General features: G+C 39.0%; 2 protein-coding genes and 2 non-coding genes across 5 annotated transcripts; 3 read left to right on the top strand and 1 right to left on the bottom strand.

The window, feature by feature from the left end:
• The first annotated feature begins 20,848 nt into the window (after positions 1-20,848).
• LOC113525589 (uncharacterized) lies at positions 20,849-33,644 on the top strand. Its single transcript, XM_034313849.2, has 9 exons — positions 20,849-20,891; positions 21,049-21,732; positions 21,814-22,084; positions 22,319-22,466; positions 22,555-22,744; positions 28,065-28,748; positions 28,830-29,100; positions 32,958-33,105; positions 33,238-33,644. Exons 1-9 carry the CDS (start codon positions 20,864-20,866, stop codon positions 33,427-33,429), a joined length of 2,616 nt encoding a protein of 871 aa, XP_034169740.2. The 5' UTR covers positions 20,849-20,863; the 3' UTR covers positions 33,430-33,644.
• Positions 33,645-38,306: 4,662 nt separating this feature from the next.
• LOC113525592 (alpha-1-antitrypsin homolog) lies at positions 38,307-45,494 on the bottom strand. 2 transcript variants are annotated; one of them, XM_034313948.2, is made up of 5 exons: positions 45,365-45,494; positions 39,509-40,153; positions 39,133-39,400; positions 38,864-39,011; positions 38,307-38,701 (listed from the first exon to the last, which is right to left on the bottom strand). In XM_034313948.2, exons 1-5 carry the CDS (start codon positions 45,444-45,446, stop codon positions 38,513-38,515), a joined length of 1,332 nt encoding a protein of 443 aa, XP_034169839.1. In that variant the 5' UTR covers positions 45,447-45,494; the 3' UTR covers positions 38,307-38,512. The 2 variants fall into 2 exon arrangements, with proteins under 2 accessions (XP_034169839.1, XP_026767952.2); XM_026912151.3 differs by lacking the exon at positions 45,365-45,494 and adding an exon at positions 41,814-42,174.
• A 21,183-nt stretch (positions 45,495-66,677) lies between these two features.
• Positions 66,678-66,770, top strand: trnar-ucu (transfer RNA arginine (anticodon UCU)). Its single transcript is given in 2 exon segments — positions 66,678-66,715; positions 66,735-66,770. It is a non-coding gene; the product is annotated as a tRNA-Arg (tRNA).
• A 1,708-nt stretch (positions 66,771-68,478) lies between these two features.
• On the top strand, positions 68,479-68,571 carry trnai-uau (transfer RNA isoleucine (anticodon UAU)). The gene is given in 2 exon segments: positions 68,479-68,516; positions 68,536-68,571. It is a non-coding gene; the product is annotated as a tRNA-Ile (tRNA).
• The last annotated feature ends 3,518 nt before the right edge of the window (positions 68,572-72,089 follow it).

Below are 72,089 nucleotides of genomic sequence, written 5' to 3'. Positions count from 1 at the left end.
CGAATGAATGTGCATATTGATAAAGATAGCACAAAAAAGTTTTAAAAAAACTGCAGTGGGGAAAAGTAAAGCATGCATCATCCTTTTTTCCTGATGAGACAGATTAAAGTGTCAAACAGTAGCTTCAGGTTCATTACGACATTATACTGTATTAAATTACTGTTATAATTTACTTATAAATTTACTTATTATATATTTACTATGTAGCTCTCTCTGTAGAGCGACACATGCTACTCCTGAGATATCAGTGATCCCGACCCCTTCTGCTCTCCGGACCTGCCTGATCCATCCTGATGCCCTACTTCTGCTTGGAGTTCTCATCACCTGAATCTCACTCGCTGCTGCTGAGGATGACCTCCAACACACACAGCCTGAAGATCAGTGAGATTACTGAGGATGGTTCTACTTAGAAACCATGAAGATAGCTTTAGAACTGCAATTCCCCCGAATAGTTTTGCACTCAGGTCTCCATCAGTGGACAGTTGATAAGTTCAACAAAATAGACTTCATGTGTAAACTGTAATGAATTTCCTAGTTACACAACTGCACTATTTGTCCATGTAGTACACAGTTATAGAAGGGAATGATTTATAATCGCACTATCCGTGTCACGCAGATGAGGATGGGTTCCCTTCTGAGTCTGGTTCCTCTCAAGGTTCCTCACCACCGTCACCTCTGGCTTCCTCATTAGGGATAAATTTATATATTTAACATTTATATCCTGAATTTATATATTTCTATAAAGCTGCTTTGTGACGATGTTCATTGTTAAAAGCTCTATACAAATAAAATTTATAAACAACTCAGATTAAATTGGATCTCACTCTGATATAATAAAGTCATGAAAAAATCCCCAATATCCAGTGTTTGAGGTTTTGACGTGTAAAACTGCTTCTTGAAAAAAATCCCATATACTGTATATATATGTACTTACTTACTGGACAGGTTCCAGTGCATTATGGGTAATACACCTGATCACGGAGAAGAACACTGAAGGAACAAAATGGCAAACGTTTTATTTAAAGCACGAGCTGCACTTCTACAAGCCTTCTTTACAGGATCTTCAGGGGGTTTGTTGGATAATTAGGAGTTTTTATCTTCCTAAAACAGTTCTTCCTGGAACGCTATCTGATCAGAAATCCCTCTTTCCACAAAGAGACAAACCATGAATACTTCAGGCTTCCAGATTTATGCGAATAACAAGAAGAAGAACAGTTAAAGTGAGACTAATAACCATCATGACCATACAGCGATTTGGAAATCTCTTGATTTTTCTAATGTAGCAATAAAAGACAAAACAAAATGATCAAAATGCTTTAAAGTGGCTCTGAAATTAAAACTGGGGTTTCAGAGCTTTCTGTTAGTGTTAAAGACTTAAATAAGCTAAAAAATAATAGTTTTGGAGAGATTCCTTTTGTAGTTCCAGGGAAATGATTGAAATGATTTGATGACTCATCCTGTACTAGTCTTGTTTTCATCCAATTAAATGCTCTGTAGAGCGTATATGCCCCGCCCCCGGGGGCGTGTCTTAAACACTGTGTGTTTTGGCCTTGCGTCTTCACACACACTATTCTCTTCTTCAACTGAGAAGAAATGGGCGGAGTTTGTGTCAGTTGGAGGTCATGTGACTTTTCGGAGACGTGTTTTTACCAGCTTGCGGCTGTTCGGTGCTGGAACGTCGCTCCTTCAGACTGATGGAGAATTCTGTCTTTATACGCCGTCTCCATCAGGAAGAGTCCGTGATGACATCATCATCACGTTAGCGTTAGCGTTATCCGTTCTAGATGGATTTTATTCTTAAACGTTCTACGGCTGCATCTACAGCATGTTTTAAGTGCGTTTTGTTTAAGAACTGCAAAAAAAAAAAGGCGCTGATTAGCTTAAGCTCTGTCTTTAACATTAGAACTGAGGATGAACCGTATCTCAGCGGGATTGAGGTTAAAGTTAAGAGGTTAAAGGTTACGTCCGCAGTTCTGTAATTCTTTGTAGTAATCTCACTGTATTTCTAAATATATATATATACACACACTTACTATGCTATCACTCTTGCAAGAGTAACACATTGATTGTTCAAAGTTCTCTCATAGATTGGAAGAAAAACCCTATGTTTTGTGTGTGTGTGTGTGTGTGTGTGTGTGTGTGTGTGTGTGTGTGTGTGTGTGTGTCAGTGGTTCCTGCTTAATTCTATTAAAAATGAGTCTTAACCTCAATCTGGCTTTGGTCACACCCTCGACCCTGTCACCATTAATCTACAGCGTGTCCGGAAACTCAGGAGCCAATGAGAGGAAAGCGACATATACTTCATTTTTGTGTTTATTATTTACAGCAGACGCTCCACACCTTCGTTCACTCTCTACACACACTCTACACACTCTCTCTGTACACTCTACACACACACTATACACTCTACACACACTCTACACACACACTCTATACACACACACTCTACACACACTCTACACACACACTATACACACACACTCTACACACACTCTACAGACACACTATACACACACACTCTACACACACTCTACACACACACACACACACACACACACTCTATACACACTCTACACACACTCTACACACTCTACACACACACTCTATACACGCACACTCTATACACACTCTACACACACTCTATACACACTCTACACACACTCTATACACGCTCTACACACACACTCTACACACACACTCTATACACACACTCTATACACACACTCTACACACGCTCTACACACACACTCTATACACACACTCTACACACACTCTATACACACACTCTATACACACACTCTACACACACTCTACACACTCTCTACACACACACTATACACACACTCTATACACACACACTCTACACACACACTCTACACACACTCTACACACACTATACACACACTCTACACACTCTACACACACACTCTACACACACTATACACACACTCTACACACACTATACACACACTCTACACACACACTACACACACTATACACACACTCTACACACACTCTACACACACACTCTATACACACTCTACACACACTATACACACACTCTACACACACTATACACACACTCTACACACACACTCTATACACGCTCTACACACACTATACACACTCTACACACACACTCTATACACACTCTACACACACTATACACACACTCTACACACACACTCTATACACTCTACACACACTCTACACACACTCTACACATGCTCTCTACACACAGTCTACACACACTCTACACACACTCTACACACACACTCTATACACACTCTACACACACTCTACACACACACACTATACACTCTACACACACACTCTACACACACTCTACACACACTCTACACACACACTCTATACACGCTCTACACACACTATACACACTCTACACACACACTCTATACACACTCTACACACACTCTACACACACACTCTATACACTCTACACACACTATACACACACTCTACACACACACTCTACACACACTATACACACACTCTACACACACTATACACACACTCTACACACACACTCTATACACACTCTACACACACTATACACACTCTACACACACACTCTATACACACTCTACACACACTATACACACACTCTACACACACACTCTATACACTCTACACACACTCTACACACACACTCTACACACACTCTACACACACTCTACACACGCTCTCTACACACAGTCTACACACACTCTACACACACACTCTATACACACTCTACACACACTCTACACACACACACTATACACTCTACACACACACTCTACACACACTATACACACACTCTACACACACACTCTATACACGCTCTACACACACTATACACACTCTACACACACACTCTATACACACTCTACACACACTCTACACACACACTCTATACACTCTACACACACTCTACACACACACTCTACACACACTCTACACACACTCTACACACGCTCTCTACACACAGTCTACACACACTCTACACACACACTCTATACACACTCTACACACACTCTACACACACACTCTATACACTCTACACACACACTCTACACACACTCTACACACACTCTACACACACATTCTATACACACTCTACACACACTCTACACACACACTCTACACACACTCTACACACACACTCTATACACACTCTACACACACTCTATACACTCTACACACACTATACACACACTCTACACACTCTCTACACACACTCTCTACACACACACTCTACACACACTCTACACACTCTCTACACACACTCTACACACACACTCTACACACACACTCTACACACACTCTACACACTCTACACACACACTCTACACACACACTCTACACACTCTCTACACACACTCTACACACTCTCTACACACACTCTACACACACACTCTACACACACTCTACACACACTCTCTACACACACACACACTCTACCCACACTCTACACACTCTCTACACACACTCTACACACTCTACACACTCTCTACACACACTCTACACACACACTCTACACACACTCTCTACACACACACACTCTACACACACTCTACACACTCTCTACACACACTCTACACACACACTCTACACACGCTCTATAGACACGCTCTCTACACACACTCTACACACACACTCTACACACACTCTACACACACACTCTACACACGCTCTACACACACTTTACACACACACTCTACACACACTCTACACACACACTCTACACACGCTCTACACACACTTTACACACACACTCTACACACACTCTACACACACACTCTATACACGCTCTACACACACACACTTTACACACACCCTCTACACACACGCTCTACACACACTCTCTACACACACACTCTACACACACTCTACACACTCTCTACACACACACTCTACACACACTCTACACACACACTCTACATACACTCTCTACACACACACTCTACACACACTCTCCACACACTCTACACACACACACTCTATACACGCTCTACACACACTATACACACACGCTCTGCACACACTCTACACACACACTCTACACATGCTCTACACACACTCTACCCACACACTCTACACACACGCTCTACACACACTATACACACTCTACACACACACTCTATACACACTCTACACACACTCTACACACACACTCTATACACTCTACACACACTATACACACACTCTACACACACACTCTACACACACTATACACACACTCTACACACACTATACACACACTCTACACACACACTCTATACACGCTCTACACACACTACACACACTCTACACACACACTCTATACACACTCTACACACACTCTACACACACACACTATACACTCTACACACACACTATACACACACTCTACACACACACTCTATACACGCTCTACACACACTATACACACTCTACACACACACTCTATACACACTCTACACACACTATACACACACTCTACACACACACTCTATACACTCTACACACACTCTACACACACACTCTACACACACTCTACACACACTCTACACACGCTCTCTACACACAGTCTACACACACTCTACACACACACTCTATACACACTCTACACACACTCTACACACACACTCTATACACTCTACACACACACTCTACACACACTCTACACACACTCTACACACACATTCTATACACACTCTACACACACTCTACACACACACTCTACACACACTCTACACACACACTCTATACACACTCTACACACACTCTACACACACTATACACACACTCTACACACTCTCTACACACACTCTCTACACACACTCTACACACTCTCTACACACACTCTACACACACACTCTACACACACTCTACACACTCTACACACACACTCTACACACACACTCTACACACTCTCTACACACACTCTACACACTCTCTACACACACTCTACACACACACTCTACACACACTCTACACACACTCTCTACACACACACACACTCTACCCACACTCTACACACTCTCTACACACACTCTACACACTCTACACACTCTCTACACACACTCTACACACACACTCTACACACACTCTCTACACACACACACTCTACACACACTCTACACACTCTCTACACACACTCTACACACACACTCTACACACGCTCTATAGACACGCTCTCTACACACACTCTACACACACACTCTACACACACTCTACACACACACTCTACACACGCTCTACACACACTTTACACACACACTCTACACACACTCTACACACACACTCTACACACGCTCTACACACACTTTACACACACACTCTACACACACTCTACACACACACTCTATACACGCTCTACACACACACACTTTACACACACCCTCTACACACACGCTCTACACACACTCTCTACACACACACTCTACACACACTCTACACACTCTCTACACACACACTCTACACACACTCTACACACACACTCTACATACACTCTCTACACACACACTCTACACACACTCTCCACACACTCTACACACACACACTCTATACACGCTCTACACACACTATACACACACGCTCTGCACACACTCTACACACACACTCTACACATGCTCTACACACACTCTACCCACACACTCTACACACACGCTCTACACACACTACACACACGCTCTACACACACTCTCTACACACGCTCTACACACACACTCTACACACACTCTATACACACTCTACACACACTCTACACACACTCTATACACGCTCTACACACACTCTACACACACTCTCTATACACACACTCTACACACACTCTATACACACACACTCTACATACACACTCTCTACACACATTCTACACACACTCTACACACACACTCTATACACGCTCTACACACACTCTACACACACTCTCTATACACACACTCTACACACACTCTACACACACTATACACACACACTCTACATACATACTCTACACACACTATACACACACTCTCTACACACACTCTACACACACTCTACACACTCTACACACACTCTACACACACACTCTCTACACACACTCTACACACACACTCTACACACACTACACACACGCTCTAGACACACACACTCTACACACACGCCCTACACACACTCTACACACACACTCTATACACGCTCTACACACACACTCTACACACACTCTACACACACGCTCTACACACTCTCTACATACACGCTCTAGACACACACGCTCTACACACACTCTACACACACACTCTATACACACTCTACACACACTCTCTACACACACACACTCTACACACACTCTACACACACTCTCTATACACACACTCTACACACACTCTACACACACTATACACACACACTCTACATACACACTCTACACACGCTCTACACACACTCTCTACACACACTCTACACACACTCTACACACTCTACACACACTCTACACACACACTCTCTACACACACTCTACACACACACTCTACACACACTACACACACGCTCTAGACACACACACTCTACACACACGCTCTACACACACTCTACACACACACTCTATACACGCTCTACACACACACTCTACACACACTCTACACACACGCTCTACACACACTCTCTACACACTCTCTACACACACGCTCTAGACACACATGCTCTACACACACTCTACACACACACTCTATACACACTCTACACACATACTCTACACACACTCTACACACACTCTACACACACACTCTACACACACGCTCTACACACACACTCTATACACACACACTCTACACACACACTCTACACACACTCTATACACACTCTATACACACACACTCTCTACACACACTCTACACACACACTCTACACACACACTCTATACACACACTCTACACACACTTTATACACACACACTCTACACACACTCTACACACACACTCTACACACACTCTACACACACACTCGATACACGCTCTACACACACTCTACACACACTCTACACACACTCTACACACACTCTCTACACACACACACTCTACACACACTCTACACACGCTCTACACACGCTCTCTATACACACACTCTCTACACACACTCTACACACGCTCTCTACACACGCTCTACACACACTCTACACACACTCTCTACACACACACTCTACACACTCTCTACACACACTCTACACACACACTCTACACACTCTCTACACACACTCTACACACTCTCTACACACACTCTACACACACACTCTACACACACTCTCTACACACACACACTCTACACACACTCTACACACACACTCTACACACACTCTACACACACACTCTACACACACACTCTACACACACGCTCTACACACACTCTACACACACACTCTACACACACACTCTATACACACACACACTCTCTACACACACTCTACACACACACTCTACACACACTCTATACACACTCTATACACACACACTCTACACACACGCTCTACACACACTCTACACACACACTCTACACACACACTCTATACACACTCTACACACACACTCTACACACACTCTACACACACACTCGATACATGCTCTACACACACTCTACACACACACTCTACACACTCTCTATACACACTCTCTACACACACACACTCTACACACACTCTACACACACTCTCTATACACACACTCTACACACACTCTACACACACTATACACACACACTCTACATACACACTCTACACACGCTCTACACACACTCTCTACACACACTCTACACACTCTACACACACTCTACACACACACTCTCTACACACACTCTACACACACACTCTACACACACTACACACACGCTCTAGACACACACACTCTACACACACGCTCTACACACACTCTACACACACACTCTATACACGCTCTACACACACACTCTACACACACTCTACACACACGCTCTACACACACTCTCTACACACTCTCTACACACACGCTCTAGACACACATGCTCTACACACACTCTACACACACACTCTATACACACTCTACACACATACTCTACACACACTCTACACACACTCTACACACACACTCTACACACACGCTCTACACACACACTCTATACACACACACTCTACACACACACTCTACACACACTCTATACACACTCTATACACACACACTCTCTACACACACTCTACACACACACTCTACACACACACTCTATACACACTCTACACACACACTCTACACACACTTTATACACACACACTCTACACACACTCTACACACACACTCTACACACACTCTACACACACACTCGATACACGCTCTACACACACTCTACACACACTCTACACACGCTCTCTACACACAGTCTACACACACTCTACACACACACTCTATACACACTCTACACACACTCTACACACACACACTATACACTCTACACACACACTCTACACACACTATACACACACTCTACACACACACTCTATACACGCTCTACACACACTATACACACTCTACACACACACTCTATACACACTCTACACACACTATACACACACTCTACACACACACTCTATACACTCTACACACACACTCTACACACACTCTACACACACTCTACACACGCTCTCTACACACAGTCTACACACACTCTACACACACACTCTATACACACTCTACACACACTCTACACACACACTCTATACACTCTACACACACACTCCACACACACTCTACACACACTCTACACACACATTCTATACACACTCTACACACACTCTACACACACACTCTACACACACTCTACACACACACTCTATACACACTCTACACACACTCTACACACACACTCTATACACTCTACACACACTATACACACACTCTACACACTCTCTACACACACTCTCTACACACACACTCTACACACACTCTACACACTCTCTACACACACTCTACACACACACTCTACACACACACTCTACACACACTCTACACACTCTACACACACACTCTACACACACACTCTACACACTCTCTACACACACTCTACACACTCTCTACACACACTCTACACACACACTCTACACACACTCTACACACACTCTCTACACACACACACACTCTACCCACACTCTACACACTCTCTACACACACTCTACACACTCTACACACTCTCTACACACACTCTACACACACACTCTACACACACTCTCTACACACACACACTCTACACACACTCTACACACACTCTACACACACACTCTACACACACTCTACACACACACTCTACACACACTCTACACACACACTCTACACACGCTCTACACACACTTTACACACACACTCTACACACACTCTACACACACACTCTACACACGCTCTACACACACTTTACACACACACTCTACACACACTCTACACACACACTCTATACACGCTCTACACACACACACTTTACACACACCCTCTACACACACGCTCTACACACACTCTCTACACACACACTCTACACACACTCTACACACTCTCTACACACACACTCTACACACACTCTACACACACACTCTACATACACTCTCTACACACACACTCTACACACACTCTCCACACACTCTACACACACACACTCTATACACGCTCTACACACACTATACACACACGCTCTGCACACACTCTACACACACACTCTACACATGCTCTACACACACTCTACCCACACACTCTACACACACGCTCTACACACACTACACACACGCTCTACACACACTCTCTACACACGCTCTACACACACACTCTACACACACTCTATACACACTCTACACACACTCTATACACGCTCTACACACACTCTACACACACTCTCTATACACACACTCTACACACACTCTATACACACACACTCTACATACACACTCTCTACACACATTCTACACACACTCTACACACACACTCTATACACGCTCTACACACACTCTACACACACTCTCTATACACACACTCTACACACACTCTACACACACTATACACACACACTCTACATACATACTCTACACACACTATACACACACTCTCTACACACACTCTACACACACTCTACACACTCTACACACACTCTACACACACACTCTCTACACACACTCTACACACACACTCTACACACACTACACACACGCTCTAGACACACACACTCTACACACACGCCCTACACACACTCTACACACACACTCTATACACGCTCTACACACACACTCTACACACACTCTACACACACGCTCTACACACTCTCTACATACACGCTCTAGACACACACGCTCTACACACACTCTACACACACACTCTATACACACTCTACACACACTCTCTACACACACACACTCTACACACACTCTACACACACTCTCTATACACACACTCTACACACACTCTACACACACTATACACACACACTCTACATACACACTCTACACACGCTCTACACACACTCTCTACACACACTCTACACACACTCTACACACTCTACACACACTCTACACACACACTCTCTACACACACTCTACACACACACTCTACACACACTACACACACGCTCTAGACACACACACTCTACACACACGCTCTACACACACTCTACACACACACTCTATACACGCTCTACACACACACTCTACACACACTCTACACACACGCTCTACACACACTCTCTACACACTCTCTACACACACGCTCTAGACACACATGCTCTACACACACTCTACACACACACTCTATACACACTCTACACACATACTCTACACACACTCTACACACACTCTACACACACACTCTACACACACGCTCTACACACACACTCTATACACACACACTCTACACACACACTCTACACACACTCTATACACACTCTATACACACACACTCTCTACACACACTCTACACACACACTCTACACACACTCTACACACACACTCTACACACACTTTATACACACACACTCTACACACACTCTACACACACACTCTACACACACTCTACACACACACTCGATACACGCTCTACACACACTCTACACACACTCTACACACACTCTACACACTCTCTATACACACTCTCTACACACACACACTCTACACACACTCTACACACGCTCTACACACGCTCTACACACGCTCTCTATACACACACTCTCTACACACACTCTACACACGCTCTCTACACACGCTCTACACACACTCTACACACACTCTCTACACACACACTCTACACACTCTCTACACACACTCTACACACACACTCTACACACTCTCTACACACACTCTACACACTCTCTACACACACTCTACACACACACTCTACACACACTCTCTACACACACACACTCTACACACACTCTACACACACACTCTACACACACTCTACACACACACTCTACACACACACTCTACACACACGCTCTACACACACTCTACACACACACTCTACACACACACTCTATACACACACACACTCTCTACACACACTCTACACACACACTCTACACACACTCTATACACACACACTCTACACACACGCTCTACACACACTCTACACACACACTCTACACACACACACTCTATACACACTCTACACACACACTCTACACACACTCTACACACACACTCGATACACGCTCTACACACACTCTACACACACACTCTACACACTCTCTCTACACACTCTCTACACACACACACTCTACACACACTCTACACACACTCTCTATACACACACTCTACACACACTCTACACACACACTCTACATACACACTCTACACACGCTCTACACACACTCTCTACACACACTCTACACACACTCTACACACTCTACACACACTCTACACACACACTCTCTACACACACTCTACACACACTACACACACGCTCTAGACACACACGCTCTACACACACTCTACACACACACTCTACATACACACTCTACACACGCTCTACACACACTCTCTACACACACTCTACACACACTCTACACACTCTACACACACTCTACACACACACTCTCTACACACACTCTACACACACACTCTACACACACTACACACACGCTCTAGACACAGACACTCTACACACACGCTCTACACACACTCTACACACACACTCTATACACGCTCTACACACACACTCTACACACACTCTACACACACGCTCTACACACACTCTCTACACACTCTCTACACACACGCTCTAGACACACATGCTCTACACACACTCTACACACACACTCTATACACACTCTACACACATACTCTACACACACTCTACACACACGCTACACACACACTCTACACACACGCTCTACACACACACTCTATACACACACACTCTACACACACACTCTACACACACTCTATACACACTCTATACACACACACTCTCTACACACACTCTACACACACACTCTACACACACACTCTATACACACTCTACACACACACTCTACACACACTTTATACACACACACTCTACACACACTCTACACACACACTCTACACACACTCTACACACACACTCGATACACACTCTACACACACTCTACACACACTCTACACACTCTCTATACACACTCTCTACACACACACACTCTACACACACTCTACACACGCTCTACACACGCTCTACACACGCTCTCTATACACACACTCTCTACACACACTCTACACACGCTCTCTACACACGCTCTACACACACTCTACACACACTCTACACACACACACTCTACACACTCTCTACACACACTCTACACACACACTCTACACACTCTCTACACACACTCTACACACTCTCTACACACACTCTACACACACACTCTACACACACTCTCTACACACACACACTCTACACACACTCTACACACACACTCTACACACACTCTACACACACACTCTACACACACACTCTACACACACGCTCTACACACACTCTACACACACACTCTACACACACACTCTATACACACACACACTCTCTACACACACTCTACACACACACTCTACACACACTCTATACACACTCTATACACACACACTCTACACACACGCTCTACACACACTCTACACACACACTCTACACACACACTCTATACACACTCTACACACACACTCTACACACACTCTACACACACACTCGATACACGCTCTACACACACTCTACACACACTCTACACACTCTCTATACACACTCTCTACACACACACACTCTACACACACTCTACACACACTCTCTATACACACACTCTACACACACTCTACACACACTATACACACACACTCTACATACACACTCTACACACGCTCTACACACACTCTCTACACACACTCTACACACACTCTACACACTCTACACACACTCTACACACACACTCTCTACACACACTCTACACACACACTCTACACACACTACACACACGCTCTAGACACACACGCTCTACACACACTCTACACACACACTCTATACACGCTCTACACACACACTCTACACACACTCTACACACACGCTCTACACACACTCTCTACACACTCTCTACACACACGCTCTAGACACACATGCTCTACACACACTCTACACACACACTCTATACACACTCTACACACATACTCTACACACACTCTACACACACTCTACACACACACTCTACACACACGCTCTACACACTCACTCTATACACACACACTCTACACACACACTCTACACACACTCTATACACACTCTATACACACACACTCTCTACACACACTCTACACACACACTCTACACACACACTCTATACACACTCTACACACACACTCTACACACACTTTATACACACACACTCTACACACACTCTACACACACACTCTACACACACTCTACACACACACTCGATACACGCTCTACACACACTCTACACACACTCTACACACTCTCTATACACACTCTCTACACACACACACTCTACACACACTCTACACACGCTCTACACACGCTCTACACACGCTCTCTATACACACACTCTCTACACACACTCTACACACGCTCTCTACACACGCTCTACACACACTCTACACACACTCTCTACACACACACTCTACACACTCTCTACACACACTCTACACACACACTCTACACACTCTCTACACACACTCTACACACTCTCTACACACACTCTACACACACACTCTACACACACTCTCTACACACACACACTCTACACACACTCTACACACTCTCTCCACACACTCTACACACACTCTCTACACACACACTCTACACACACACTATACACACACTCTACACACACTCTATACACACTCTCTACACACACACACTCTACACACACTCTACACACGCTCTACACACGCTCTCTATACACATTCTACACACGCTCTACACACACTCTACACACACTCTCTACACACACACTCTACACACACTCTCTACACACACTCTCTACACACACTCTACACACACTCTACACACACACTCTACACACTCTCTACACACACTCTACACACACTCTACACACTCTCTACACACACTCTACACACACACTCTACACACACTCTCTACACACACACACACTCTACACACACTCTACACACTCTCTACACACACTCTACACACACACTCTACACACACTCTACACACACTCTCTACACACACACTCTACACACACTCTACACACTCTCTACACACACTCTACACACACACTCTACACACACACTCTACACACTCTCTACACACACTCTACACACACACTCTACACACTCTCTACACACACTCTACACACACACTCTACACACACACTCTACACACTCTCTACACACACTCTACACACTCTCTACACACACTCTACACACACACTCTACACACACTCTACACACTCTCTACACACACTCTACACACACTCTACACACACTCTACACACTCTCTACACACACTCTATACACACACGCTACACACACTCTCTACACACACACACACTCTACCCACACTCTACACACTCTCTACACACACTCTACACACTCTCTACACACACTCTACACACACACTCTACACACACTCTCTACACACACACACTCTACACACACTCTACACACTCTACACACTCTCTACACACACTCTACACACACACTCTACACACGCTCTATAGACACGCTCTCTACACACACTCTACACACACTCTACACACACACTCTACACACACTCTCTACACACGCTCTACACACACACTCTACACACGCTCTACACACACTTTACACACACACTCTACACACACTCTACACACACACTCTATACACGCTCTACACACACACTCTACACACACACTTTACACACACCCTCTACACACACGCTCTACACACACTCTCTACACACACACTCTACACACACACTCTATACACACTCTACACACACTCTACACACTCTCTACACACACACTCTACACACGCTCTACACACACACTCTACACACACTCTACACACACACTCTACATACACTCTCTACACGCACACTCTACACACACTCTCTACACACGCTCTCTACACACACACACACTCTACACACACACACTCTATACACGCTCTACACACACTATACACACACGCTCTGCACACACTCTACACACACTCTCCACACACTCTACACATGCTCTACACACACTCTACACACTCTCTATACACACTCTATACACACTCTCTACACACACACACTCTACACACGCTCTACACACACTCTCTATACACACACTCTCTACACACGCTCTACACACGCTCTCTACACACGCTCTACACACGCTCTACACACACTCTCTACACACACACTCTACACACACACTTTACACACACCCTCTACACACACGCTCTACACACACTCTCTACACACACACTCTACACACACTCTCTACACACACTCTACACACACACTCTACACACTCTCTACACACACTCTACACACACTCTCTACACACACACACACTCTACACACACTCTACACACTCTACACACTCTACACACACACTCTACACACACTCTCTACACACACACTCTACACACACTCTACACACACACTCTACACACACTCTACACACTCTCTACACACACTCTACACACACACTCTACACACACTCTACACACTCTCTACACACACTCTACACACTCTACACACTCTCTACACACACTCTACACACACTCTACACACACTCTCTACACACACACACACTCTACCCACACTCTACACACTCTCTACACACACTCTACACACTCTCTACACACACTCTACACACACACTCTACACACACTCTCTACACACACACACTCTACACACACTCTACACACTCTACACACTCTCTACACACACTCTACACACACACTCTACACACGCTCTATAGACACGCTCTCTACACACACTCTACACACACTCTACACACACTCTCTACACACGCTCTACACACACACTCTACACACGCTCTACACACACTTTACACACACACTCTACACACACACTCTATACACGCTCTACACACACACTCTACACACACACTTTACACACACCCTCTACACACACGCTCTACACACACTCTCTACACACACACTCTACACACACACTCTATACACACTCTACACACACTCTACACACTCTCTACACACACACTCTACACACACTCTACACACACTCCACACACACACTCTACACACGCTCTACACACACACTCTACACACACTCTACACACACACTCTACATACACTCTCTACACGCACACTCTACACACACTCTCTACACACGCTCTACACACACACACTCTATACACGCTCTACACACACTATACACACACGCTCTGCACACACTCTACACACACTCTCCACACACTCTACACACACACTCTACACATGCTCTACACACACTCTACACACTCTCTATACACACTCTATACACACTCTCTACACACACACACTCTACACACACTCTACACACGCTCTACACACACTCTCTATACACACACTCTCTACACACGCTCTACACACACTCTCTACACACACACTCTACACACACACTTTACACACACCCTCTACACACACGCTCTACACACACTCTCTACACACACACTCTACACACACTCTCTACACACACTCTACACACACACTCTACACACTCTCTACACACACTCTACACACACTCTCTACACACACACACACTCTACACACACTCTACACACTCTACACACTCTACACACACACTCTACACACACTCTCTACACACACACTCTACACACACTCTACACACTCTACACACACACTCTACACACTCTCTACACACTCTCTACACACACTCTCTACACACACACTCTACACACTCTCTACACACACTCTACACACACACTCTACACACACACTCTACACACTCTCTACACACACTCTACACACACACTCTACACACACACTCTCCACACACTCTACACACACACTCTACACATGCTCTACACACACTCTACCCACACACTCTACACACACGCTCTACACACACTACACACACGCTCTACACACACTCTCTACACACGCTCTACACACACACTCTACACACACTCTATACACACTCTACACACACTCTACACACACTCTACACACTCTATACACACACACTCTATACACACTCTATACACACACACTCTCTACACACACACTCTACACACTCTACACACACTCTATACACACGCTCTATACACACGCTCTACACACGCTCTATACACACACTCTACACACACGCTCTACACACGCTCTATACACACGCTCTATACACACACTACACACGCTCTACACATGCTCTATACACACACTCTACACACACACTCTACACATGCTCTACACTCGCTCTATACACACTTTCTCAGCCGCTGTGTCTTCTCTGTTGCATATGCGGAATTTGCTCAACACCTTCCCATTCCCATTCCCGTTTTCGTTCCTGTTCCTGTTCCCATTCTCATTCCCATTCCTGTTCCAGTTTTCATTCCCGTTCCCGTTCTTGTTCCCATCCAGATTCCCATTCCCATTCTCATTCCCTTTCCCGTTTTCATTCCCATTCCCATCCATCTTCCCTTTCCCATTCTCATCCTGATGTTTTGGACACTGTGTAATTCATGTACTTGCACAAGTAAAGTATTTTAAAAAATCATAAGAGCAAAATGTTTCAGAAACGTTTTCAGGAGAGTTTGAAGCTAAACAGCCTTTTCTTGTAAAGTTTATACAGACGTTGAAAGTTCTACAAACTCTACTTTCTGTAAAATCAGCAGTGAAATTGCATTTTCATCCTGTTTTTATATTTACATTCGGTTTATATCATGCATAAAATGACGTAGTTATTGTGACACACCTGGTACTTTCTGAGGAATTAACAGTGAAATTAAATGTAACATTGATGTTCTGAATTCATATCACATTCATATTACAGCATTATTCCGAATTTTTTAATTATTATTCAGTATTTTTAATTTAGATTTTAACTTCTCTGCGTAGGATTGGTGAAATTTGCTTGTTAGTGAAATAGTTTTCCGCCTCTGCAGTGTAGAAGCTGAAATCTCCTGACTCAGCTGTAAACATGTTGCATCACCGAGCCGTGGCTGATTGGACTAGAGAGTACGATGTTAGCTGGCTGGTTAATGTGTAATCCGTCGTGTCTAGCTGACGGTGAGGATATAAGCTGCAGAAAATCCATGCTAAGTGTCTCCTATTGGACAGGACACCGCTGGTAAGTAGTTCAGAAGATCAGAAGATCTGAAATGGGTTTTAGATTCATTCGAAACAGGCTCATTTTTAACAACAGATATTATAAGCTTTATAGGAATATTTATTATAATTGATTATATTTGTTTGTAAGGGAACAGTTTCCATCGTCAGAGACTCGGAGATCTTTAACACGAAAACTTTACTCGGATTTAGATTTATTCACACTTTAGCAGGATTAAAACGTACAACGTGAGTGAAATGTTTCCTCTCAGAGCTCCGACAACGAAGCAGTGAATTAAATAAGAGTTAATAGCATTAGAGGAAAACTGAAATAGCAAAGTAAAATACAAAATAAAATGTGTGCATAATAATAAAAAAAGAAATAAACAGTAAACCTATATACGAACTGCGCAGTTTAATAAAAATTCTGGGAATAGCAGTGATCTAGCGTTTAAAGCTAATGTTTAGTTCATCAATAAACAATGCAATAAATTATTGCAATAAAAAAATTAATTCAATAAAACAGAAGAACGGCGTGTAACAGAGCTCGGTGCTAAGCTAGTGTTTCTTTAAACACGTTTAGACGTCTATAAACACACGGTTCGTTTTCACTGCTATGCTGATGACACAGAAATGTGCTAAGCAATCGAACTCCACGTGATCGTGCTAAGCAGATTAAGGATGAACAGAAATAGAAATATTAATAATAATTGTTAGACATTTTTTCATCAACAATAACCTAGATCAAATCTGCTTTCTGTAGCTGATGCTAAGAAACTAGTTTATAACTGAATATATTTCCATTTCCTGTCTTACGATAGAAAGCTTCACATGCTTAACTGAATGGACGAATAGTAGCAGATCTTTATGCTTCAGTTCAATTCAGTTCCTATTTGACTGATTGTTCCTGGTTTATATTCAATAAAATGTAAAAACTGATGTGCAGAATGTAACGAGGCTTGGCTAAAGGTCTGCTTTTGGTTTTTATTGTACACACAATGCTACTGTTAGTGATCCATAAACACAGATTTATTTTTCACTTCTATGCTGAAGACACAGAAATATGCTCCATCCACGCTAGCTAGCAGTGTGTGACTGAGGCTCGTGATACGCAAGTGAATGACTTTCTTCCCAATCCTGGCAAGAGGTTGTCTGATTCCGTCCTAAACCTTAATAATGAATAACCTCAGTCACATCCTGTGGAATCTCTGTATTATTATTGATTCAGATTTCCACTTTTTCCACTAAGAGAAGAATATACTTTCTCTAAAATACACTAAGTTGAATTTCATTCCTCTGTCCAGGTGGTAAAATGTGGAGAAAGATCCAGTGCTGTTTGACCTTTGCCCTCCTGCTGATGGTGGCCTTGGCTGACCACGATGAGGGCCACGATCATGGAGAACATTCAGCAGATCATCATCACCATCTCCACCATGGCAAGGACGAACCCCATCCCAGTCACAATGGAGAAGACGATTCATGCCACAAACTCTCACCTCACAACGCTGACTTCGCCTTCACCCTGTACAATAAACTCTCCAGCCATGCTGACGCCAAGGGCAAGAACATCTTCTTCTCTCCACTGAGTATCTCCATGGCTCTGTCCATGCTGGCTCTGGGAGCCAAGGGGGAGACCCACTCAGAAATCTTCAGCACTCTGGGTTACGGTTCCCTCACAGAGGATCAGGTCAATGAAGCCTATGAGCACCTGCTGCACATGCTGGACCACAGCCAGGAGGCCATGCTGCTGGAGACAGGAGGTGGTCTGGCTGTCCGAGAAGGCTTCAAACCTGTCGACAAGTTTCTGAAGGATCTTCAGCACTTCTACCGTACAGAGGCCTTCAGTGTGGACTTTTCCAAACCTGAAGTTGCTGTCGAAGAGATCAACAAGTTCATCGCCAAGAAGACCAAGGACACCATCACTGACATGGTCAAGAGCCTGGACCAAGACACCATCATGGTGCTCATCAACTACATCTATTTCAGAGGTATGTTCCAGCAAAAAATTACAACTTTCTTACTTCAATTACTGCATAAGTACCAAATCTTAGACCTTTGAATCTTCTTAGGTAAATGGGAGAAGCCCTTTGAGGTGGAGCACACTCACAAAGCTGACTTCCACGTGGATGAGAACACCAAGGTGACTGTGGACATGATGAAGAGAACTGGACGCTATGACTTCTACCAGGATTGGGATAACTTCACCTCTGTCATCATGGTGCCCTACAAAGGAAACACCTCCATGATGATCGTTCTGCCTGATGAGGGAAAACTGGACGAGGTGGAGAAGCACCTCAGCAAGGAAGACCTGAAGTACTGGCATGACAAACTATTTAGAAGGTAACACCAGGTCGAGTACGACAGGTGAATTTTATAGCACAGGTTGCAGTAAAACACAGTCATACGAGTTAAATCAAGAAAAGATTAGAATGGAAAAATAAGGGTAAGTAAGTACAGTTGTGGCCAAATGTTTACACACAGCAAGGCTTAATTGCTTGAATTTGATTTGAACCAGAAGGTAATCAAACATTCTACTCTAGTACACTATTCTCTAATAACGTTTCTATTCTTCAGCTCTGTGGACCTGCACATGCCCAAGTTCTCCATCTCTGCCTCCTTCTCTCTTGGGGACACTCTAAAGGAACTGGGTATCGTTCAAGCGTTCTCTGACAATGCAGACTTCTCAGGGATGAGTGAGGAGACCAAACTGAAGGCTTCTAAGGTATGTCGAGAAATCAGAGGGTTAATCCTTCTACACAAGTTCTTGACATGCTCAAGACCTCTCATGCATGTGTGAAACTTCTCCACAGGTTCTCCACCAGGCAGTCCTCAAGGTGGATGAGAAAGGAACTGAAGCAGCTGCTGCCACCACCATAGAGATCATGCCCATGTCTCTACCAGACACCATGAACCTCAACAGACCCTTCCTGGTCTTCATTGTGGAGGACAGCACCAAGAGCATCCTCTTCATGGGCAAGATCACCAACCCTACTGAACAATAACACTCAGATCCCATCCAATCTAGAACATGCTATGATTGAAGAGCATGTATTTAGTAGTTAGCACTTTCGTTGCAGGATTGGATTTACAGAAACACGTCACAGCTCCTTTCAGGTGTAGCGTGAGCCCCATGTGATCACTGTACGAACAAAATGACACAAAGAAGAAGAAGAGGTTTTTATTTAAACCTGTACGTTGCCTGTATCTTGATGTTTCTGATTAACACAGAATGCAGATTTAATAACACTTCCAATATGAATTGCAATAAACATTTACAAATTAAAGTGACTCATTGTTTGCTTTTGTAATTTAAGTTATCATTTGCTTATTTACGTTTGTAGTCAAACAGACGAAACATGATAAGATGAGATAAACCTGCTGAGGTCTGCGATGTCACGCATGACATGAAATATCATACATATTGCTCAATAATCGGGAATTCTTTAGCACTGAGACTTGCTTTAAATCGTGTCTTCTCACAAAGAGCCAATTTGGAGCTTCATGTTTGCTGTGAAAATTGTTTTCTTTCATTTTGTCTGAATTATAAACAAAGATTCTTATTTATTCTCTGTTCAGTTTTAAAATAGTTGTACTTTAAATAGCAGGTTTTTACCATTTTATAGTCACGTCTCTCTATCGGTTCTGAAAAAAATCACATAAACACCACATATGTTTGAAATAGAGGCTTTTTTAAATCGATTGTTACACACAGGTATTAAAAGGCATCAAATGATAATTTCTACAGTGCACAGGAAGTTAAAGTTCAAATCCAGGTTCCAGTTTCCAGTTTCCTGATCATTTCTGTACTCGTGTCATGTTCTCCTTTAAGAAATGGGTTTGTGTTTTGGAGAGTTGTGCTTCTCAGTCAGATAATCAATGCTGTGCCTACTTCGGTTTGCTGCAATAACCTGGAAATAGGACAGAACCAGGAACCCTGTGTTCCAGCTAGCTATTTATTTGAATAATACCTGTTCAAATAAAAATGTTTGATTACTGAAACCCTACTGTTAAATGATAAGATGGAAGCTACCTTCTGCACTCCTGTTGTGCTTTCAGAGCTCATTTAGCACATCGTTACTCAGACTGTAGGCTTATGAGCTACTCGGACAGTTGCCAGAAACACAGATGCAGATCTCCTGTGGCTTAGCCAGGGATTAATCAATAATAACTAAATGATCTTTACGGTTATACTGATAAGTGTGACGTGTTAAGGTGGACGTCAGACAGCAGTAAAAGTGGTGAGGACACTAATTTATTTAATCATTTAAGGCATGATCTACTGTCACTCTCGTTATATTAATTATTCTGCCTTTAAATTACAACAGTGCCACTGAAAATGAGTAAAATTGAGATGACTGGTAATAGGGAGGAAATAACATCTAATAAAAGCAGATCAGCCCTTTTTGCCGTACTTCACAGGCCATCATGTGTACCTTCTGTACTGTAATATTATCTGTATATATGTCGTATATTATCCATGGAGAGTCTGGGTGCTGTTGTATAGACAGTGTACATATCTCTTACATTTTTTTTGACTAATACTTGCATATATTTATATTTGAGGTCCCTAGAGGACTAGTGGTTTGACCTCAGCGCTCTCACTGCCGTGGTCTGGGTTTGATTCCTGGCCAGGGACCGACACAAGCCAGTGGAGCTTCTCACGATAGTGCGCTCCCAGTGCCGGTCCCAAGGATGGATAAAACTGGGGAGGGTTGCGACAGGAAGGGCATCTGGCCTAAAAACTGTTCCAGATTAAATATACGGACCAACGATCGGCTGTGGCGACCCCTAACGGGAGCAGCTGAAAGAGGAACAACAACTTGCATATATTTATACACCTGTTATAGTTTTTCTATTATAACCTAGTATAATACCATTCATATTATTATCTGCTCAATAAGCTTCTGTACATATTCATCACCCATAGCCTTGTTTTTTAATTCATTTACTATATACCTGCCTAATATTGTGTAGGTTCCTCTTGTGCCACCAAAACAGCTCTGACCGTCGAGGCATGGAGTCCACAAGACCTCTGAAGGTGTGTGTGGTTTCTGGCACCAAGACGTTAGCAGCAGATCCTTTAAGTCCTGTAAGTTGTGAGGTGGAGCCTCCATGGATCGGACTTGTTTGTTCAGCACGTCCCACAGATGCTCGATCGGATTGAGATCTGGGGAATTTGGAGGCCAAGTCAACACCTTGAACTCTTTATCATGTTCCTCAGACCATTCCTGAACAATTTCTGCAGTGTAGCAGGGAGCATCATCCTGCTGAAAGAGTTCACTGCCATTAGGGAATACCGTTACCATGAAGGGGTGTAACCTGGTCTGCAGCAATGTTTAAGTAGGTGGTTCGTGTCAAAGTAACATCCACATGAAGGCCAGGACCCGAGGTTTCCCAGCAGAACATTGCCCAGAGCATCACACTGCCTCCACCAGCTTGCCTTCTTCCCATAGTGCATCCTGGTGCCATCTCTTCCCCAGGTAAGCGACACACACACACACACACACACACTCACACACCCGGCCATCCACATGATGTAAAAGAAAATGTGATTCATCAGACCAGGCCACCTTCTTCCATTGCTCCATGATCCAGTTCTGATGTTCACGTGCCCATTGTAGGAGCTTTGGGTGGTGGACAGGGTCAGCACTGGTATTATTATTATTATTTTTTTTTTTTTAAATAACCTCTTCCTTTAGAACTGGATTGTGTCATCAGCATACAATTTTAAACCTTAAGTACTTCTAACACTATTCACACTTTCATGCATCACAATTGTTGTTTTACAGATTATCAGCATTTAGTTATCAATTGAGTCAAATGCAGTTGCTATAGCAATAAAAACAGAGTCACAGTGCTGTACACTCATCACCTAACTGAGATTCTTCACCACCACTGAGCCGTGACTCGTTTATTTACAGCTAAAGCTAGATATAGAACAATATTTTACAGTTTTGTGGGTTTTTTCCACATATGAGTACATTTCCAGTACGAATCAGGGAAAATGAATCCGAGCACCATGCATCAGTGTGCACAGAACAGGGGCTGAGAGTTAGTTAATGTTTAAGAGATTTTCATTAGACTTTACACCAAATCTCGATCAGATCTAACGCTGAGAGACGCACTGAGGGTAAGTGATTTACTTTAACTGTAAAATTACAGATTCTGATCAAGTCATACATTATTGTTTGTTTTTATATATAGATTTATTTAATATAATTTGTGAAAAGCTATGAATTTTGCATATGAGGTTTAAAACTAAAATAAACTATAAAATATGCTGCCTGTTTAGGAGTTTTCCTTTTGTCTCTTTTTCATTTTCTTTTTATCATGAAGTAGGAAATCATTTTCAATAATGCCAACTTTATAAAAGATATTTAGAGACTTTTTTAAATAATAAAGCTCAATATAAACATAATAAAAAGAAGGTTCAGCTTTTACAATCTTTGTTACATTTATTTTTTAGAGAAAATCACCTGGCCAATTGTCAGAATAGAAAACTCTCCTGCTCATGTAATATTGTGAAACCATTTAAAAAGACGTGCTGTTAAATTTGCAGTAACTATAAATGAGAATTAGGTGATTTATCTTTGTAGCTTGACTGAAACACCAGGTCATTAAACTTCAGCTTTGGACTTACAGTGGATATAAAAACTCTACACCACCCCGTTAAAATTACAGGTTTTTTGTGATGCAAAAAAAGAGAGAAACCAAGATAAATCTTTAATGTGAAACAGCAACCAACAACATTCACGTGAAATAACGTGAAAAACAAACAGAAACAAATTAGAAAAGAAAAAACTCACAATAACTTGGTTGCATAAGTGTGCACAGCATTTTATAACAGGTCATGTGACTGTGTTCAGAATGAACCAATCACATTCAGACTCATGTTCAAAAGTAATTATCATACAGCTGTCATCAGTGACGTGATTCTGATTAACCCCAAATAAATACCAGCTGTTTCTGTAGGATTTTCTTCACATCTTCTTGGTTTCAGCTGACTGTAGAAGCCATCGTCTGCAAAGAGCTTACAAAGCATTTACGGTATCTCACTGCCGAAAGATATCTATTAGGAGAGGGGTACAAAAGAACTTCCAATGCATTAGATGTACCATGGAATACTGTGAAGGCCATCATCAACAAGTGGAGAAAATGGAGCACCACAGTGATGTCACCAAGAACAAGACGTCCCTCCAAAATTTATGAAAGGACAAGGCAAAAACTTGGCTTGCCAAGAGACCTACAGCAACATTACAGGAGCTGCATAAACATCTGGAACATATGGGGTAGGGCGGCTAGACTGACGCCAAGCCCACCTAAATCACCCCAAACCCTGTGGAAAAATGTGTTATAGTCTGATGAGACCAAGCTAGAATGTTTTTGAAATAATTCTAAAAGATGTGTTTGGCACAAAAACAAGACAACTTATCACCCAATGAGCTCCAAACCCACGGTGAAGCATGGTGGTGGCAGCGTCATGCTATGGTTCTGCTTCTCTTCAGCTAGGACTGCACGCTAGTTAATATAGAGGGAATCATGAATAGCTTTAAATACCAATGTATTTTAACACAAAGCCTGCAGGTCTCTGTTAGACAGCTGAAGATGAAGAAACATGTCACTTTCCAGCACCATAACGACCCAAAACACACAAATCCAAATTAATAAAGGAACGACTTCAGAAGAAGATCAAAGTGTTGGAACGGTCCAATCAGAGCCGAGATCTAAATCCCATCAAAAACCTGTGGAATGATATGAAGAGGTCTGTGCACAGGAGATCCGCTCGCTATCTGATAGATCTGGAGCGTTTTTATCGGGAAGAGTGGAATAAACATTTCATAGACTCTTCCCCAAAAACACTGAGTGCTTTACTACAAAAAAAGCAGCTTTAACAAAGTATTAGTTAAAGGGTGTGCTTACTTATGTAACCAGGTTATTGTACATTTTTTCTTTTTTCCCCCTAAAACCTTTCTATTTGTTTTCACTTGAATTTTGTTGGTTGCTATATGATTGTTTTTAAAACCTATAATTTTAACAAGGGTGTGTAGACTTTTAATATCCACTGTATATAGTAACTTTCACGATTTTATTATTCAATTTAACTTAACTTTAACATAACTTACACATGTGTAACATGTCTTCAGGACAGAGGAGTTTATGCTGCTTTGCGGTTTCTCTGTAACATGTCAATCTGCTTTTTTTTCTCATTAACTTCAAGAGAGAGAAAAAAAGAGAGGCTGGTGAGGGAACGAGTTCTTCAAGCAAGAAATTATTATTAAAATCTGATTAAGTAAAACATTGTGTGTTACACTCTGTCCAGGTGGTAAAATGTGGAGAAAGATCCAGTGCTGTTTGACCTTTGCCCTCCTGCTGATGGTGGCCTTGGCTGACCACGATGAGGGCCACGATCATGGAGAACATTCAGCAGATCATCATCACCATCTCCACCATGGCAAGGATGAACCCCATCCCAGTCACAATGGAGAAGACGATTCATGCCACAAACTCTCACCTCACAATGCTGACTTCGCCTTCACCCTGTACAATAAACTCTCCAGCCATGCTGACGCCAAGGGCAAGAACATCTTCTTCTCTCCACTGAGTATCTCCATGGCTCTGTCCATGCTGGCTCTGGGAGCCAAGGGGGAGACCCACTCAGAAATCTTCAGCACTCTGGGTTACGGTTCCATCACAGAGGATCAGGTCAATGAAGCCTATGAGCACCTGCTGCACATGCTGGACCACAGCCAGGAGGCCATGCTGCTGGAGACAGGAGGTGGTCTGGCTGTCCGAGAAGGCTTCAAACCTGTTGACAAGTTTCTGAAGGATCTTCAGCACTTCTACCGTACAGAGGCCTTCAGTGTGGACTTTTCCAAACCTGAAGTTGCTGTCGAAGAGATCAACAAGTTCATCGCCAAGAAGACCAAGGACACCATCACTGACATGGTCAAGAGCCTGGACCAAGACACCATCATGGTGCTCATCAACTACATCTATTTCAGAGGTATGTTCCAGCAAAAAATTACAACTTTCTTACTTCAATTACTGCATAAGTACCAAATCTTAGACCTTTGAATCTTCTTAGGTAAATGGGAGAAGCCCTTTGAGGTGGAGCACACTCACAAAGCTGACTTCCACGTGGATGAGAACACCAAGGTGACTGTGGACATGATGAAGAGAACTGGACGCTATGACTTCTACCAGGATCGGGATAACTTCACCTCTGTCATCATGGTGCCCTACAAAGGAAACACCTCCATGATGATCGTTCTGCCTGATGAGGGAAAACTGGACGAGGTGGAGAAGCACCTCAGCAAGGAAGACCTGAAGTACTGGCATGACAAACTATTTAGAAGGTAACACCAGGTCGAGTACGACAGGTGAATTTTATAGCACAGGTTGCAGTAAAACACAGTCATACGAGTTAAATCAAGAAAAGATTAGAATGGAAAAATAAGTGTAAGTAAATACAATTGTGGCCAAATGTTTACACACAGCAAGGCTACAGACATTCAACTCCACACATTTCACTTTAACATACATTTTCTGCATCAAGTCAATTAGAGTATTTACTTTTTTTTCCTTAAGAGGGGGTTGCCTTTTAATTGCTTGAACTTGAATTTGAAACTCTTGTAGCCTTCCACAGGCTTCTCACAATACTTTACTGCAATCTTTGCTCATTCCTCCTGACAGTACTGGTGTATCTCAGGCAGGTTTGTGGGCCTCCTCGCTCTGACACACTTTTTCAGTTCAGTCCACAAATATTCTATGAGATTCAGGTCAGAGCTTTGTGATGGCCACTGCAATACTTTCACTCTGTGGTCTTTAAGCTATTTCAAGCAACTTTGGAGGTTCGTTTGGGATCATTGTCTTGCTGGAAGACTCAGCTGTGACCAAGTTTGAACTTTCTGGCTGATGCCTTGACTTTTTGTTTCAGTATTTCTAGATAAGCTTTCTTCCTCATGATGCCATCTATATTCTGAAGCGCGCCAGTCCCTTTTCCCGCAAAACACCCCCACGGCATGATTCGCAGTTGGGATGGTGTTCAGCCTTTTTCCTCCATACATAGCACTCATCGTTCTGGCCAAGCAGTTCAATGTCATTTATTTGATCTGACCAGAGAACACTCGTCTAAAAGGCTGGTGATCACACGGAAACTCCAGTCTGGCTTTTTTATGCAGTTCTTGGATTGGGGCTTCTTCCCAGCATGACAGCCTTTCAGGCCGAAGTGATGTAGGACTTTGGTGGATGTACATACCATTGGTACCAGATACTTCCAAATCCTTCAGTTCCTATGTTGTTGCCTTGGGGTTCAGTTGAACCTTTTGGAAAAAAGTTCATTTGTTCATCCCTGGGAGTTCATTTGTGCTTTCTACCGGAATGATGCAGTTTCTGTTTAGTCTGAAGTTGTTTGTAGAGATCCTCATGGTACCTTCAGTTGTTTAGAAATTGCATGGAAGGAGGAACCATACTTGTGGAGGTCCACAGTTTTTTCCTGAGGTCTTGGCAAAGTTGCTTGGATTTCCACATGGTGTCAAAGGCAAAACCTAGGCCCTCTAAAGGTAGGCCCTTTTACAGCCACAAATGTGCTCCAGGTAACTTCTAATAATGACAACTGGCCAATCAAAGGATTCTAAAATTAATTTTCTGTAAAAGACAGTTTCTGGAATCTGCCAGTCAACATGGTGTATGTAAACATTTGACCCCCTGTAAGGCTGATATAGTGAATTAGAGCTGAAATAAATGTCTCTGATGTGTCTGATGTGAACATAGTAGATACTGTTGACTAATAGAAAAGTATTGTAACATGAATTGTGTGGAAAACTTTTAGCTTAGGTGGATGTAACCTTTTGGCCTCAACTGTGTAAGAAAACAGAAACAAGGAAAGCAGAAACCTAGAGTGAGAGAAGATAGCCTTGAATTCCTCCTACTTATAGTATAATTCCTACTGATATATTACTGCATTTATGAATGCCTTTATGGGACTAAGACACAACAGTATATTTTTTTTGTGAATCCATTTATTTCTGTAAAGCTGCTTTGTGACAATGTACAAGCGCTATACAAATAAAATTGAATTGAATTGAACAAGGTAAAAACTAGACAAACTAAACCCAAAGCAGGTGAACACCATCATGACCCAACAGAGAGAATAAACTAATGAGAAGATGGTGTGGAGATAAGATTGAAATCGAAATCGCACGTATAAACATGACTAACTGACTTCATATGGAATAAAAGACCAAAGCAGCGCTGTTCGTGCACAGAGAGGGGAATTCATCACACAGTCACCTTTTAATGCTGAGCTATTAATGATTAGTTCATGGTTATAAATAAGACATCGATTGTTTTGGTTTGTGGTGGTACATATTACTGCTTTAGACTAGAGCCATGCAGTGTAAAGAGATGAGATACATCCACGTCATCACTTCACTAAGCTAGTTTTTGGTCTGATGAGCTGCTTTCACCTGAATAATTTACATAAGTGGATGATTGATCAAACTGAAACCGAGGATCTGCTACAGGAGCTGTGATGGTTCTATGTTTAGAAATCTGGAGTTCTTAAACTACAGCTATTTCTTTCATGCACTGATTGTCTCTGCTACAGTTTTCAGTTTGGTCAACTAAAATACTCTTCAGGCTCAGGACTCTGGTCCACATGTTTCTTTCCAACTACAGCCATATTTTCTTGGGAAATAAACAAAGTGGCAATCAATCAGGTATTTGTTTAGTAATTGGCTTGACTGAATCACTTATCTTTTAAAGTTGATTCACTCTTTTCTATTCATTGTTTGTAAATTTATAACACCTTCGTTCCCTTTTTTCGCATCTCTGCACTGTCAGGACTGTATGCAGAGTCAGTGACATAAGTCCAAAAGTTCTGAGGGGAAAGTTCCTCATATACAGAGTTGGGTTACACAAAGATTTTTCTTGAGGAGAAGCTTCCAAGATGGGGTTTTTCAGCAGCATCTAGACCATCGCCTTCAAACACGAACACTCACCGTTAAACCTGACAAAAAGCAGGGATAGAAAATACAGACTGAAGGAGGAAACAGTGTTTGTTCTTCTTTGATATCAAATATAATACAATGTAATATAAACGCAAGAGACAATTGAAAACATGAAAAAGATTAATGATAGAATATTAATGAGAGGATATTAATGAGAGGTTATTAATGAGAGGATTTTAATAAGAGAAGGTTAATGAGAGGATATTAATGATAGAATATTAACGAGAGGTTATTAACGAGAGGATATTAATGAGAGGTTATTAACGAGAGGATGTTAACGAGAGGATGTTAATGATAGAATATTAACGAGAGAATATTAATGATAGAATATTAATTAGATGTTATTAATGAGAGGATATTAATGAGAGGTTATTAATAAGAGGATGTTAAAGAGAGAATATTAATGAGAGGATATTAATGAGAGGATAATGATAGAATATTAATGAGAGGTTGTTAACGAGAGGATATTAACAAGAGGTTATTAACGAGAGGTTATTAATGAGAGGATGTTAACGAGAGGATGTTAACGAGAGGTTATTAATGAGAGGTTTTTAATGAGAGGTTTTTAATGAGAGGTTATTAATGAGAGGATGTTAATGAGAGGTTATTTATGAGAGGTTGTTAACGAGAGGATGTTAATGAGAGGTTTTTAATGAGAGGTTATTAATGAGAGGATGTTAATGAGAGGTTATTAATGAGAGGATGTTAATGAGAGGTTATTTATGAGAGGTTGTTAACGAGAGGATGTTAATGAGAGGTTATTAATGAGAGGTTATTAATGAGAGGATGTTAACGAGAGGATGGGGAGCAATGAAATAAATCTAGTTGGAATCCAGTACATAGCCGATATACAGTATTGCTGCATGAATAATGCTAGTTATAATGATCACATTAATCACTTGGTTTAATTGAACAGTATTCAGACTTCCACCTCATTACTGAGCAGCACATAAAATAGCACTTGATCCAGCACATCCTGTTATTTTGCATTTTATTTGTTTATATCGTGCTCTGAGAGTTACTCATTCACAACTTAATGAAGCCACAAAATATTAAATGGAGGTGAATTCAGTGTATTTGGGTTACATCTGTAGTTACGCTTGAGCTTCTGAATAGCCATGTGGACAATTTCAGGATTCAGTCCTGACTACGATCGTCTCTGGATTTGAGACTGTACTGACGTCCACCATTTTGCTCTGCAGATTTCTCAGACTTCTTTTGCCCAAGTTCTCCATCTCTGCCTCCTTCTCTCTTGGGGACACTCTAAAGGAACTGGGTATCGTTCAAGCGTTCTCTGACAAGGCCGACTTCTCAGGGATGAGTGAGGAGACCAAACTGAAGGCTTCCAAGGTATGCTGAGAAATGTGAAGATTGATCTGAAGGTCAATCAGTCCCACCAAAGAAAGTTCTTTGGCTAAATGGATTGTTGAAAAACTTTAGTTGTGTAAAGGTTTGATGAAGACCTTCATGCTCTACCCACAGGTTCTCCACCAGGCAGTCCTCAAGGTGGATGAGAAAGGAACTGAAGCAGCTGCTGCCACCACCGTAGAGATCATGCCCATGTCTCTACCAAACACCATGAACCTCAACAGACCCTTCCTGGTCTTCATTGTGGAGGACAGCACCAAGAGCATCCTCTTCATGGGCAAGATCACCAACCCTACTGAACAATAACACTCAGATCCCATCTGTCTCAAGCAATCTGAATTTCAAACATCTACATATTGTGATTTTTCATTATTACACTGGAATGTTTTCCCACTTCAGCAGTGAGGGAGGTGCGGAATTTGCAAAATAGCTTTCTTCATTTGTTTAAAATAAAAGACAGTTCCAATCAGGTGTGTCAGACGTCCTACATTCAGCATGAATAAAAGCAATAAAAAATGAAATATAGAAAACTGGTCTTTTTTTTAAAAATGTGTATGTTCTGTTCTAGTTAGGACGTTAAAGTTTATCCTTGAAAGTTAAACCGGAAACTATGATTTTGGCTGTAGGACCTGGACTGGTTTTCATTAACCAAATAAATTTCTCAAATACTCTAACTCAAATTATTTTATATTATATTCTAAAATATTATGAGGTTGGCTGCTGGAAGGAGCCAAAGCTCAAATCCATTTTTAGTTCACTTGTTTATTAATAATCAGCTATATATATACATACAAACTTTGTTATAGATTTTTATTTTAGGGAATGATTTATAATCGCGCTATCCGTTGCACCCAGATGAGGATGGGTTCCTTCTGAGTCTGGTTCCTCTCAAGGTTTCTTCCTCATGATGTTTCAGGGAGTTTTTCCTCACCACCGTCACCTCTGGCTCACTCATTAGAGATAAATTCACATATTTACAATATATTTTTTGTGAATCCATTTATTTCTGTAAAGCTGCTTTGTGACAAAGTCCATTGTTAAACGCGCTTTACAAATAAGATTGAATTGAACTAAATTGTATTTTCTGACTTCTACATTATTGATTCAGCACAAAAGCATTTTAGATTCCAAACATTAGTTTTCCAGCACAAAATGAAACGTTACAGAAAAATGTTTGTATGTCAGTAAAGAAAGCAGCAGATTCCATAAGAGACACTTTTCAGATAAAAACATAATGAAGGCTGCTGGGTTTCGCTGCAGAAATAAGAAGCGAGTCGACAGTCAAAGTCTCCAGAAGAACTGTGGCTGCTTCTGCAAGATGCTCAGTAACACTTCCAGCTCATTTCCTTATAAAACTGCACACACTGCACCTCAGATACTGCTTTATTTATTTAAAGTGAAGGATCGTCACATTAAATACTGACTTTGTTTCATTTATTACTGTTTACTGCTCTTTATAGGGCTTTTTAATGTAGAAACATTTAGTTTCATTATTTCTGAAGGCGTCTTTACTCTACAGCATTTATTTACATGTGACTAAGACTTTTGCACAGAACTGTGTGTATATATATACAGTGGGTTTAATAAATCATGTTGGAGGCCGTATTGCGTTGGACACAGGAGAAGAGTGTGTTTGTTCAGCCTACAGTTCATTAGACGAAGCTCAATAATCAATAGTGGGGTCAATACGCAGGGCCAATACTTTAACACGGGTTAAACATCATCTGAAAAATACGAAAACAGGCAAAGATCAATGCGAGAAAACGCTCAGTACAAACGCAGGGCCGGTTCTGAACATAAATTCATCAGGGTCCCCACTGATAATAATCATATTATTGTATATGCAAGAATGAACAGAATTAATACTTCATTATCTTGGATGAGGTTTACTGAACAGTTTAATAATCAATAAAATAAAAACAACTGAACAAGAACTATCTACACAAAGAATGAACTCTCTAAACAAGTAAATAAATGAATAAATAAATAAATAGAGCTAAAGAAAAATAACTATTACAAAGAAATTGCAAATAACTAAATTGTACATATAAATAACATGAATAAAATAAATACAATAATAAATTACAATGTACTTTAACACAAAGATTTCTGCTTCTTTGCTGTTTTTGAAGCAAACCGTCGCTAACACAGATTAGACATGACAGGGGGAAATGTAGTCAAGCTGAATTTAGCTTAAAAATGTTCCTGCATCACTTTCAGTTGGTTGTAACACTGATGACGCCTGAAACTATTTCCCACATTGAACTCCATTTCCCAGCAGCACAAAAGACTACAAAGTCCATCACATGACCTGTCACATGACCCACTTCCCAGCTCAGGGTTACCTGATGACTAACTGAGCACACCTGTTTCTAATCACACACTCCCTTTAAACACTGTTCACACATTCAGTGGAACGTCTGGCTTCTTGTGTAACACTACAGTGGTCCTGCAGCAATGTTCTGCAGCAATGTTCTGCAGCAATGTTCTGCAGCAATGTTCTGCAGCAATGTTCTGCAGCAATGTTCTGCAGCAATGTTCTGCAGCAATGTTCTGCACTGACTGTGTTTATTTTTTATACTTTCATTAGGCTTCTTAGCGTGGTGAAGGCTGTGAGTGTGTGAGCTGCTATAGTTCTGAAAAGAACTGTAGGTGATTGACTTTTCAACCACCTGAGCGGAGATTATCTTTAAAGTCAACAGGCTGCTGAGCTAACGGTCATTAACCTGACACTTCTTACTCTAGGTACTAGCTAGTTAGTCGTAGTTAGCCACTAACTTTATCCATTTAATTACATCAACAAGTGGAAGCAGGAAAGTGGACAAACTGAATGAAATGAAAATAAATTTTTTTCCCCAGTGTTTTCAGTTTTGTGTTGCCTCTTCTACTTTTTTCTTTTTTTTCCTTTTTTCACCCCAGATAGCTTCATGATCACTTCTTCTTTGTGACCTCCTTATTAGTTATTAGATTAGTTATACTAGTCACTTAATTTAGTTACAGTTTCACACTTCTAGAAAGCCCTTGTGACTACATAATATCATAAACCTTTTCAGCAAAGGATAAACTGCTTTTTTTTGTATCTCTATTTTAAAACTCGTGCAAGAAACAGAAAGGACAGATATACAAATTAAAACAAGGGAAACAAGCTGTGCTCATGACAGAATGTTACTGGTGTGTTTAAGGTCTTGTCAGAAATTTTGGTATTAATTTAAAATTAAATTTCTGTTATAATGAACTTTCTTGCCCTCTATGCTAGATATCATCTTCAGTCAAACCTGATGTAAAGATTTGGCATCACTCTTGACTCAATTCTCTCTTTTCCAGCCTCCATGAACTCCTTTTTGCTTTTGACAGCTTCCTGTTTCTCTGGAGTATAAATACAGTATGCTGTTTCATACATGAATAATGTCTTCGTTATTTGTTTCCATTAGAACAATGAAAGATCTTCCAACACCAAAGGCGCACATGGTTGTTGAGCTGCTCGAATCACCCAATCAGGAGCATAATTAAAGGGTTATTACTTATATATCGTAAGAAACATTATCAAAAGGATCAAGAAGTTGCTAAGAAGGGGATGCATGAGGAAGCCAATCTCCAGAAACAAAGAGCTTTCAGCACCAAATCCGAAGTGGTTTCAGACAGATTTCTCAGTCTCTTAATAATGTTCAGTCTTCAACAATAAATCTGTGGTAGAAACTGAAGAGGTTGAAGAGGTCATCTTGCATAAAACAAAGCTTACAATCTAAATGTAACACCAGCTCTGGACTTTAGCACGCTCCGTCAGCAGAGGTCGCTATAATTCTGGAGATCAGCCGAAGATAAGCTTTGACAACCAAAGAGTCAAGAATTTCTGATTTTCTCTATAAATAGCCTCGAAGTTCAGCAGCACATTGCGAAGTCTTGCCATCCCTTATGGCTGTGTACGTTTTGAGAGTTATATTCTTCCTTCTGAGAGATATATTTGATGTGTCTCTTTTGATGACTTCCTGTTTATCGACTCTGAGTTTAAGTTTCCCACTCGTTCTCTCAGGTCCCATCCACACATACACCTATACACATATTTTTGAAAACATAGTTTTTAACTCTCTGTTTAAAAAAATGCAGTCCAGATTGAACAGCATTTTCAAAAATGTTTCTGCCCACATGAACATGCAAAAAATGATTTGAAAACACTCATGAGTACACTAGCCCAGCAGGTGGTGATAGTACGTCATAAACTGTTAGGTAAAATGGCTGAAGAATAACATTCAGAGCTGCAAGCTGAGCTGTGGAAAAGATCAGATGTGGAAAAACACCAACATAGCCAGATGTTTTCCTGTCATGTCTTTAGCCACAACTATCTCTGAATGGAATTGTTACACCAGTTGCTAGTTTGCCCAGTGCGATGTGTAGCACCTGAGCCGTGGATTCAGGCGCAGTACAGCAGCACAGTGGGGATCATATTCTGTCTCCTGTGTACAAGGGCTCAATAGTAAAGTGAAATTAAATTACAAACTCATTAGCAAATAAGAAAATGCAGAGCGCAAAGTAACAATCTGACATGATCAGCAGACATGATAAACCGAGTCTTAGCGCACAAAAACACACAACGGACATACACACGTCTAGGCTGTGATGTTTATGTTTATTCCATCCACACAAAACAGTGAAACATTTAAATATCTCCACCTCTGACTTCAAAACGTTTCATCATCAGTGGCCAAAATCACTATTTTCATGTGAACAGCAAAGATAAAAGTTATGTTTTCAAAGATATTTGTATATGTGTGGCAGGTCCATAGTCTGGTTTTCGACAGTAAATGAGCTTGAACTGTAGCGTCTCCAACCTTGATAGAAAGATAGATGCCTTTTATTTTTTTAAAAACAAACCTTTATCGCATCTTGATTTGTTTAATTTAATTAATTTTGGCTTATTGTCTTGAAGTGAAAATAATTCTGCCTGTAGGTTCAGTTTCTGTTGCGATGGTCTCACTTGCACCAAATTTTGCCTCTTGGTTTTTTTTTTCAGCTTTTCAGAAAACATTAACCTTTCTTTTATCACATCACTAACACACAGTTCCTATTGCTCACTGCTGCATTATCTGACTTGTCCAAGAATGAGCTAGCAGATAATAGAGCGCTACAAGAACCCATGATGATTGCACTGTCTGAATGTTTGATTTGCAAGAATCATCCACAACATCTATTTTTCTTTTTCATTTTTATTTTTGATTGTTTGCATGTTATTTCAGCTGAACAAATTTCCTGTGCCAATCTAAACTTACAGAACATTTACCTGCTCACTGATAAGTAACAGCAAGACCCAAATGCATGTGCTGATAAATTTGAAATAAAAAAATGAAGCCGGTTCATTAGACTGTGGGTTAGAAACAGCTACAGCCGGCTGTTATTATTCAGTAGGGTTGATTATCTTGCCCATGAAGAGGATGCTCTTGGAAGCTTCTTCCACGATGAAGACCAGGAAAGGTCTGTCAATATGTATGGGTAATGGCATAGCCCTCTGTACTATCTCTACAGTGGTGGTACCAGCTGCTTCAGTGCCTTTCTCATCAACATTGAGGATTGCCTTGTGGAGAACCTGTGGAGATACCGAACACAAGAATAAAGTCAACATAACACATTTGATCAGTTCCCGGCGGCTCCATGCTAACATACGTTCCTGTCAGATTTATGATGGTTACTGAATAATTATGATAGAGATCAAAGGTTAAAGAGATACAGAGTAGATTTCTCTGCATACTTTGGAAACCTTCAGTGGTATCTCTTCACTCATCCCAGAGAAGTCTGCCTTGTCCGAGAATGCATCAACAATACCCATTTCCTTCAGAGTGTCCCCGAGACAGGCAGAGGCAGAGATGGAGAACTTGGGCATATAAAGGTCCACAGACCTGAAAAAAACAGCAATGAGCTCAGACATGGAAAAGTATATTTTCAGTATTAATACACAAATAAAAATGAAGCTTACTGTGACCGAAAGTCTCATTTTTCAAATGTTTGGGACTTCATTACCTCTGGCGAGTTTTGCCTAGCCAGTCCTTGAGATGATCGTTGGTAATGTGTTTCTCCATTTCCTCAATTTTTCCCTCTCTGGGAAGAATGATCACCATGGAAGCATTGCCATAGTAGAGCAACTTGATAAGGGTGATGTTCTTGGTTATGTAGATATTGTATTGATCATCCTTTGCCTTCATCATGTCCACAGTGACCTTCGTATTCTCATCCACATGGAAGTCGGCTTTGCGGGTAGCCTCGGCTACGAAAGGCTTCTCCCATTTACCTTAAACAGTAGATTAAAGGATTGAACAACACTTTGCAATTCATCCACAAAAAAAACAGGCTACAGCTGAAAAGGACATTAATCTGTGTTAAATATTGCTAACTCTACCTTTGAAGTAAATGTAGTTGATGAGCACCATAACGGTTTCTGGTTCCAGGCTCTTGACCATGTCAGTGATGGTGTCCTTGGTCTTCTTGGCGATGAACTTGTTGACCTCTTCGACGGCAACTTCAGGTTTGGAAAAGTCCACACTGAAGGCCTCTGTACGGTAGAAGTGCTGAAGATCCTTCAGAAACTTGTCGACAGGTTTGAAGCCTTCTCGGACAGCCAGACCACCTCCTGTCTCCAGCAGCATGGCCTCCTTGTTGTGGTCCAGCATTTGCAGCAGATTCTCATAGGCTTCATTGACCTGATCCTCTGTGATGGAACTGTAACCCAGAGTATTGAAGATTTCTGAGTGGGTCTCCCCCTTGGCTCCCAGAGCCAGCATGGACAGAGCCATGGAGATACTCAGTGGAGAGAAGAAGATGTTCTTGCCCTTGGCATCAGCATGGCTGGAGAGTTTATGGTAAAGGGCGAAGGCGAATTCAGCATTGAGTGTGTCAGGTGAGAGTTTGTGGCATAACTTGCCTTCTTCGTGGTGATCTGCTGAATGTTCTGCATGATTGTGGCCCTCATTGTGGTCAGCCAAAGCCACCATCAGCAGGATGGCAAATGTCAAACAGCACTGAATCTTTTGCCACATTTTATAACCTGGACAATAATATAAAAGGGACAATACAAGTTAAATAATAAAACTGAGTAGGTTATGTTTTCTGTGGAACTAGTGGCGTCAACCAAGACCATGAGCTGTGCAGCCTATAAAAGACCCCTGTTGCATCATCCTCATCCTCTGGCAACCCAAGTGACTTAGGTTTCCCTGGCAGTTTTCCTCTTGGTCATAGAACCATGGCTTTATTTCCTTTTGTTCTGACCTGTCAGCTCAGTTTCATTTGGAACTTGCAGAGGCCATGTATCAAAAATCCATGTTCCTACTTCTGAATAGTCCACAAGTGACGTTCCTCTTAGCGCACTGGCATCCATAATGTTTTCAAAGGAGGGCAGATTAGACCTCATCAAAATACCAGAGGATCATCAATATACTGTATATATAGGAGTTGAAATAATAATATATGTCGTCCCCCCATTTCATGACCCAAAAGTAATTAGACATAATCATAATCATCTTACATAATCCTAAATTCAATAGTCATCTTTAATACTTGTTGGCAAATCCACTTTAGTTAAGGAATCTTTCAAGAATTCATGCAAGTTTCTCATGCTTAGTGGTCTCCTGCTCTTTAAAATCGCTCCTTCTCACTGTTAACTTTGTGCTTTTTGTCTGCAGCCATGACTAAATATCATTAAATTAATTTAGTAAATTAATTTAATGATCAATCAGTAAATTAATTTGCAGGTGGAGTCAGAAAAAGGCCCTTGACTTTTAGTTAACTTTGTTAACGCAGTCTGCTGCCACCATCAGGTGAAAGGAAAAATTGCATTGAGTTAGCCAGAGGGTCACCTATCATACATCCTGAGAGAGAAGCCAGGGGCCAGTGAACATCTGTCCATGGGCCTTTTGTCTCTAGGGCCGAACTTTGGACACCCCTGTCATAGTGTCACCAAGAGGTAGCCATAGTGCTTGTCAAATGGCATTTAATTGAAGAGGGCATCTTTTAATTTGTATTTAATTATGCTTGTGCAATTACTTCCTTTACCCAATAGGCTAATCTGTCTCTACAAAGCAGAGCCCTGTCATGGTGCTCCCCAATGAACACAGACTGCAGGTCAGTGACCTGCCCGCTGGCCATCGTTTACCTAGCTCTCTCAGTGTGGTATTATCTTCACATGGTTTGTTCTTATCACTGCTACGCTCATGACACACAACTCATCCTCTCCTTTCCTTCCTCAGACAATCACGTTACTGCACAGATCTCAGCATGTCTGGCAGACATCTCATCATAGATGAAAACTCACCGCCTGAAACTAAATCCCAGCAAGACTGAGCTACATCCCTGGAGATGCATCCCCATGTTAAGATCTTATGATCTTCATGGAGAACTCACAGGTCTCATCATCTGTCACTGCACACAACCTGGACAACCTTGCTTCCCTCATGCCGGTTTCTCTTTTACAACCTCAGGCCATTCAGGTGCTTGTTCGGTCCCTTGTCATTTTGAGAATGGACTACACGACTGCAACTGCTCCTGGCCCCTGCAACTAATCCAGAATGCAGCTCTTTCAGTCTTCCCGAGGTCTTGCACACCACCCCATTTCTACACTCCCTCCCTCCTTTCTGGCTTCGTGTGGCTACTCACATCAGACATAAAACACTTATGCTTGCCTCCAAAGGAAAAAAAAACAGACCACCTACCTTAAAGCACTTATCAGACCCCACACTGCACCTCACTCCCTCTGATCCTCTAATACGGCTTGACTGGGTCTGCTATCTCTCAAGGTACAAGAAAGACATGCGTCAGGATTCTTCTCTGTCCACCCCCAGGTGGTTTAAAGAACGTCTCCATGCTGACTAAAGACCAAGACTCTTCACCAAGCACTTACATGAACACTTATCTAATATATTTTAAAGATCTTTTGATGTGTGTTTTCTTATCTTGCTTTACTAATCTTCCCCTAACATGGTTTTAGCTCGATGGTAATCCTGATCCTTGACCTACTGAACTAGCATGAGGCTGTGTATTTGATAAAGACTACATAGCACTTCTTTAAGTCGCTCTGTAAAAGAGGCGTCTGCTAAATGCTGTAAGTGTAAATAAGAGCTCTCACTGGACACAGGCCTGGTCTCGTGACATTCTCACCAGCAAGCACAGGTCAGATGATAGGTTTATTAATATACTGTGAAATCAGTCTCCTTTGGCATGGCCACAGCGCGACATGTTTGAACTCCAGTCACAAGCTCAGACACAGTGCTGACAGATAATGCTTAGAATTTGCCTACTTGTCTAAAAAGCAAAATCCATATTCTAGTCTACATCTTCCTTTGGGTCATATGGAATCTTTAAGGTCAAATGCATTCTGCACTTTTAAGAAAAGCCCTCAGTAGTTAATGCACTGCTCTGCTGTACACAGACACCGGTGCCACATGCACTTTTAGGATAAAGAAGAGATGATTCTAGTCAACTTCATGACATTGTTCACTGTGAAACATAAGGGATTTACTCCTCATGAGTCAATTTCCCACTGGCTTGTATACAACAAGTCCCAAGGGGCCAGTAATTTCAAGGTGTATGTATGATCTACTCTGCCACAATGGTCCTACTTATAGGAATCAACATCGCATCGCATGGTGGTTGATGTAAAATATCACCATGCTGTTCTTGCTCTGAGAATGTTCCTGAAAGTGTTGCAGCACTAGCCGTAGAGATTTCATGTATAATATGAAGATGCCAAGAGTCAGAAAGCTACATTGCACTCTAACAGTGCAGATTTAACAATAACACAATTAGCAAAAAAACAGAGAGAGAGAGAGAGAGAGAGAGAGAGAGAGAGAATGAGTAGACAATTTGACAAATGGTTATGTTTTCAGCATTGCCCGTGTGTTTCCTCTTTCCTCTTATTTGCACTTATAGTGATTAGTGCTCTATACTCCTCAACAAGACGAGAATGGGAAAGAGGATGAGCACGACGTAGTGGAGACCTTTAATAGGCTGCACGCATGAGGTCACTTCAAGCTGGTGACTCTGCTATTAGTATTTGGTAAAGAAGCAAGTAAACAGGAAAACTTCACTATTTCCAACGGAAATCGTCCTTATGGTCTGGAACGAAAGAAAGTAGAACAAAGTTCTACAGAATTCATTGTTTACGCTGTAAAATTGTTCTGAGACCTCTGTATTTAGATGAACAGATAATAATAATAATTAGATGCAAATTTTCATTAAATTATTTTAATTTTGTTGTATTTAATAAAAGAGGGAAAAAATCCTGATTTAATTGTTTCCTAAAAAACGAAATTGTTTAATGTAATGTACAGTATCATGTTTACGTGTCATAAGTACGCACTTTTTGTATCCTCTGTGAGACTGGTTTACTGAATGTTAGTAAAGAAAATCTCATAAATAACTAGTAATAAATATTTACACCAGTCTAGCATTAACACGATATTGGTAATGTATATGTTTACTGATTAGATAATCGGGTTAATCAGCAGGGTTAGAGAGAGTTTACTGCACTGTAAGATTTGTTAGAGACAAAATATTGATGATGCCACAGCCATCCACGACCCGGAGTCCAAGAGGGCAAAACTGGGCATGCTCACAGAGAGGGAGGGGCTTACACTCTCTCTCCCCTGTCAATCACAGCAACACCAGCCAATCATGGCGGTCTGTGAGCTCACGCATGTGGAAGTGGGCGGATAGCGCTTTCCTCCGAGTGTGTTACGCCGTCAGCTGTTGTTACATGAACAGCAGTTCAAAAAGATGCAGTGGCTGGATTCACGTGTCTCAGAGGAAGCACCTGATAGCCTTCGCGCTAACTGGAGGAAGGGAATTTATTATTGGCCATGAATAAATTACAGAGAAAATCAGGGGCAAAAAATCCCCCCAAAAATAGACATTTCATTTATCGTCAATCAACAACATGTAGTCCAAAACTGCAAGCATAAATTAAAGAATTTTTGGTTATAAACTCATTGAAATCATGTTTTTTTTTTTTTTATTATGTGTAATGTTTTATCCGTTTTTACTCCTGGTATTTCTACACATGCACAATCCATTCACTTTTTAATACGATATGAATTTTGACTTTTTATAAATAAGACACTTTCTAAAAAATCTGGATATGTTTTTAAAGAATTTATGCATGAAAGGGTTTGAGGGTCGCTGGAGGAATATTGGTTGGGCCACAGCGCTCTCACTGCTGCAGCCCGGGGTTCGATCCCTGGCCCCTGTGGGTCACTGTCTCAGTGCCGGTCCCAAACCCGGATAAAACTGGGGAGGGTTGCGTCAGGAAGGACATCCAGCGTAAAAACTGTGCCAAATCAAACATACAGACCAATGATCCGCTGTGGCGACCCCTAACAAGATCCGCCGAATGAGGAACAACAGCAACACGCGCGAAAGGGTTTAAAAATATAAGTGAATTTCAGACTTTCGCATCTTTAAGGCCCCGTAATATTTCATGTGTTTTTATACTTTTATGTAATAGCGCATCATTTCACAAGTCTGAAAATCATTTATATTTTTTGTAAGCCAGAACTGTTGAACCTGGTTCAAGTTGTTGCATGTCTGCTGCACGTCTGTTTTTTCTTGCCTCACCTCAGTGTTTTATTTATTTTTACTCCTGGAGCGTATTGATAAGTAGAAGCTTAACTATAACATGATCAATATATCTGATATAATTTAGATCAGGCATGATAAATCATTTTGGATTTAATTCTGATGTCCAGTGCATGAGATGTCTTAAACAACAAAATTAATGAAATAAACAACGATTAGCACAAAAAATATAAGAGAGGAAATATGTGAAATAGGAAGAACAAAGACACTGTGATAAGCAGGTCAGACTATATACTAAAGCTAATGTACAATCAAATTCTGTACATTTGTGCATATATATATATATATATATATATATATATATTATAAAATGTGCAGAATATATCTCTATTGAGTCAAATGACGATAAAATAAAACAATACAAAATAAATTAAGTAATGTAAATAATTTATGTATATATATATATATATATATATATATATATATATATATATATATATATAGACAACAATGAACTTGCCATAAGTTATTAATTGGTTATTGGTTATTAATTTATGTTATTATATATTGAATTCTAAAAATATTTACTTAAAATATAAATATCAATGTTTCACAATCAGTTTCCTTACAGCTACAAGCTTAAAAACAGAAGCTTAATGTTTGTATGTAATAAAAATGCACTGCTACTTACATTCAGTGTCTCCACACGTACTATGGCTTAAAGTGGCCTGTTTTATAGAGTAGGAACTGACCACTGGAAATCTTTTAAACATTAACTATAGTGAAGGCCAGGAGTAAAAGGTCGTGTTTGAATCGTGCCGCTGACCTGATGAGTCAGGACTTACAGTCGCAACGTAAATATTTGTTTTCAGATTCGCCATGTTTACGAAAATAATGCTTTATTCATCAGTTGTCTATATTTGTAATTTCCAGGTAATTTTCATCAGCTCAAAACATACAGAGCAACACAGCATAGAAATAACACACTATAGAAATAACACTATAGAAATAACATATTATAGAAATAACACAGCATAGAAATAACACAATATAGAAATAACACAGCATAGAAATAACACAGTATAGAAATAACACAGCATAGAAATAACACACTATAGAAATAACACATTATAGAAATAACACACTATAGAAATAACACAGCATAGAAATAACACACTATAGAAATAACACAGCATAGAAATAACACACTATAGAAATAACACAGCATAGAAATATCACACTATAGAAATAACAGCATAGAAATAACACACTATAGAAATAACACAGCATAGAAATAACACAGTATAGAAATAACACACTATAGAAATAACACAGCATAGAAATAACACAGTATAGAAATAACACACTATAGAAATAACACAGCATAGAAATAACACACTATAGAAATAACACAGTATAGAAATAACACAGTATAGAAATAACACACTATAGAAATAACACAGCATAGAAATAACACAGCATAGAAATAACACACTATAGAAATAACACAGCATAGAAATATCACACTATAGAAATAACACAGCATAGAAATAACACAGTATAGAAATAACACACTATAGAAATAACACAGTATAGAAATAACACACTATAGAAATAACACAGCATAGAAATAACACACTATAGAAATAACACAGCATAGAAATAACACACTATAGAAATAACACAGCATAGAAATAACACACTATAGAAATAACACAGCATAGAAATAACACAGTATAGAAATAACACACTATAGAAATAACACAGCATAGAAATAACACACTATAGAAATAACACAGCATAGAAATAACACACTATAGAAATAACACAGCATAGAAATAACACAGTATAGAAATAACACAGTATAGAAATAACACAGTATAGAAATAACACACTATAGAAATAACACACTATAGAAATAACACTATAGAAATAACACAGTATAGAAATAACACAGTATAGAAATAACAGTATAGAAATAACACACTATAGAAATAACACAGCATAGAAATATCACACTATAGAAATAACACAGCATAGAAATAACACAGTATAGAAATAACACAGTATAGAAATAACACAGTATAGAAATAACACAGCATAGAAATAACACACTATAGAAATAACACAGTATAGAAATAACAGTATAGAAATAACACTATAGAAATAACACACTATAGAAATAACACAGCATAGAAATAACACACTATAGAAATAACACACTATAGAAATAACACAGCATAGAAATAACACACTATAGAAATAACACAGCATAGAAATAACACACTATAGAAATAACACAGCATAGAAATAACACAGTATAGAAATAACACACTATAGAAATAACACAGTATAGAAATAACACACTATAGAAATAACACAGCATAGAAATAACACACTATAGAAATAACACAGCATAGAAATAACACAGTATAGAAATAACACACTATAGAAATAACACAGCATAGAAATAACACAGTATAGAAATAACACACTATAGAAATAACACAGCATAGAAATAACACACTATAGAAATAACACAGTATAGAAATAACACAGTATAGAAATAACACACTATAGAAATAACACAGCATAGAAATAACACAGCATAGAAATAACACACTATAGAAATAACACAGCATAGAAATATCACACTATAGAAATAACACAGCATAGAAATAACACAGTATAGAAATAACACACTATAGAAATAACACAGTATAGAAATAACACACTATAGAAATAACACAGCATAGAAATAACACACTATAGAAATAACACACTATAGAAATAACACAGCATAGAAATAACACAGTATAGAAATAACACACTATAGAAATAACACAGCATAGAAATAACACACTATAGAAATAACACAGTATAGAAATAACACACTATAGAAATAACACAGCATAGAAATAACACAGCATAGAAATAACACACTATAGAAATAACACAGCATAGAAATATCACACTATAGAAATAACACAGCATAGAAATAACACAGTATAGAAATAACACACTATAGAAATAACACAGTATAGAAATAACACACTATAGAAATAACACAGCATAGAAATAACACACTATAGAAATAACACAGCATAGAAATAACACACTATAGAAATAACACAGCATAGAAATAACACACTATAGAAATAACACAGCATAGAAATAACACAGTATAGAAATAACACACTATAGAAATAACACAGCATAGAAATAACACACTATAGAAATAACACAGCATAGAAATAACACACTATAGAAATAACACAGCATAGAAATAACACAGTATAGAAATAACACACTATAGAAATAACACAGTATAGAAATAACACACTATAGAAATAACACACTATAGAAATAACACTATAGAAATAACACACTATAGAAATAACACAGTATAGAAATAACAGTATAGAAATAACACACTATAGAAATAACACAGCATAGAAATATCACACTATAGAAATAACACAGCATAGAAATAACACAGTATAGAAATAACACAGTATAGAAATAACACAGTATAGAAATAACACAGCATAGAAATAACACACTATAGAAATAACACAGTATAGAAATAACAGTATAGAAATAACACTATAGAAATAACACACTATAGAAATAACACAGCATAGAAATAACACAGTATAGAAATAACACACTATAGAAATAACACAGCATAGAAATAACACACTATAGAAATAACACAGCATAGAAATAACACACTATAGAAATAACACAGCATAGAAATAACACAGTATAGAAATAACACACTATAGAAATAACACAGTATAGAAATAACACAGTATAGAAATAACACACTATAGAAATAACACAGCATAGAAATAACACAGCATAGAAATAACACACTATAGAAATAACACAGTATAGAAATAACACACTATAGAAATAACACAGCATAGAAATAACACACTATAGAAATAACACAGCATAGAAATAACACACTATAGAAATAACACAGCATAGAAATAACACACTATAGAAATAACACAGCATAGAAATAACACAGTATAGAAATAACACACTATAGAAATAACACAGCATAGAAATAACACACTATAGAAATAACACAGCATAGAAATAACACACTATAGAAATAACACAGCATAGAAATAACACAGTATAGAAATAACACACTATAGAAATAACACAGTATAGAAATAACACACTATAGAAATAACACACTATAGAAATAACACTATAGAAATAACACACTATAGAAATAACACAGTATAGAAATAACAGTATAGAAATAACACACTATAGAAATAACACAGCATAGAAATATCACACTATAGAAATAACACAGCATAGAAATAACACAGTATAGAAATAACACAGTATAGAAATAACACAGTATAGAAATAACACAGCATAGAAATAACACACTATAGAAATAACACAGTATAGAAATAACAGTATAGAAATAACACTATAGAAATAACACACTATAGAAATAACACAGCATAGAAATAACACAGTATAGAAATAACACACTATAGAAATAACACAGCATAGAAATAACACACTATAGAAATAACACAGCATAGAAATAACACACTATAGAAATAACACAGCATAGAAATAACACAGTATAGAAATAACACACTATAGAAATAACACAGTATAGAAATAACACACTATAGAAATAACACAGCATAGAAATAACACACTATAGAAATAACACAGCATAGAAATAACACAGTATAGAAATAACACACTATAGAAATAACACAGCATAGAAATAACACAGTATAGAAATAACACACTATAGAAATAACACAGCATAGAAATAACACACTATAGAAATAACACAGTATAGAAATAACACAGTATAGAAATAACACACTATAGAAATAACACAGCATAGAAATAACACAGCATAGAAATAACACACTATAGAAATAACACAGCATAGAAATATCACACTATAGAAATAACACAGCATAGAAATAACACAGTATAGAAATAACACACTATAGAAATAACACAGTATAGAAATAACACACTATTGAAATAACACAGCATAGAAATAACACACTATAGAAATAACACACTATAGAAATAACACAGCATAGAAATAACACAGTATAGAAATAACACACTATAGAAATAACACAGCATAGAAATAACACACTATAGAAATAACACAGTATAGAAATAACACAGTATAGAAATAACACACTATAGAAATAACACAGCATAGAAATAACACAGCATAGAAATAACACACTATAGAAATAACACAGCATAGAAATATCACACTATAGAAATAACACAGCATAGAAATAACACAGTATAGAAATAACACACTATAGAAATAACACAGTATAGAAATAACACACTATAGAAATAACACAGCATAGAAATAACACACTATAGAAATAACACAGCATAGAAATAACACACTATAGAAATAACACAGCATAGAAATAACACACTATAGAAATAACACAGCATAGAAATAACACAGTATAGAAATAACACACTATAGAAATAACACAGCATAGAAATAACACACTATAGAAATAACACAGCATAGAAATAACACACTATAGAAATAACACAGCATAGAAATAACACAGTATAGAAATAACACACTATAGAAATAACACAGTATAGAAATAACACACTATAGAAATAACACACTATAGAAATAACACTATAGAAATAACACACTATAGAAATAACACAGTATAGAAATAACAGTATAGAAATAACACACTATAGAAATAACACAGCATAGAAATATCACACTATAGAAATAACACAGCATAGAAATAACACAGTATAGAAATAACACAGTATAGAAATAACACAGTATAGAAATAACACAGCATAGAAATAACACACTATAGAAATAACACAGTATAGAAATAACAGTATAGAAATAACACTATAGAAATAACACACTATAGAAATAACACAGCATAGAAATAACACAGTATAGAAATAACACACTATAGAAATAACACAGCATAGAAATAACACACTATAGAAATAACACAGCATAGAAATAACACACTATAGAAATAACACAGCATAGAAATAACACAGTATAGAAATAACACACTATAGAAATAACACAGTATAGAAATAACACAGTATAGAAATAACACACTATAGAAATAACACAGCATAGAAATAACACAGCATAGAAATAACACACTATAGAAATAACACAGCATAGAAATATCACACTATAGAAATAACACAGCATAGAAATAACACAGTATAGAAATAACACACTATAGAAATAACACAGTATAGAAATAACACACTATAGAAATAACACAGCATAGAAATAACACACTATAGAAATAACACAGCATAGAAATAACACACTATAGAAATAACACAGCATAGAAATAACACAGTATAGAAATAACACACTATAGAAATAACACAGCATAGAAATAACACACTATAGAAATAACACAGCATAGAAATAACACACTATAGAAATAACACAGCATAGAAATAACACAGTATAGAAATAACACACTATAGAAATAACACAGTATAGAAATAACACACTATAGAAATAACACACTATAGAAATAACACTATAGAAATAACACACTATAGAAATAACACAGTATAGAAATAACAGTATAGAAATAACACACTATAGAAATAACACAGCATAGAAATATCACACTATAGAAATAACACAGCATAGAAATAACACAGTATAGAAATAACACAGTATAGAAATAACACAGTATAGAAATAACACAGCATAGAAATAACACACTATAGAAATAACACAGCATAGAAATAACACACTATAGAAATAACACAGCATAGAAATAACACACTATAGAAATAACACAGCATAGAAATAACACAGTATAGAAATAACACACTATAGAAATAACACAGCATAGAAATAACACACTATAGAAATAACACAGCATAGAAATAACACACTATAGAAATAACACAGCATAGAAATAACACAGTATAGAAATAACACACTATAGAAATAACACAGTATAGAAATAACACACTATAGAAATAACACACTATAGAAATAACACTATAGAAATAACACACTATAGAAATAACACAGTATAGAAATAACAGTATAGAAATAACACACTATAGAAATAACACAGCATAGAAATATCACACTATAGAAATAACACAGCATAGAAATAACACAGTATAGAAATAACACAGTATAGAAATAACACAGTATAGAAATAACACAGCATAGAAATAACACACTATAGAAATAACACAGTATAGAAATAACAGTATAGAAATAACACTATAGAAATAACACACTATAGAAATAACACAGTATAGAAATAACACACTATAGAAATAACACAGCATAGAAATAACACAGCATAGAAATAACACACTATAGAAATAACACAGCATAGAAATATCACACTATAGAAATAACACAGCATAGAAATAACACAGTATAGAAATAACACACTATAGAAATAACACAGTATAGAAATAACACACTATAGAAATAACACAGCATAGAAATAACACACTATAGAAATAACACAGCATAGAAATAACACACTATAGAAATAACACAGCATAGAAATAACACACTATAGAAATAACACAGCATAGAAATAACACAGTATAGAAATAACACACTATAGAAATAACACAGCATAGAAATAACACACTATAGAAATAACACAGCATAGAAATAACACACTATAGAAATAACACAGCATAGAAATAACACAGTATAGAAATAACACACTATAGAAATAACACAGTATAGAAATAACACACTATAGAAATAACACAGCATAGAAATAACACAGCATAGAAATAACACACTATAGAAATAACACAGCATAGAAATATCACACTATAGAAATAACACAGCATAGAAATAACACAGTATAGAAATAACACACTATAGAAATAACACAGTATAGAAATAACACACTATAGAAATAACACAGCATAGAAATAACACACTATAGAAATAACACAGCATAGAAATAACACACTATAGAAATAACACAGCATAGAAATAACACACTATAGAAATAACACAGCATAGAAATAACACAGTATAGAAATAACACACTATAGAAATAACACAGCATAGAAATAACACACTATAGAAATAACACAGCATAGAAATAACACACTATAGAAATAACACAGCATAGAAATAACACAGTATAGAAATAACACACTATAGAAATAACACAGTATAGAAATAACACACTATAGAAATAACACACTATAGAAATAACACTATAGAAATAACACACTATAGAAATAACACAGTATAGAAATAACAGTATAGAAATAACACACTATAGAAATAACACAGCATAGAAATATCACACTATAGAAATAACACAGCATAGAAATAACACAGTATAGAAATAACACACTATAGAAATAACACAGTATAGAAATAACACACTATAGAAATAACACAGCATAGAAATAACACAGCATAGAAATAACACACTATAGAAATAACACAGCATAGAAATATCACACTATAGAAATAACACAGCATAGAAATAACACAGCATAGAAATAACACACTATAGAAATAACACAGCATAGAAATAACACACTATAGAAATAACACAGCATAGAAATAACACAGTATAGAAATAACACACTATAGAAATAACACAGTATAGAAATAACACACTATAGAAATAACACAGCATAGAAATAACACAGCATAGAAATAACACACTATAGAAATAACACAGCATAGAAATATCACACTATAGAAATAACACAGCATAGAAATAACACAGTATAGAAATAACACACTATAGAAATAACACAGTATAGAAATAACACACTATAGAAATAACACAGCATAGAAATAACACACTATAGAAATAACACAGCATAGAAATAACACACTATAGAAATAACACAGCATAGAAATAACACACTATAGAAATAACACAGCATAGAAATAACACAGTATAGAAATAACACACTATAGAAATAACACAGCATAGAAATAACACACTATAGAAATAACACAGCATAGAAATAACACACTATAGAAATAACACAGCATAGAAATAACACAGTATAGAAATAACACACTATAGAAATAACACAGTATAGAAATAACACACTATAGAAATAACACACTATAGAAATAACACTATAGAAATAACACACTATAGAAATAACACAGTATAGAAATAACAGTATAGAAATAACACACTATAGAAATAACACAGCATAGAAATATCACACTATAGAAATAACACAGCATAGAAATAACACAGTATAGAAATAACACAGTATAGAAATAACACAGTATAGAAATAACACAGCATAGAAATAACACACTATAGAAATAACACAGCATAGAAATAACACACTATAGAAATAACACAGCATAGAAATAACACACTATAGAAATAACACAGCATAGAAATAACACAGTATAGAAATAACACACTATAGAAATAACACAGCATAGAAATAACACACTATAGAAATAACACAGCATAGAAATAACACACTATAGAAATAACACAGCATAGAAATAACACAGTATAGAAATAACACACTATAGAAATAACACAGTATAGAAATAACACACTATAGAAATAACACACTATAGAAATAACACTATAGAAATAACACACTATAGAAATAACAGTATAGAAATAACACTATAGAAATAACACACTATAGAAATAACACAGTATAGAAATAACACACTATAGAAATAACACTATAGAAATAACACACTATAGAAATAACACAGTATAGAAATAACAGTATAGAAATAACACTATAGAAATAACACACTATAGAAATAATACACTATAGAAATAACACAGTATAGAAATAACACAGTATAGAAATAACACACTATAGAAATAACACAGCATAGAAATAACACACTATAGAAATAACACAGTATAGAAATAACACAGTATAGAAATAACACAGTATAGAAATAACACAGTATAGAAATAACACAGCATAGAAATAACACACTATAGAAATAACACACTATAGAAATAACACAGCATAGAAATAACACAGCATAGAAATAACACACTATAGAAATAACACAGTATAGAAATAACACTATAGAAATAACACAGTATAGAAATAACACAGCATAGAAATAACACTATAGAAATAACACACTATAGAAATAACACAGTATAGAAATAACACACTATAGAAATAACACAGTGTAGAAATAATAGAATAGAATTGACACGGCATAGAAAGAAGCAATAATATCATTTTCTATTGGAAAATAAACTAGAGCGCTGATCGGATCCCTGAGGAACACCTTTAGCTATTAGCAAGAAATATAATGACACATTAACTAAAAACATGCCTTTTACAAATAAACCTGAATTCATTTATATAATAATTTAATTATTTAGAAGATAATTATTTATAATTATTTGTAATGTATTATAAAATATCTAGCTAGAAATCATAGCCAGAGATTTAACTATTTAATTAATTAACTAATTAACCAATTAATAAATTAACCATTATTAAATAATTAATTAATATTTATAGATATATAAATACTGTATTATTTATACTGAATTAATTATTTAGCAATTAAATATATCTAAATGTATTCATAATTAATTATTTAAATAAATAATAATTATACTATGACTTGGCCAGAGGTTTAACTATTTTAATTAATTAATTAATTAATTAATTAACAAATTAACTAATTAGTTAATTAATATATATAGATGTATAAATAATGTCTTATTTATAATGAATTAATTATTTCTAAATGTATACATAATTAATTATTTCATAATTAAATAATAATAATAATGATTAAAAATAAAATCAGTTCAATTCAATTTTATTTATATAGCGCTTTTAACTATGCACATTGTCTCAAAGCAGCTTTACAGAAAGACATAAGTTCAGGATATAAATTTTAACTTTTCACATTTATAAATTTATTCCTAATGGGTGAGCCAGAGGTGACGGTGGTGAGGAAAACTCCCTGAGACATCATGAGGAAGGAACCTTGAGAGGAACCAGACTCAGAAGGAACCCATCCTCATCTGGGTGCAACGGATAGTGCGATTATAAATAAATCCCTTCTATTGTGTACTATATGGACAAATAGTGCAATTGTGCAACCAATAAATTCATCACAGTTTTTACGAGAAGTCCGGCTGGTTAAAATCTGTCCACTGTCCACTGATGGAGTCCTGAGTACGAAGCTGCTCGTGGCAACTGCAGCCCCAAAGCCACTACAGCAATCGCAGTCCCAAGCCATTACAGTACAGTACAGTACAGTGCAGCTCCCCATGTGATCCCCAAGCAGCACCATCTCCACAGCCTCCAGGTGGCTCCATCTCCAGCAATCCAAACAGTTCCTCAGGTCGTCCATATGGGGCCTGAATATTTCTCAAACATATAAAATATTCATAACCCTCTGGAGATTTCCTGACCTTATGTTTGTAATAAATCCTATATTTTTATAATTATATTATCTGCATGATTACAGATGACGTATAACTACGAACAGAAGACGAAGCTTGTTATTGTGTAAAGATGCTTTTCATATCGTAGATGGAAATATCTTCAGCGAGGTTTGGTGTTTGAGATGACGTGTGATTAGTGCGTTACTAGCGGTGGGTTAGACTGGATTTGTTGTGTAGCATTATACTTATTGATTAATATTGATTAAGGAAAATATTATTTTCTGATATAAAACAGACGTTTGTTCTTGGCCCTTTTGAGCGTGCAATAGAGTGCTAGTTCTTCTGTTAAATATAAACCACCCAGCTGAAGGAGTTCACACAGGGGTTTGTGGTTTACGTTAGAGATAACCTCCACATACCTCAGAAACCTTCAGTCTGATCTCCTCAGAGACGTGCGTCTGGTTAAACACATCAACACTCGTTTCTTTCAGACTGTCACAGAGAGATTATGAGGCAGAGATGAAGAACTTGACCATGTGAAGATAAACCTCTCTGAGGAAATTCTGAGTGAATGTTCTTCTCCACCTCGTCCATTTCTCCTTATCCAGCAGAACCATCAGCATAAAGGTGATGCCATTGTGGTAGGACAGCTTGATGGCAGCAGTGAAGTTTCTCCAGTCGAGGTAGAAGTCATATTCTTCTTCATCTTCTTTCATCATGTCCACAGCCATCTCGGTGTCCGTGTCCACATGGGTTCCTCCCATTTACCTCAGAAGATGGAACGTAAACATCTGCACAGTAAAGCAGTTACTCTGTACAGTCAAACTCTGCGTTCCTTCTGCGAAGATAAACAAGTTTATTATCTCATCATCTGCATGTACTGTACATAAGCATGATGTATAAACTGTACAGCGTGTATATATTTCATCCAGACTCTCAGCTCAGCTCAGAGTGAAGTCGGGGTTGAGCAGGACACAGCGAGGGTTTATCAGACATTTAAACCCTCAACGTTCTGATCAATAAACTCGAGCTTAACATCAGAGCCACCTCCAGCCTGCACCTTCTGCACACAGGGATAAATTCACACTAAACCTCCTTCTGCTTAGAAAAAACCATCAATACGGAGCTGTGTGTGTGTGTGTGTGTGTGTGTGTGTGTGTCATTCAGTTTCATTTTAATACAAATCACAGCCTCTTTAACTAACTCTGAAGAATAAACTCGATATAAAGTTAACACAAAGCAAACAAACACCACTTTATTATGTAGAAGTGTTCAGGTTATTTTACTTTTTTTTTCCCGAGAACAAATTTTATCATCATTTACGTGTTTATAATTAATATAGTTCAAGTTTCCTGAATGAAAAAAGCTGCATTTTAACTCGTATGTTGGTTAAATATAATTAAATAACAACATTTGAATTGTGTTTTTATAATAAAAGAAACATTTTGAATCCATTCAATATGGATGAATTTAATATGGATTCCATTTGATATATATATATATATATATATATATATATATATATATATATATATATATATATATACTGTATACACACACACACACACACACACACACACAGAGGCATACCCAATACCCTTTTTAATACTTTAATACACATTCTGCATTTACAGTTAGAGAGGTTTGATGTATTAATAATAGCTTTCACTAACAGGAGGTGTTGTAGATTAAAGTGACGTGTCGTGTATTTATTAAATTATTTTATAAGAAACTAGTGGATTAAACAAAAAACCAAAAAGCTCATCACATCAGTGACCCATTTCTAATTATTTCTGTTGTTGTTGATTAATTACGCGGGTGAAGATTTACTTTATTATATTTTATGTCGAAATATTAGGTTCATATTCTCAAGATGTATGAATGTGATTAATTCTGGTATTACGCAACCAAGAGAAAAACAAACAGTGATGTAAAATATACACACTTAAATATTTTCTTAAAACATTTCTGACATAGTGAGCAATAGAGGGCGCTGTGGTGTTAGTTTTCTGTTTCAGCCTCCGGATTCACGAACCATCATCAACTGATTAGCGCTGTTTATCACCACCATATCAGTTTCACACACACACACACACACACACACACACACACACACACTCATGACTGAGCAATCAATCAAGCTACATATGATGATGTAATAATATTGTATGGCTCTTATAGCACAGAAATTTCCCAGCGTTATATTTTTTCTCCAATAACTCTGTAGTTGCATTTTACGTTCAGAGAAACAGTTAGTTCCTGTCCTCACTTACGCTACAGCAGCTATAAACAGCTGAAGAGAAGAGATTCAGGAATGTTTTGGGCCATATTTCTCAAATCCGTTGAGGTTTTGTGATCTTTGAACTCAACATGTATAAAGTTGATAGAAACAGTCGTCCTGCAGCTTTATTTCCCGCTCGGAGACTTTCACCTGTATTACCTCAGACATTCCTGCTGTTTCTCTCTGCTCCTGATCCAGTTTTCTTTCTCCTCTACTTCCTGATTTATCTCTCAGCTCTTGTTAATGTGAAATCGATTCACTGGTGAGGAAACATCTGCTCTTTCAGTTCCTGCACTTCCCACTGACACTGTTTTACTGTCCGTCTGAAAATAATCACATTTTTCTGTATTTAGTCATTTAGTCAAATCTATCTATCTATCTATCTATCTATCTATTCTGAAATCCTGAAATCCTGAGCATGATCATTTGGAATCAGTTCTAGCTTGGTGATACTCACGCCTGTTTTTCTATAATAAAATGAACTCTCTTCTTTCTGAGTTTCTTATCAAATTTTTCTTATCAAATCTTACACGTTTCCGTGTGAGGAGTCATTTATAAAACTTCTGCTCTTCTGCATCTATATTTAATCTGAGAAGAGATTTAAACTTCAGCTCCCTGCATCTCAGCAGTCTGATCACTATAAAGGCTTTAAATTCAGACTTTCACCTCAGATGACTGGGTATTAACCCCCTCGCTGTAGAACACTTCCCCTGCACTCCTCTACGTTCAGGGCAGGGGACTGATGCAGCTTACACTCATCTCCCCTTATACAGCTGAGCAGTGGAGGGTTAAGGGCCGTGCTCAAGGGCCCAGCAGGGGCCGCACTGGGATTTGATCTCATAACCTTCTGAGCAGTAGGTCAACATCTTAACCACTGAGCTACCACTTCCCCTTAGCTACAGCCCCTCGTCCACTTCCCCTTAGCTACAGCCCCTCGTCCACTTCCCCTCATCCACTTCCCCTTAGCTACAGCCCCTCATCCACTTCCCCTCATCCACTTCCCCTTAGCTACAGCCCCTCATCCACTTCCCCTCATCCACTTCCCCTTAGCTACAGCCCCTCATCCACTTCCCCTCATCCACTTCCCCTTAGCTACAGCCCCTCATCCACTTCCCCTCATCCACTTCCCCTTAGCTACAGCCCCTCATCCACTTCCCCTCATCCACTTCCCCTTAGCTACAGCCCCTCGTCCACTTCCCCTTAGCTACAGCCCCTCGTCCACTTCCCCTCATCCACTTCCCCTCATCCATATTCCCTTGTCCACTTCTATTTGTCCTCTTCCCTCATCCCCTTCCCCTCGTCCACTTCACCTTATCCACTTCCCCTTATCTTCTTCCCTTCTTCTTCTTCCCCTCATCCACTTCCCCCATCCTCCTGCCCTATCCACTTCCCCTCGTCTATATTCCCTCTTCCAATTCTATTAGTCCTCTCCCCCTCATCCTGCTCCCCTCATCTGCTTCCTCTTCTTCACATCCTCTTGTCTGCTTCTCACTCAAATAGGTATCCTACTTAGTATCATCTACTACACATCTTTTAACCCGTTTATGTCTGATGTACACGTCCCTGTGAATGAGCTGTTACTATAGAAACGATAACGTATCAGAATGATCACATTAATATAAACCTGCGCTACTGCCAGAGCTGCTGTTATAGAGAATGAATCAACACATTCTGACCAATCAGAGTGCAGAATTCAGCAGCGCTGTGGTGTAAGATTTTAACCATCATAAATAAGATCAATTAACATCACTACACTTTAAGGAGTTCACGAGGACGTAGGATTTGGCTTTGAGGAGAGATTTAACTGCAGATCAAATAAAAATGGAGAAATAAGAGAAACTTGGGATTGAATCTAAAATAGTTGGAGTGATTCAGATTCCATCTGCTTTAAAGCGAAGTTTCAACCTTCAGAGTTTTAAATCACGTAAGCTGAAGTGAAGTGAAGTTTGATGAAGAATCACAGCTCTAACAACTCGACTGATTGCGTTTGTGAAATAAAACGAGATGGATTTGTTATTCTTCTGCTCACTCCTGGTCTCTCTCTCATCTACATGACCATCAGTATTCACATCTTGCTCAAACACTCGAGTGTTTTGTTTACAACACCAGCCACACAAACACACTCCTGAGCATGAGACTTTAGCCCAGGAGTTATTGCTGCACATCTCTAATAAGCTGCGAATGGAGCTCATGTTCAGTGTGTGGTGAAGTTCAAGTACACTGCGAGGAGTCGAAGCTGAAGCATGCATCCTCGTCTTCCAGTAATTAGATCCAACGCTCCGCATTCGTTCCACATTCCACTCCCATCTTCCACCAACATGATGACTGAAAGGATATTTTCTATTAGCGCATGAGTACACTTCCTTGATTCAGTGTCAACCTGAACCTGAATATTAAATCAACCTCACAAACAGACACGAGAACATTCAGGAGAATCATTGTGAGAATCAGTGATTGTTGATAAGGTGAAGTTTTCTGTAAGGAGACGTTTATACAACATTTATGGATTCGATCAGGATAAAGTCTGTTATGAGATTAGTCAGGACACTGTTGGGTCTCTGTACATAGAGTATCGTGACTTAAGAAATAAATACTCATTAAAAACTGCAAATTCTTAAAGCCCTGAGTGTCTACTTTCATATGAGCCATTAACCACTACAGCAGAGTGTGACATCACAAGTAAATTCAACATCATGTCTGATGTGTCATTGTTTAATAAATGAAAATGACATCAGATTTTCTAATGTTGTATTTATGTTGTTAATTACATTGTATTGTAATCATGGGGAAGTTGCTGTGGTATAAGAGGAATAAAACACTTGGGGATGTGCAGTTAGAGGAAAATAATCATCTTTAGGGTGGCAACAGTAATTTCATCACGTCACTCAGTACTGTAGCATCGGGTTTTTATTTTTGTTATAATTTTGGTTTTACGCATCAACACAACTATTAATTTTGTGCGAGAATAAAAATAACACCTGGCTGTAAATCCGTCTGGATAAATAACCTCTGAATAACACAGTCGAACCTTTCTGGACCGTGTGGCTGTAGCGAGGTGAACTGCAGAGATCTGAGAGGCTGAAGTGTTCGGAGGAGGAATAAAAGGAGGGAGGATTAGAGGAATAGAGAGAGAGAGAGAGAGAGAGAGAGAGAGAGAGAATGCCTCTGATTCTGTACAGACAAGCTCTGAATTCACAATCAGGTCTCGGAGTGCTCGCTGCCGGCCCCCGGCTGTGAAACCTGCTTACTGCTCTCTCTCTCTCTCACGACTCGGCCCGACATCCCACTCCTCAGACCAGAACTGCAAAAGAACCACATTTTCATCCTCTTTCCAGGCTCGGGAATGAGATACGGCGTTAGATACTGTCCCAAATATGCAGCACCACATAAAGAACTGAGATCGGAGCTAAATAAAAAAGCGGCTGCGTGTGTTTAACTGAACCTACGTGAAACACTCGACCCGTGAGGATTTTATCGACTTTGCTGTCCAGACGTTTGGCAGTCTGGAGGAATCCGAAAAGCCCGTTTGGATCGACGCTGTAATTTTTCTCCCAGCTGTGAACACACGCTGTCTCCTTCTCAGACAGAAGTGGCTCTGAGAATACCTGGCCTCGTTTCAGTACAGTCTCACGTCTCGCTCCAAAAGGCTGAGTGCAGTACCAGGACCTGCTTTTATTCCGCATGTCAAACACTAATAAAACACTGTCCTTCCTTTACGAAACTCTTACTGAACACCGAGACATCTCCACTGTGTAGCTGTGAGAAATCACTGAGGAAAAATACATTTACAACACAGTGCTGGAAAACAACGAGGAGCAGGAATTAGTGCATTACAGCAGAGGCACATCTGTAATACTGTTACACCACACAAATACCTCACTTGGCCAGATGTGGAAGCTCCATTACATTTGGTCATTTTAATGGGAGTAATTTTTTTTTTTTTTAAATTCTGATTCAAGTTTATTTGTAAAGACAACAATGTACTTTGACTTTTTTACATTGTCACTTTTACATTGTTATTTTTTTATTACTTTCACTTTTTTTATTTTTCTACTTTTAATTTGTTAAATTTACTTTATTGTTCCGTCACTTTTACTTTTTTATTTTGTTACTTTTCTTTATTACTTCATCACTTTATTTATTTTTTTAAATTTTGCTACTTTTCTTTATTACTCTGTCACTTTTATTTTTTTATTCTGTTACTTTTACTTTCTGTCTTTATTAATACTGTGTAAATCCCTTTAGGTCGGCTGTATAATCTAACCTACTCGTCATATCCAGTAAGAAGCTGTAAGTATTTAATGATTTGTTGTTCTATTGTTTTACTTTGCACAATAATAATTCAGTTATTTATTTGAAATAGAGCTGTATTGTCACTGTGTTGATGAATAAACCTGAAAGCTGTGATTTTCATGCAGCGTGGTGTTAATCGTAGTTTATATTCACACCTGAAGTGTAGTTCTTGTCACAGTGCTGGCAATAAATATGTTCTTGCTGTTTTCATGAGTGTAATTTTTCCAGTATACTAAACAATAAACATGAGAAACTTTAGGTGCTAATGTACATCTTTTCTACGAAACCGCTGTTAAAGGTCTCAGTGTTTTTGTTCATGGTTCGATTTTCCTTCTTTCCTCGTTTCCCAAAGCAATTTTCTTTTTCATTGACTGATATATTGCTGTTAAATATTCATGGCATTCTCAGCACAGATAATAACAGGACAGTTAGAGGATTTGACATTAGACATGCTTTATGACAAGTGAGATTAAAATTCACACTGATTTTGTTCTTTCATGGAGATATTTTTAAAAATTCATTGCATCTTATACTGAGAAATAATTACAGCTGTTAGAGTTACTGTTGATGTTTGTGCAGTTTTCTTTAATCCCTAATTATAAATAACTCTCTTCACAAAGGCAGCACTTCACTGATTAAATATTCATTTTGATTACTGTGTAATTGGGATGTTGGCAGCCTTGATCTCTCCATGTCATGATTTATTCATGAATATAAACAAATGACAGTTGATATATTAAGGACAATGTGCAAGTGGCATTGCATTATTAATTAGAAGTGATTACGACTAATGAATCATTAGAATATGTAGAAAAGTAATTATTTTTACTGCACATTTTTTGTTCCTCAGACTCGCCTGGATGGAATTTATCTCTCCACAAGCACCCAGACTATGGTTTAATGGATTAAATGAATCGATTTATATTCATTAGAGTAATTTTCACCACAGCGCTGTTGAAATCTGGACTCTGATTGGTCTGAAGGTGTTGATTAATTTCTCATTTCTGTTTTCTAACAGCTCATTCACAGGGACTCGGACAGCAGACGCTCCACATAAACAAATTAAAAAACGTGTGTAATTGTTGATACGGTGAAGTTTTCTTAAAGTAAGGAGATATTTATGTAACATGTATGGAAGGAGTCTCCAGTGTCAGCGCTTTGTATCAGTCAGAGGTAAAGCTGTAACTGTAAGTTTTCCGACGTCTTCAGGACAGAGGAGTTTACGCTGCTTTGCGGTTTCTCACTAACATGAGTAACAAACTGCATTTTATTTTTTCTCTTATTAACTTCAAGAGAGAGAAGAAAGAGAAGCTGGTGAAGGAACGAGTGTTTATAGCTGCTATGACGTAAGTGACAACAGGAACTAACTTCTGTTACTAACTAACAAAATTAAAGTTGCCATATTGCTGTGGTGTAAGAGGAGTAACACAGTAGTGCACATGCTGTTGTAGGAAATGAATCAGTGTCGGGATGGTAAGAGTAACTCTGCTTCTTCACACCACTCCATCACGGTTTATTCCTTATGTAGCACAGGATTATTTATCAGATGTAACGATGTTATATTTTATTTGGTAAATAAGGATTAACTGAGACAAACTCCAGCTGTGAAAGTGGTTTTGGTGGATTTTGAAGCAGAATCACAGACAAGTTTCTTTTTCAGTCTTGCTCATTCAGAAATCTGTTTGTAATTAAATATATGTATATATATATATATATTTTAGATTGGTGCATCCGCTGATCATTGAACAGGCTGAAGTGCATTCATTACTGAAAGGTACACAAGTTTTTAATTTAGCAAGAGATCTCGAAGGGACACATGACCACTAATCTATGTGTCGTTCTGACAGATGGCTTAGAGCGAAGGCAACAGATGGACCACCATGATGATAGCAGTGTTAATTTCTTTAATTACTTCTCTCTAACTTCAAAGCTTTGTTGCTGAACTAATAATTAACCTGCAAAATACACTGGTTGCTGAGGAACCATGAAACTTAATAGCTTTATTTAAGAAAAGAGAGACTGAACCATCATATGCAGTTTGATCTTACATAAAAGATTCAAGTGACACCACAAAAGATAGCAAGTAGAAAATATAGTATTTAGCTACAACCCAGTGTGATAATCTTATTTTTATTATTTCCTCAGCATGGCATCACATGTATTGTTGTATAAGTAATGATACCACTTAACCCCTGGAACTAAAAACCAGTAATGAACCTGATATCCACTTGGCTTAGTACTTGCACTGGAAATTCTTTCCCTGATGATACCTGTACTGTCACTCATTGTTGGGGTGCTGTGGTGGAAAACTCTAACTGATGTCTTATTGATTCCTCGTTCCTACGTCCTTCCACCTGTGACCCCCAGAAATTGATAAAACAAAAACTGCCACTTTAAGGGGGTACCAATGCTTAAAATGGAATCATCAACGAGGAGATAGGAGGCTTTTGATCCAGTCCTATGCAGAAGGATGAAGAGAACCAGCTCAAGTGGACATCAGGTAGGATTTGCAGTTCTAGTGGTGGTAAGGGTTAGTGCACGGTGCTTATAGAGCAGTACAGGTGAAGCCATGCTGAGGTCCTTACCTAGAACACAAGTTCTACAAGTTCTACCTTGAACACCCTCAATGAACAATCTCAATGTTCCCAGCGTGATCCATGCTTAATGCAACAGTAGAAGCAATGTATGTGGATATCACATGGGTTTTGTTAGTGCATGGAACTTACATAGTAGTCCATGTGAAACTATGCCAAGGTTGTGAGTTCAAGCCTCATCTGAGGCAGGGTTTCTGTTAGCGGGTAAATACCAGTATTTGACAGTAAAAACTCGGCAAATTCAGATCTGGTAAAAATATTCATTTAAAGGACATACAAATTTCAAAGTAAATGAAGTAAATATCATTTTTAAGGCAAGTAAAGATCTTTCCTACACCTCGATTTATTCAATAATACATGTCTGTTTAAAAGAATATAGATGATATCCATCCATTTTCTGTACCGCTTTATCCTACACAGGGTGGCAGGGAGCCTGGAGCCCATCCCAGGGGACTCGGGGTATGAGGCAGGGGACGCCCTGGATGGGGTGCCAACCACAATCACACACACACACACACACACACACACACACACACACTACAGACAATTTAGAGATGCCAGTCAGCCTACAACAGATGTCTTTGGACTGGGGGAGGAAACTGGAGAACCCAGGGGAAACCCCCAAAGCATGGGGAGAACATGCAAACTCCACACACAGGGCAGAGGTGTATTGAATTGAACCCCCAACCCTGGAGATTCCCCTGGAGGTTTGCAAGGCAACCATGCTAACCACTAAGCCACTGTGCCCTCCGATATATAGATGATATGCTGTAGAAAAAAAGTTGATGTTTACATGTAGCTGTTTAAGTGCGCTGCCACTGGGGGTTTATCATTACCTGCTGCTCGCCTCTAAATCATATAGTCACTGCTGTGGAATCGCTGTTTTCTAGCTAATCACAGCTACAGCAGCCATGTTCAAAAAACAAGACAGGAATTGAAATGGGATTCTTGTAGTGTGCTAAATGGTTCCCTGTTCTCGTAGCTAAATAATGCTAACAGCCCTAGTAGAATGTAAGCAGACATCAGGTGGGCTTTCAGTTAGTGTGTATGCACTGTACGCCATGCGTGTGTGTTCAAGCCTTCCCTGAAGTTTGAATCTTACCCTTTGTTTCAGGTGACATTCTTAAATGCCCAATCTCAGCAGGCCTAGTGGATTCTGCATTACAAGCTTGAGTAAAACCAGTGCAAGTTGAAATGGCAAGTGGTCATCATGTCATCATGTTAGCTTGTTGTGTGGGTACTTCACAATTGCTCTGGTGCAATTGGTTAGTGTGTGGTACTTATACTGCAGTACATGTGAAACCATTCCAAGATTGTGCTTTTGAGCCTCACCTGGAGTTTGAGTGATAAGTTGGAAGGATAAATGGGCATGCTGTGGCCTCTGTAGCTCCAGTGGCGCAATCGGTTAGCGCACGGTACTTCTACGACAGTACATGTGAAGCCATGCCGAGGTTGTGAGTTCAAGCCTCACCTGGAGCACAAGCTTTACTTGATGGTTCAAGTGACCTATCTGAACACCAACTGCCCAATGTCAGTGGTTCCATGTTTAATGCTTATGTAGAATGTAAGTGGACATCAGGTGGGTTTTCAGTTAGCGTGTGGTACTTAGCCAACAGTACAGGTGCAGCCATGTCTACTTTGTGAGTGTGAGCAATGCCTGGAGCATGAGTTTCACCCACTTTTTCAGGTGATGTACTTTCATGCCCAATCTCAGTAATCTTAGTATGTTACATGTTCGAGCCTCACCAAGACCAAGAGTTTTACCCAATGGTTCAGTTGACCTAGCTGTCCTAGAGCTTGAGTAGAACCGATGCAAGTCAGAAGGGCAAGTCAACACCTTCCAACTTATGATCCAGGTGATGTCTAGAAAATGAGTGGATTCTCAAAGTATAATGCAATTACAGAAAAAACATTTGCTGAAATGTTGCTTGATTAAATTATATAGATACAAGACTAGCAGGTTTGGAGTCACTGTATTAAAGGAGAGTGACAGGACGTTGGATGACCTAGTTGAATGCCCCATGCCCATGGTTAAAAGTTGAGGAGAGCCATTGCTAGTGGAAATCATGTAGCATCACTACATGTGAAGACATGCTGAGGTTGTGAGTTTGAACCTCACCTGGATATCATGAGAAGCAAAGCAAGTTGGAAGGGCAAGTGTGACTCAGTGGTAGCTGCAGTGGTGTGATTATGTTAGTGCATGATACTTATCCAACAGTACATGTGAAGCCATGCCTAGGTCATGTTTTTGATCCAGCTGCATGCCCTAACTAAAGGTTAAATGTTAAACAAGTATGATCCCACCAGAGATCCTATACTCACCAGAGCCCAGCGAAACCACCATACCCCCGAAGAAGAAATGCAGGTGGTGAAGCAGAACAAAACAAAGGCAGGCTCAAAGCTAACCTGTCTAAACCCGCCCTGCTGATTCTTTTCCTCACCAACTCCCATTCACTCATAAATACGCTGGATGAGATTTGAGATGCATGCCCCATCTCAGCTTGTCAAATGGGTTCCATGTTTAACGCTCATGTAGAACCAATGCAACTTGACAAAAAAATATAGATCTATTGGTGCAATTGGTTAGCATGCAGAACTTATATGGCAGTACATGTACAGCCATGTTGACGTTCAGTCTCAGTGATCATAGTGGGTTCAATGTTTAAAGTTTTACTAGAACCAAAGCAAGTTGTAAGGAGATCAGGTGGATTTTGTAGCTCCAGGGGTGCAGTTGGTTAACTATGCCAAGGTTGTAACCACTGAAATAAGGCATTCAACTGAGTCACTTGAACCATCAGGTAAAGCTCCTGCTCTAAGTGAGGCTCAAACTCACAACCTCACCCTGACTTCATTGTTAATGTAATATACTGTAAGTACCACACTCTACCCAGAAACCATAGGATGCCCATGTGCCCTTCCTAATTAAACTGGTTTTAATCAAGCTATAAATGTGGAACCCACTAGAACAACTTAGATTTGGCATTCAAGTGGGTCACCTGAACTTCCAGGTGAGAAAACAAAAGCAGGCCAAGAGAGTTGGGATACAAGCTAGGCTCAGCATTAAGTCCTACAACCCCACCCTGCCACGCCTTTTCCTCAGCAACTCCTGTTCGTTCATAAATAATCTGGATGAGATTTGAGATGCCTACTCCATCTCATCTAGTGGGTCCCATAATCATAGTGTGTAGCTCCAGTGGCGCAATCGGTTAGCGCACGGTACTTATACAACAGTACATGTGAAGCCATGCCGAGGTTGTGAGTTCAAGCCTCACCTGGAGCACAAGTTTTACCTGATGGTTCGAGTGACCTATTTGAACACCAACTGCCCAATGTCAGTGGTCCCATCTGGTTCCATGTTTAATGCTTATGTAGAATGTAAGTGGACATCAGGTGGGCTTTCAGTTAGCGTGTGGTACTTAGCCAACAGTGCAGGTGCAGCCATGTCTACTTTGTGAGTGTGAGCAATGCCTGGAGCATGAGTTTCACCCACTGTTTCAGGTGACGTACTTTCAGGCCCAATCTCAGTAATCTAAGTGGGTTACATGTTCGAGCCTCACCTAGACCATGAGTTTTACCCAATGGTTCAGTTGACCTAGCTGTCCTAGAGCTTGAGTAGAACCGATGCAAGTCAGAAGTTCAAGTAAACATCATGTGGGTTGTGTAGCTTCAGTGGCAGTTAGTGAAAAACCCATGATGCAGGTGATGTCTAGTAAAAGAGTGGATTCTTTAAAGTATAATGCAGTTACAGAAAAAAAACATTTACAGAAAAGTTTCCTGATTAAATTATATAGAGACAAGACTAACAGGCTTGGAGTCACGTATTAAAGGAGAGTGACAGGAAGATGGATTCAAATTAAAGGTGGATCCAGGGGCGGAGCCACAGGGGCTTTGGTCCCAGCTGAAATCTGATTGGCCCCTGTCAAGTGCACCTGTCCTGTCACACAAGTTTCATGGTAAGTTACAATTCAACATGTTACCTAATGCTTGAATGAGCATTTACCCGCTGTCACTGAACTTCTGCTTGTCTACCGTTAAGCATACGTTTAAAAAAAAGTTGGATTGTTCTTTTAAAGTCCTGACTGCTGCACCATGCAGTCTCTGTGCAATCTAGTAGAGAATTACACAGTGTGTGTGTGTGTGTGTGAGACTACAAACTGCAGCAAAACACATATTTAAAGATATTTCTATGCCAATAATAATAATAATAATAATAATAATAATAATACACAAGCTAACTCATCACTTGGGTAATCTTTAACCCAATAGTCTAGGTAGAGAAACATATCCAATGCACCGAGTTAAAAATAACCCAGCACTGGGAAGGTCATTAGTTGGGTTACTAATTGGTTTGTTTTTAACTTAACATTTTTTAAGTGTAGCTATGTTACTGTTTAGCTAGCTAGCTGGTGAAGCTAAGCATTGTTGGAAGGTAATGTTAGCTGGTGCAACATGTTTTCAGCTACACTGCATAGCTAGCTAGCTATTATCTGAGATAGTTAATGTTAGCTAGTTAGGCGCAGCGGTTCATCTAAATGACGATATGTTACCGCTAACGTTAGAAAAACAATGTGATGTTTTTATGGCAATGTATCTCCTCAGGTTCATAGACTGCTTCTTTCAGATGGTAGACGAAAGGAGTCAGTTGCTGTTGTAGAATGTTGTGTCTTTACTTTAAGTCAATGTTAAACAAAAATCTATTTATCTTAAAGAGGAAAATGTGTCCATATTATTACACTGAAACGTATGCTGTTGTATTTGGACATGTACAGACAGTAAAGTGAAATTGCTTTATTCTGCAGTGTGTGTTTGTGTCTGCTGATTTTCCAGTCCAGACATTTTGCTTGAACTTAAGGGGCTTTATTGAACAAATGTACTAAGTATATCCAATGAGGTGAGTGTCCTGCTTCATGCACAAAGCTGTAGAACCAAAACCAAACAAGGTGTGACTGGTGAACTATGTATAAAGCTCACTGAAGAAATATTTTGCCTCTTTGTGTTGAGAAAAGATCCGAGATTTACCCCTGATGCAAATGAAAATGAAAATCAACATGAAAATCTATGATCAAGGCCAAAAACAAGCAAAACCAGTGGAGGTAATAAAAACGAAGCACCTAGCAACATCATTACAGGACTCGGACTCAATCTTATATTCAGATCACATCGAAATGGTAATGGTGACATTATGAACTGCAGATAACTCATCATATTCTCTATTATTAAAGTTTCTATAGGACATGATGAATAAAAGGGAGAGAGGTATAGTGGGAGGAAAAATAGGCATCAATAAATCAGTAAAGTGCTGGAGGGAGCTCAAATGCTGCAGCCTTGAAGTGAAACTCAATTTTCATTTTCTTTCAGCACTACATATATATCATTAGTGAAAAAAAGTCCATGCATATTACTCTTATTCAAGTGTAGAAAAAGAGCAAAGCCTATAAATTAATGTCGAAAATGCTAATTGTGAGAGTGGCGTGAGGATCTGCACTGCCCCGAGGACCACCCGAGGCATTCGGAGAAAATTAAAACTGCAGCGTGAGTATGCTTCATGATCATAAACAGGCACAGAGGGAGATTTTAATTGAGGATAATAACTACAAAATGCATCAATCAGTACTGAACCCACGGCGCTATCGCTGGGACGGCGTTACGCAATCAGCAAATCAGGTGAGGGTGAAGCAGGTGTGCTTTATACCCAATGATACAAACATAACAGAGACAAAAAGAAGCAATCTTTCATCTGTTATCAATATATATATATATATATATATAGTATATAGCACACACATGACTGAATATATGCGTCTACAATCATGTCTGAAATTCAGAACGCTGATTAAATCTCTTTTATTTGCATTATTTTTCAGATTTAAATGGCAGCACTGACTCTCCACCAGTCCCAGCATTCTTTTCCTCTTAATGATGAACAACTCAGAAACATAGTTCTCTAAAGTTATACCTCTTTCTTTCAGACCATATGTTATCTTTCCCACACACTTTCTTTAAAACACACACACACACACACACACACACAGTCACTCTCCATTTTGTTTCCGAGCCTTAGATTGGAACTGCCTCCGTCTCTTTCTTTCCATCGTTACTAATAAATGTAAGGTTTATTGTTTTACCCAGGCGTCCTCCCTCAGCCACATTACATATCTAATCCAAGTGTCTATTAGATTTTAGCAATTATTCCTGGTTGCTATTTTTCATGGAGAACCAGGTTCATTCATTTTACAGAAAATTATTACCAGCGTTGTATTCGCATCAAATACAAACAGAGAGGAAATAGGAATTAAAAATAAATCTATATAAGGTTATCTTGTAAACAAAACAAGCTTTTCATTAGATTTTTCATTAAAATATAGTCAAAAACCCTTATTTCTGCACCTTCCCACTGTAAACACAACTCAGCCATACAGAGGTGTACAGAGTTAAGAAGTATTAAGCTGAATACGTTATTCAGACCTCAGACGTAACTACAGACTGAAGCACTATTCGAAAGTTACGTGAGAGTTACGCACATGGGGGCGGAGTTTGTATAAAACAGAGGCGTGTTTAGGTTACACAGGGGCGGAGTTTGTCTAAAACAAAAGCGTGTCTCAGTTACACACATGGGGGCGGAGTTTGTGTAAAACAGAGGCGTGTCTCAGCTACACACATGGGGGCAGAGTTTGTGTAAAACAGAGGCGTGTCTCAGCTACACACATGGGGGCGGAGTTTGTCTAAAACAAAAGCGTGTCTCAGTTACACACATGGGGTGGAGTTTCTATAAAACAAAGGCGTGTCTCAGTTACATAC

The sequence above is a fragment of the Pangasianodon hypophthalmus genome, chromosome 19 (genome assembly GCF_027358585.1).
Source record: "Pangasianodon hypophthalmus isolate fPanHyp1 chromosome 19, fPanHyp1.pri, whole genome shotgun sequence".
NCBI lineage: Eukaryota > Metazoa > Chordata > Actinopteri > Siluriformes > Pangasiidae > Pangasianodon > Pangasianodon hypophthalmus.
Note: the sequence above shows the minus strand (reverse complement) of the source record. Positions and strands in the feature narration are given on the sequence as shown.

Excerpts from the sequence above, each read along its gene's own strand:
- LOC113525589 (XM_034313849.2), top strand. The coding sequence starts at position 20,864 with ATGACTTTCTTCCCAATCCTGGCAAGAG. Across the intron at positions 20,892-21,048 it reads CTTCCCAATCCTGGCAAGAG|GTGGTAAAATGTGGAGAAAG; the intron begins GTTGTCTGATTC and ends TCCTCTGTCCAG. Across the intron at positions 22,085-22,318 it reads CATGACAAACTATTTAGAAG|CTCTGTGGACCTGCACATGC; the intron begins GTAACACCAGGT and ends TCTATTCTTCAG.
- LOC113525592 (XM_034313948.2), bottom strand. The coding sequence starts at position 45,446 with ATGTTTAAAAGATTTCCAGTGGTCAGTTCCTACTCTATAAAACAGGCC. Across the intron at positions 39,012-39,132 it reads CTAGGCAAAACTCGCCAGAG|GTCTGTGGACCTTTATATGC; the intron begins GTAATGAAGTCC and ends TGTTTTTTTCAG. Across the intron at positions 38,702-38,863 it reads TACCACTGAAGGTTTCCAAA|GTTCTCCACAAGGCAATCCT; the intron begins GTATGCAGAGAA and ends GTATCTCCACAG.